We start from the raw sequence: 72,089 nt of genomic DNA, 5'->3' as shown, positions 1-72,089 counted from the left end.
AAAATATTGGAAGGAGATGGCTACAGGAGTCAGATAATGTGAAGACACGGATGTAATACTAAGGAGTTTTGGTTTGTGTTGGAAATGGGGGTTACAGTAGATTTTAATCTAGAAAGTGATTAAAATTTGGTTTTAGTGAGGGATCCCTGGTGTTAGCATGGAGTGGGGACTAAAGGAGGGAATCGCTAGTATAAGTCTGATGTGCTAATCCAGGAAGAAAATAATGAAGTGCCTATTCAGAATGTTGCAGGAGATGGAGAACAGGAGACAAATTCCAGAGAGCCTTTGTAATACACTTGAATGGACATGGAGACCAACTGAATGTAGGAGACGGGAAAAAATGGGAGGTGACAATACTTAGAACTTATCTGCTTGGGTAAAAATCCTATTAACATAGAGAAAGAATATAAAGGGAGGAGCAGACCGGAGCAAGGAGGGATAATGATCAAAGATAGTCTATTTTGGGATGAGGTTGGTACGAAACATCTACAACAAACGTTGAGAAAGATTTTACTACACAGTTGAAATGATAAGTTTGGAGCTCAACAAAGAGGTCTAAGGTGGTGCTACCTATGTGAGGGACGTTGGATGGGAGTTGAAAACATAGCATTATTGAGAGTGTCCAGGGAGAATACATGGAGCAAGGACTTCCAAAGTATGGATCAGGAAGCCCCAAAGTGATTGATGGATGGGTTTTAGGGGGTCTTTAAATTTCCCCAAATTATATACTCACCTATATGTTGTGGGTTTGTGCATTTTAAAGATAATTTCTTCCATTTTCTCAAAGCAACCTATAATCTAAAAAGGACATGACAGGCTGATACAGGGCAAGAAGAGAATGGAGCCAAGGGCAGAATGATAACAGGTTATTCACAGCTGGGCATGGTGGCTCACACCTGTAATCCCAGCACTTTGGGAGGTCGAGGTGGGCAGATCACCTGAGGTTCAGGAGTTGGAGACCAGCCTGGCCAACATGGCGAAACCATGGTTTTTTTTTTTTTGTAAAATTTTGTAAAAATACAAAAATTAGCCAGGCATGGTGGTGCATGCCTGTAGTCCCAGATACTTGGGAGGCTGAGGCAGGAGAATTTCATGAACCTGGGAGGTGGAGGTTTCAGTGAGCCGAGATCTTGCCACTGCACTCCAGCCCAGGTGACAGAGCGAGACTGTCTAGAAAAAAAAAAAAAAAAGAAAGAAAGACAAAAAGGCTTATTTACATTTAAGACACAGACAAGCAAGACTGAATGGAAAGGAGTACAGAGATACTGGGACATTAGGATAGGGTGATGTGAAGTTACTTGTTCCAGTAGAAATTTGTGGGCAGAAGGAAGTAGTCAATATGTTAAAATTCTGTTGGAGGTTCAAACAGAAAAGGGGCTTAAAGTTTGCATGCTCCACCACTGCACTCCCCAGACACTGCTGTCTCTTTAATCTAAAAGGATGATTAGCATAGCCAATTCTCTTGGCCAATTTACCAAGGGCCACTCTCTTCACTTCATCCCTACAGGCAGAGTCTCCCGCTGGAATAGAGTCTTAAAATGCTTTTGTGGTTTTCCTTGTTAGTAGAGATGGCCATGTGATTTAAATTTGATCCAGGGGAACTACAGAAAGACTGCTAGGGAACATTTTCTCACAGATGAAAAGAAAGAGGGCTGGGCGTGGTGGCTCATGCCATAATCCCAGCACTTTGGGGGGCCGAGGCAGGCAGATCACGAGGTCAGGAGATCAAGACCATCCTGGCCAACATGGTGAAACCCTGTCTCTACTAAAATACAAAAAAATTAGCCAGGCGTGGTGTCGTGCGCCTGTAGTCCCAGCTACTCGGGAGGCTGAGGCAGAGGAATCACTTGAACCCGCGAAGCAGAGGTTGCAGTGAGCTGAGATCGTGCCACTGCACTCCTGCCTGGTGGCAGAGCAAGACTATGTCTGAAAAAAAAGAAAAGCAAAGAAAGAGAACAATGATTAAGAAGAGCCATCTTCCTTGTCTCCTGTTCCTCCTGTCTATGGAAGTAGTTGTGTGAGGATGTGATCCCTGGAGATGCTCTTAAAGACAAGAGGACACCATCTGAGGATGAGGGAATCAAAGAAAAGAATGAATTTACATATCTGAAGATATTATTGTGCATTAAACCAATGCTGGAGGCCACCTATCTCCTAGCTTATTATGCGAGTCAATAGAATCCAATTTGTTTGGGGAAATTTTTAGTTGAGTAGTCTGTTTCTTGCAGCCATAAGTAAGATACAACAACGAAGTAGAGAAGGGAGCATAGACTATTCTTTCAAGAAGACTTAATGTGACTGGAAAGCAAGAAATGTGATATAGTTTGGATATTTGTCCCTGCCCAAATCTCATGTTAAATTGTAATCCCCAGTACTGGAGTTGGGGCCTGGTAGGAGGTGTTTGGGTCATGGGGGTAGATCCCTCATAGCTTGGTGCTGTCTTTGTGGTTCTGAGCTAGTTCTTGCAAGATCTGGTCATTTAAAAGTGTGTGGCAATTTCCCTCACCCAACCCTACTTGTTCCTGCTTTGGCCGCATGACATGCCTGCTTCCCGCTCACCTTCTGCCATTATTCTGAAAGCTCCCTGAGGCCTCCTCAGAAGCTGAGTGATGTCAATGTAGAGTCTGCATAACCATAAGCCAACCAAACCTCTTTTCTTTATGAATTACCCAGTGTCAGGGTTTTTTTTTTTTTTTTTTTGACACAGTCCCACTCTATTGCCCAAGCTGGAGTGCAGTGGTGCCATCTCGGCTCACTGCAACCTCCACCTCTGGGTGCAAGCAATTCTTCTGCCTCAGCTTCCTGAGTAGGTAGGACTACAAGTGTGCGTCACCATGCCTGGCTAAAGTTTTTTTGTATTTTTAGTAAAGATGGGGCTTTGCCATGTTGGCCAGGCTGATCTCAAACTGACTTCAAGTGATCCACCCACCTCGACCTCCCAAAGGGCTGGGATTACAGCTGTGAGCCACTATGCCTGGCCTCCACTGATTTATTTATAGTGTTTTTTGGTGCATATCTTTGTATAATTTTCTTAGCGGTTGCTCTGGATATTATAATATACATATGTGACTTATTGCAGTCAAAGTATCAATACTTTATTACTTCAAGTAAAGCATGGAAACCTTACTTCCATTTAGGTTCCTTTTGCCTTTTCCACTTTTAAATATCTGTCTTGTGTATCAGGAGGTGTTGTAAGTTTTGTTTCAATGATCAAATATTATTTATAAAACTCAGGAGGACAAGAATAGATCATTGTATGTAGTTATATTTCTGTCCCTCTTCTTCCCCTATTAACTGGCAGAAGTGCTAATTTATATTAATGAATTAGCTTATAGTTATGCTTACATTAAAAATACACTCATAAAGATTTATTGGAATATGTTCCCAATAACTCTATCCAGGATCAAAAATATTTCTGTTGAGTGGAGTCAGGGGTTTTCAGTGTCCTTACCTATAAAATAAAAAGGGTTGGAACTGATACCCATTCTAACTTCTAATCATGTAGTCACTGGGCATATTTCTTCTGTGAAACAGAAATCATAGCTTTGGGGAGAAATTTATAGTAATCTTATAATACTTCAAGCTGTGAGCTCCTCCAAATTTTGACTAAGGGTTTGCTAGTTTCATTGTTCTTTATTTAGGGTAAAGTTATTCTAATGGGGAAATTTTTCCCAACATCATTATTCTCTAGATGAAAGACAGGATGATTTAAAAGTTAAATAAAACTGAGAGCCAGTCAGCACCACTAATCCTCACTTCCATACCTCTTTTCTCTTTTCATGGCTATTTTCTCCCTTTCGCTACCTGATAGTGGGAGTGTATGAAAAGAAACTGATCTGTCATTCATTCCAAATCTTTTCAATCCAATGGGAAAATTCTGATAACTAGAGCTTTAATAGTTACTTCGTCATTCTTACCTTCTTTGGGATAACTACAATTTCAAATGAAACCCTAAATTCATACAAAGTATCTCCTTTCCAATTTTATTTTATAGTTAATTTTGTACCCCAGCCATCTTTAGTAAATTCCGGGATTTCCCTTTCTCTCCTTCTCCCGGGTGATGGGGCATCGGGGTCTTGACCTCCAACCAGTATAATCTACCAGGTAGGGGGCATTTCTTAGTAGTTTCCATTTCCAAATTCTCTGAGAATTTCTTCCAATGGGAGCCTCACATTGTTCTGAGTTACTTAGTAACAAAAGCAACTGATAAGTGTACTATCTACTACAGAGCTATTCAAGTTGAAATGGTTATTTCTATGTTATGTAAATTTCACCTCAATTTAAGAAAAAAAGCAGCAGCTCATGACTTTCCCTTTTAATCCTTCCTTTCTCTGAGCAGAAATAGTGTTAGTTGAACCAGATGAAAAACTTAAAGCTGGCCAGGCATGGTGACTCATGCCTGTTATCCCAGCATTTTGGGAGGCTGAAGTGGGTGGATCATGGGTGGTCAGGAGTTCAAGACCAGCCTGGCCAACATGGTGAAACCCCGTCTCTACTAAAAATACAAAAATTAGCCAGGCGTGGTGGTGCTCACCTGTAATCCCGGCTACTCGAGAGGCTGAGGCAGGAGAATAGCTTGAACCCAGGAGGCAGAGGTTGCAGTGAACTGAGATTGCACCATTGCACTCCAGCCTGGGCAACAGAGTGAGACTCCGTCCCACACCACGCCCCCCTCCAAAAAAAAGAAGAACTTAAAGCTGCTTCTCAGAAACTGCACATGTAATTTACATTCATATTTCATTGGCCAAAGAAAGTGACATGACCACATCTGACTTCAATAGGGCGGGAATATGAAATCCTCACATTGGATGAGGAAGTGAATATTTTGAAAAAGAAAAAGTGAATATTTTGAAAAAAATATATATATACACTCTACAACACATGGACTCTAGCCTCAAGGAGCTAACTGACTAATATGAGAGACAGATATTAAACAAATAAATAAAGGTATAATTCTAAATTATGATAAGTGCTATAGAATAAGTGAATGGTATGCATAAGGTAGAGACCTATTTAATTAGAATGGCCAGACCAATCTTTTCTGAGGAGGTAGTAATTAAGCCAAGTCCCAGTGGGTGATAGGAGTCAGCCATGTGATGCTAGGAGGCAACAGCAGAGACAGAAGCACCTGGAAAGTCTCTGAGACCTTGGGATGTTCATGTAACTGAAGGACACTGTTGTAACTTGGGTTAGATGGTTCAAGGAAAGTGGTCTGAGAGTAGGGACGGGCTGGTTAATGCCAGGCCTTGTAAGCCATAAGTGTAAGTAAGGGTAGGCTAAACTGCTGTTAACAATTAGACCTCAAAATAAAGACTCAAACACAAAAGGATTCTATTTCTCATTCAAATTCATATCCAACGTGTCTGGTAATTGGGAAGCTCCCTTCAATATATTGATTCAGAAACCTATGGCCCTGCAATCATCATTTGGCTTTGCCATTTCCTGGGTCTAGTCACAGTTTTGCACTCTGCCAATGAAAGGAGAACTAGAGTATGAAAGAAGACACTTGCTTCTTAAAAGAGTTGACCCAGAAGTAGTAAAACTCACCTCTGCTCACATTCTATTGGGAAAACCAGTCACAGGGGCGGCAGTTTAAAATATGTCCATGGGTTTTTCTTAACAATCTCTTTAAAAGGTGGAGCCAAATTTTGCACCCGTTGAGTGTGAGTTTGATTTAATGATTCACTTCTAATGAATAGAAAAGAGAGGGGGGAATGGTCTTTTGTGACTTCAGAGACGGGGTTATAAAAGACACTGTGAATTCTTGCTAGCTTTCTGTCTTGTATCACTTGCTCTGGGGGAAGCCAGCTGCCAAGTTATGAGTATACTCACCTATAAAGGGATCCACATAGCAAAGAAGTAAATCCTCTGGCCATCAGACAGCAAGAAACTGAAGCCTTCTGCCAATAGCTACATTAGTGAGGCTGGAGGATCTTTTAGCTCCAATCAAACCTTCAGATGACTGCAGCCTTGTCCAACATCTTGACTGCAAACTCATAAAAGACCTTCATCCAGAATCAGTCAACTAAGCTGCCTCTGAATTCATGCGCCACAGAAACTCTGCAATAATATGTTTTAATTGTTTTAAGCTACTATGTTCCAGGGTGAGTTGTTATGCAGCAATAGATAACTAACACACAGATGACATGTAGCCACAGAAAGGGCTGTAACCCTGGCTTGGCAGCTGCTTCTCTGACACAAATCCATTTCTATGGTAGGAAAGAAGATATTAAGAGATTTTAGTAAGTTGTGAGTTATCTTCTCCACCTTGTAGTAATGAGTTTGGGTTTTGATAAAAAAACAACAGTAAGCTGCTGAATGATTTTAAAGACAGAAATGGGCAATACACATGCTTTGTTGTGAAAACGATAGAACATGGTTAGAAATGAAATGGGAAGATTAGGTAGAAAGCTCCTGAAATGGTCCAGGCAAGAATTGTTTGTGCCTTGAACCAGCATGGAAGCAATGGGGAGAAAGACATTGTGCACATTTAAACTATATTTTGAGAGTACTGTAGTAAAGATAAGAGAACTAAAGAAAGGATTAAAATTTTCACCACTCCCAAAAAGTGTGGGGGTAAAAGCCTTCTCAAGGCAAAGAGAAAGACCAAAGTATGAAGCCAAACAAAACAAAGACCTTCTGAAGCCAGGATGTGAAATGGTTTTAAATGAATGGAAAGAACGCTGGCCCAAAGTAATTCTCAAATATTCCTATAGATCTCTGGAATTGTTCTTGATCTGGTTCTTGAGTGGGCATGCTGGGTGTATTTAAAACGACAAAATGCTGCAGATGTAATAAACATTTTTATCCGCAGAGTCAAATCAGAGTCTGGAGCCTAGGTGAGGATAAAAACTGCTGTATTTCCATATTACATAGATTATCTCATATAATTCTCATAGCAACTACACAAAAGAGATCTATTATAATTCTTATTTTACAAAAAAGTAAACTGAGGCCCAGAGAGAATAAGGGACCCAACCAAGATCACAAAACTCATAAGTGGCAGAGTAATACTTGAACCAGGAATGTCTGACACCAAAGTCCTTACTTTTAACCACTTAGCTTCACTGCTATATGCAGCAGGTGGTCAATTAGTGTTGAATGAATGAATAAGTCTGAGGATTCTAATTTTGCTCCCTCTCCTCACCTCTGCCTGGAACCCAGCACATCTCTGACACTTGAAACTGGATGAGCTTTGGCAGCTCCCTGAGACAGCTCCCTTGTATATTATACTGGCATTCTCAAGGTGAGTTGTTAACAATGACAATGAGAAGTCTGTCTAAAGCAATGTTAGGGACAAGTATTGACTCAGGGAAATCAGAACCTGATAGAAAGACTATAGAAGATTTTCAAATGGTGTCAATAACAGACTGAATTGTGAGCATATGTGAATGTTTTGGAGCATTCTCAAAATCCTTGAGGGAAGGATTGTACGTGTGTGTGTGTGTGTGTGTGTGTGTGTGTGTGAGAGAGAGAGAGAGAGAGAGAGAGAGAGAGAGAGAGAAAGAAAGAAATCCTAAAGATGTAGTTAGCAGTCAAGAGCAGAAATTTTGGTTATAGATGTAATGGTCACTTCATTTGTGTCTGGAGACAGGAAGGATATAGTGACTTTGAGTTACCGCACTATTGGATTCACGGAGCAATTTGTGCAAAACTGGTAAGTCACTGATCTGAATAAACCTGAGTAGACTTGTATATAGAAACTTAGAACTGGAAGGACTTTAGCCCTGTTACTTAAATGTGGACTTCTTCTCTAGGTAGAAATAATAGTCATTTCTGTCATATTGTCTTCAGAGTGATTTTAAAATATGTATATATTCTGTGTTTAATTAAAAATTTAGATTTCCTGCAGGATGCAAATGTATTATAAACATTTCTCTTTCATTTATCTGATATTAACTGAAATTTGAAGTCAAAGACTTGGCCTATAGACAGTGGCCAAATATTTTGAAAGCATAATAATAATAATGTAATTATTATGTAACAGCAACAAAATTAGGTGATCTTTTCAATTCAAAAGACCTTATTGAAAACAGTATTTAGTGTTTGTACATACGCTATCTCATTCAACCCTCATGGTGAGGCAGGTATTATGAGCTGCATTTTGTATATTAGCATACAGAGGCTCAAAGAAGTTAAGGAACTTGTTCAAAGTTACACAGATAATAAATGAAAAAGTCAGGACCAGAACTTATAGCCTATTGGCTGGGTGTGGTGGCTCACGCCTGTAATCCCAGCACTTTGGAAGGTTGAGGCAGGTGGATCACTTGTCAGGAGTTTGAGACCAGCCTGGCCAACATGGTGAAAACCTGTCTCTGCAAAAATACAAGAATTAGCTGGGCATGGTAGTGCGCACCCGTAATCCCAGCTACTTGGGAGGCTGAGGCAGGGTAATTGCTTTAACCCCAGAGGCAAAGGTTGCAGTGAGCCGAGATTGTGCTACTGCACTCCAGCCTGGGTGACAGAGCAAGATGCTGTTTCGAAAAACAAACCAAAAACCAAACCAAAACAAAACAAAACCCACCAAAACTTATGGCCTATTGAGCTTGCCTTCCCAGTATTCATTCCACCTTCATCTAATATTTCCTCAATTTCAGATTTTCCTTGGGAAATCAGTGCTCCCCCACACATAGTCCATGACTACCTTGGGTTGGGTTGATCACACTCCCAATGCCAATAGATTGTGCCCTATCCAATCCAACTAGCCTGAGTGCTGCCCACAAGTTCCCCTGTTTTACCCCTAGTCTATCTACTCCACCTCTAGTTCCTCCTCCCTCTTCTTCTCTCCTCCTCACTCTCATCAGGGTGAGAAATGTTAAGCAACAAGAGAAGTGCTGCAAGTTCCCACCACATTGTTTATCCATCCACCTGAATCTGTGCTTATTTTCTCTGCCTTGCCTCCAGTTATTATGGAGAGAATGTCTATATGCTTATATAAGGCCAACCCTTCTGTTTGTGCCCAAGATCCCATGACTTCAGCAATTATCTTTCCCATCTTCCCACCCCTAATTCAGGTAATTTTTTCTTCTTCTTTGCCTATGTAATTCCAATCAGCATATAAACTTTCTATAATGTACTTCGTTATTGAAAAAAGAACAATAACTCCAAACAAACCCTCTCTATCCCATATCATTCTTTAAAATTTTTTAAGTTTAAAATTATTATTTCTAGTTTACACATAATAATTGTACATATTTACGGGGTATAGTATGATATTTCAATACGTGTATACAATATATAATGATCAAATTAGGGTAATTAGCATACACCATCACTCGAACATTTATTATTTATATCTAGAACATTCAAAATCTGCTTTTCTAGCTATTTGAAAATAAACAATATTTGGACACAGTGGCTCATGCCTATAATCCCAGCACTTTGGGACTTAAATGTGGAATTCTTCTCCAGGTAGGAAAAATAGTCATTTAGGTCACACTGTTTTCAGAATGATCTAAAAATATGTACATATTTTGTGTTTACTTAAAAATTCAGCTTTTCTACAGAACACAAATGTATTACGAACATTTCTTATTCATTTATCTGATATTAACTGGAATTTGAGGTCAAAGACTTGGGCTCTAGACAGTGGCCAGATGGAAAAACAGAGAAAAATTGACTGAACCAGGCATGGTGGCTCATGCTTGTAATCCCAGCACTTTGGGAGGTTGAGGCTGGCGGATCACTTGAGGTCAGGAGTTCAAGACCAGCCTGGCCAACATGATGAAACCTGTCTCTAATAAAAAAACAAATATTAGCCGGGTGTGGTAGCACATGCCTGTAATCCCAGCTACTTGGGAGGCTAAGGCAGGAGAATATCTTGAACCTGGGATGCGGAGGTTGTAGTGAGCCAAGATTGTGCCACTGCCCTCCGACAGAGTAAGACTCTATCTCAATTAGAAAAAAAAAAAAAAAAAGAAAAAAATTGCCTGGGGGTAGGGAGATGGAAAAGAGAATTGCTGGAGTCATGAGATATAGAGCACAAACAGAAGGGTTGGCCTTATAAAAGCATATAGACATTTTATCCATAATAACTGGAGGAAAGGCAGAAAATAAGCACAGATTCAGGCAGATGGATAGATGATGTGGTAGGAACTTGCAGAACTTCTCCTCTTGTGGCTTGAAAGTTTTTACTCAATGAGGCTGAGGTGGGCAAATTCCTAGAGCTCAGGGGTTCAAGACCAGCCTGGGCAACATGGTGAAACTCTTGTCTCTACAAAAAACACAAAAATTAGCTGGGTGTGGTGGTGTGCTCCTGTAGTCCCACCTACTTGGGAGGCTGAGGTGGGAGGATTGCTTGGGCCTGGGAGATTGAGGCTGCAGTGAGCTGTGATGGTGCCACTGCACCCCAGGCTGGGCAACAGAGTAAGACTCTGTCTCAAACAAACAAAAAACCAACCAACCAAACCAAGGCAACAAAAAAGAAAATACACAATAAATTGTTGTTTATTATAGTCACTCTATAGTGCTATAAAACACTATAATTTGTTTCTCCTGTTTAGCTATACTTTTGAATCTGCTAACCAACCTCCATCTATGTCATTCTCTTTACTTTCCTTGAAATGTTATCTGCAATCACTGTCCCGTTTCTCTCCATCCATTCTCCATAGAATCTAATTCATTCAGTCAAATATCCTATCACACCCATGAAACTGCTCTTGCCAATATTTTCATGACAAGGGTGACTGTACATCTTAATTGGTACAGAAAATACTGGCCCCTGCGTATCCTCTAGGAATAATTTTTCAATTATTATTATTGAAATAATAATTTGAATATTATTGAAATAATAATAATTGAAATTATTATTTTAAAGGAACTTGATTTGAATGATAAATTATATGTTCAAGACTATTTATGATCTCCACACTTATAAATCCAGCAGTCAGCTTTCAGTTCTTATTATAAGCACTTAACTTACATATTTCCTATGTGTTAAGCTACTAGTATTTAACACACATTTTCATGTCTGTCTTTCTCTTGGCTTCAGGACCTCATGATCTCTTGGTTTTCCTACCTTTCTAGCAGTTTCTTACCTTCTTAACTGGCTCATTTCTCTTTGTAGACTTAATAGTGAAGGTTGCAGTCCTCCAGGGCTCAATCAATTAAATACTTTTCTTCTCTACCCCATCTATACTAATTTCCTTGTTAACTTCATCTGGTCTCATGGCTTTAAACACCATTTATGCACAACTGGCTCTCCATATGCATGGATTTCACATCCGTGGATTCAACCAATAGTAGATAAAAAATATCTTAAAAATTGTGTCTGTATTCAACATGTACAGACTTTTTTCTTATATTATTCCCTAAGCAACACAGTTTAACAACTATTTACATACAATTCACATTGTTATATGTATTATACATGATCTAGAGATGATTTAAAATATAGTACATGGGAGGATGTATGTAGGTTATATGCCAATACCACATAATTTTACATAAGGGACTTGAGCATCTGCAGATTTTGGTATGTGAGGGGGGTCCTGGAACAAATCCTTCACAAATACTGAGGACCACCTGTACTAATTATAACCCACATTTAAAATCTTCACCCTAGACCTTTCTCCTGAACTCCAGACCCAGAGATCTATTTATCTAATAACATCCCTATCATAACATGCTCAAAAGTGAACTCTTGACACATCCCTACAAGGAAATCTGCTCTTATGCCAGTCTTCCTCATCACAAGTTCAAACTACAGTTTGCCTGAAGCAAAAACCTTGAATTCATCCTTGACCTTCACTTTTCCTCACACCTCATATCTAATGTGAGTAGATCCTCTTCTAACAACAAATCCTACACCTCTCACCACCTCCACTATTACCCCATGCATCTGTCACCTGGATAATTGCAGTATCCTCATAATAGGTCTTTCTACTTCCATCTTTGCTTCTGTGGGATATATTCTCAATAGGACAGCCAGAACAATACTTGTTCATAAACGTCATATGACATGTCACTCTTCTACTCAAAATTCTTTAATATCATATTTCACTCAGCATAAAAGCCAAATTCCATGCAGTATCCCACAGAACTTTTGTCATCTTGCTCCATTTATCTCTCTGATTTATTACTCCCCTTTCTCCCTGTAGCTCACTTTGCCCCAGGCACAAGAACACCCTTGTGATCCTCCTGCCTCAGGGCCTTAACACTTGCTGTTTCCTCTGCTTTGATTACTGTGGCAGGCATCCCTATGAGTTGCTCCTTCACCCTCTCACTGAAGCCTTTCTTTGCCACCCTTTTAACAGTAACAATTCTCTCTGTTTCTGTATTAGTTTCTTAGGGCTGTGTTCTGTGTGGCTTAAAACAATAGAAATTTATTCCCTAACAGTTCTGGAGGCAAACCAGCTGATATCAAGGTGTCATCAGGACCATGGCCCTCTAAGAATCCTTTCTTTCCTCTTCCCAGCTTGAATATGGCAAGCAATCTTTGGCATTCCTTGGTTTGCAGCTGCATCACTCCTGTCTCTTTCTCTGTCATCAGATGGGGCTCTCCCAGGGTCTGTCTTCCTGTGGCATTTCATCTTTTTATGAAGACACAAGTCATACCGGATTAGGGCCTACCTAATGACCTCTTCCTAACTTGCTTACATCTTCAAAGATCATATTTCCAAATAATATTGCATTAATAGGTACAAGGAATTAGTTCTTCAATATTTTTTGGGGGAAATGCAATCCAAACTATAACATTTTTTTAACTCATTATTCCCTGTCCCCCTTCTGCCTTGAAATAGTCTAACAGTAGTTACTATCATTTGACTTACAAGACCTATTACTTATATATTATATTACTCACTGTAACTATAAGCTCCACAAAGACAGAGAGGTCTTTAACTGCTGTCTTAGTTTGGGCTGCTGTAACAGAATATCAGATACTGGGTTGCTTAAACAACAAATATTTATTTTCCACAATCTGGAGGCTGGGAAGGCAGGGTGCTGGCAGTCTGGTGTCTTGTGAGGGCCCTCTTGCTCCTTTGTAGATATCCAGCTTCTTCTTGTAATCTTACATGGTAGAAGGAAGGAGATGAAGCAAGTTCCAGCCTGTCTCTTCTTAGACACTAATTCCATCATGAGGACTCCACCCTCAATACCTCATTGTCTCCCAAAGTCTCCATCTCCAAGTGCCATCCCACTGGGGATTAGAATTTCAGCATTTCAACATTAAATTTTGAGGGGATACAGCACTTGGTCCAGAGCAACTGTCTTGTACATTGCTGTGACTGTGGCACTTAAAACAGTGTCTGGAACATGATAAATAGTTGTATTAATGTTAGTGACTGAATATTGATGTGTCTTTTTGCAGTGATTCTTACAGTTGCCTTACAATTGGGGGGAGGGAAAGGGGCAGTTGCATGTACAGATTGAAAAAGCACATACATTCTATTTTCTCTTGCAGGGGTTAGGAAACTGTTGCCTATGGGCTGAATTTGGCTTGCTGTCTGCTTTTGTAAGTACAATTTTATTGGAATGCAGCCATTCTCATTTGTTTACATATTGTTTAATGCTGCTTTTGTGCTATAACGGAAGAATTGAATAGTTTCAACAGAGACCATATGGCCTGCAAAGCCTAAAATATTTACTGTCTGGGCCTTTACAGAAAAAGTAAGTGTGCCAACTCGTGTTCTTTTCTGCTTTCATAAGTTTAACTGTGGGGATTGTTGATGATTAACAGAAGATCAGATTTAAAAATTAATAAACATTTGTGAAGTGAAAATAAAATGAAGCAGGCTTTCAGCAACTCAGTTAATTTGGACCACTGGGTGTCTCTCTTCCCTAAACTTTACAAGTAGATGTTCAACCAGCCATCAGCCAACTGGTGCTGTGACATACCAGACAAATATTGACAGTTGCTAAGGCAACTGAGATAAAGTATTGGCTAGAGGATAATATAGGCGCCAATTGTGCATGCCATGTTTCTCACATAGGGGAGACACAAAGAGAGAAAATGAATGAAAAATATATTTCAAGATCTCTCTTCAACTGTAGTGTAAGAGCAACTCACAGTGGATGTTTAACTTAACCCCTCCTCTTTCAATTTTTCTGGAAATTAACACTTTGGGGACTTGGAGGCCCTTAAGTCAGCCAACATGCATCACAACAGGGAAATCTGTTTGGGCATCAACTCTTTTTTCCAGTTGTCTCTGGCATTTACTTTTCCAAATTGTATTGTAAGACCCAACTGGAAGACCTTTTTTTTTTTTTTTTTTTGGCCTGGTTGATTGTGTCACAAAAGTGGTCTCTGTAACATCTCTTTTCAGAGATTTCTTATTCACCACTGAAATGATTAGACTGCTTTCTTTCTCTGCTTCCTGCAACATGGTATGAGGGAATTTTTATCTGTGGTTAAAACTGGGCTTTGGCCATTGGTTAAACTTGGGTTTTTGATATTTTGCTAGTGCAAGGCTTTCCAACCATGGCATTATTGACATTTGGGGGCAGATAATTTCTTGCTGTGGAGGGCCGTCTTGTGTAGGATATTTAGAATTATCCCTAGCCTTTACCCACCAGATGCCAGTGGCAGTCCTCCCTCAGTTTGCCATGATCAAAAATGTCTCCAGATATTACTAAATGTTGTCTGGGGACTAAAATTATCTCTGGTTGAGAACGCTATACTAGTAAATTCTAAAGCTCCTATTCTTCAGATTATCCTTAAAATATCCTCAAGTAGATCTAGGGTTTCAAAACACCAGTGGGAGAAACTGAAAACATTAGACTTGTCCAAATTGTAAAGGAGAACCTCAGTTTTTCACAAAGTTGAGCAGTCCAGAAATTAAAGATATTGATTAATCCAGAGAGATCAGTTAACAGAAACTGCTTTCATTAAGTGAGATATAAAAGAAGATCTCCCAAAGGATATTTTGGTGTCCTCTTCTGCATGGAAAGTTTAGAAATCCTGCTACTTGGAATCTCTTGGATAGTGAGAAGTCATTCACTATTGTCTCTGAACATGCCCATGCTTTGCTGTTCCAAAGCTTTTTCAATGAGTGACTTTGGCTCTCTGAGTTTGGAGCATATGGGACTGATTATGGCATGGCATCTAGGAAACTTCTACATCTGACATTTTTCTTCTAGAAAACCATCAGCCTATTCACAGCCCTTGTGAACTGCCCAGTCTTTAAGTCTCTCCTCGAAGTCTGAGTAATTCCACTTTCCCCACTGGACAGGAGGGGCTGGCTGAGGTCATTATGACGATTTATAAGCAGCATGTTGGGCTGTAACTCCCAAAGGAACTTGAAATATTGATTTTATGCATGTCATGCTAAAGATTGAGCAGTTGTAATCTTGCTTTGTATATTACTTCTTGAAGACTTTAAACAAGATGGCTTTGCCACCAGCATAGCTGACACATTCTAATTAATCTTTGTAAAAAGAGTTTGACATGTTTAAATGAGCTCATCCAAAAAGCATCAGTTATTCTTCTGGATATTGAGAATAAATTGAAATGAAACATGATTTAGAGAGAATAGAACGCTCACCCTCATTTCTTAATTTTTCTTGGGTAGGTCAGTCATCTGCAAAGTGGGTTATCATTTGTAAAGTCTGTGAAAGTGTGTTATATAACATATTTTCTATGCCTTATAATACAGAGAAACAGGTATACTCTCAGTCCATGATGACGGATTGATGTCTATTTAATGAATATTGTATTCTATAAGTTATCTAATGAAGACTGCTTAAGAGCTTTCTAGAAAAGGGCAAATGCCACACAACCAGGAGGATGCCTTTCTATTCCTTTGAAAAAGTAAGACAGTTAAAGGTTTAAGTTGTTGGTGGGAAACATGAACAATGGTTCAAATAAACTTATTTTATGTTATCTCTTCTGAGCTTACAGATTGCATGTTTTTCTCTCAAATGCCAGAATCATTAACTAAAATGAAGCATTTTTAAGGTACCTTAACAAATAAAATGGGCATAAATATACATGCCTCAGTGGGTAGTTTTGAACGTTGAATGAGATAAAGTATGTAAAAATGTTTGAAATGGAACTTAACCTAGTTAGAACTGGAGCTACCCTATCAAAATGGAGGAGAATCAATCAGGCCTAAGAAAGGGTCACGTGCTCTTCCTTCAATAATTCTAGGATCCTTGTTTCCCCAAAAGGTGAGGTGAAAGTCATGCTGAAAGGAGACATTTCATTTTTCATGATACCAGAATAGATTGTATTTTTTGGTTTCGGTTTGTTTTTCGAGGAAAAGTCAATCCTTGCCCTGAGGTGCTCTCTCTTTTTAGGTAAACTTTTGAAATCAGCTGACCCTCTTGATGACAAAAGATGAAACTCAAAACATTTACTTTCTGCTTCATCCACAGGAATCTGCTCTATCTGCTCTAGCCCTGTCCTCATAAGTCAAACAGAACCAAGTAGAGTGGAACCTTCATTAACTCAGGCCAATGCCTGAGGCACCTGAGTTTGTAGAGGTTAAGGCTTTATGGGGAAAGCAGAGTTATCTGAGAAAACGGATTGGACATTGGAGTGGAGGACTTGAAAGAGAGTTGTGTGAATCAAATAAAAGAATATTAAGGAAATATGTAGAATTCATATAGGACACCTTTCTTTTAAGGACTTCCTTTCCTAGTGAGCCACAAAGGAATGAGTAAGTTGGACAAAGTTAACCTCTCCTCCTACTACCACATACTCTTCTTTTGAGATCTACCCTACTTTATCCTTCACTTGTTCCCATCATAGTCCAGGAGATATTTGGCTTGAGGAAGAAAGGTAAGGTGGTTCTCAAGGGAGATATAGTGTGTTATGTTCCTCTTCTGGTGACAGAACTGGGAGAGCTAAGTTCCCCTATTTTCTCTTTCACTCCACTGTAAATTGCCAAATGAAGGTATCACAAGTATTGGGCTAATGGCAGCAGGTTAGAGACCGAGAAGCTGATAATGGCAGCAGAGGAGTTCTCTCTAGGCTGGAGGAAAAATACAATTGAATTCTTCCAATATCCTTCAGAATTTAACAATGACTATCTTCTGTGATAGGAAAGGAGGATGTTGTCATGTTTCAGTTTCAAAAGTGCTCCGTAATGTTAGGTTGTTAATTCTCAGGTGATATACTACATCTTCGTAGAATTAAGTATGAGGATCTTAGACATCAAGATCCTTGGGCATTTTGCATATCACCTTTATGGGAATAACCTTACACATGCTGGTTGCTTAATAAATATTGTCTTTTAAAATTAAATCAGGATAGAGAGAAGTTTGCCCATAGAAACTTTTACCTTATTAGCATCATAAAGAATACTTGTAAGAGGAGTTACTCTCTGAAACATTTGATATGATCTACAAAGAACAGAAACATATCCAAAACCAAGATAATTGTCTTATCAGCCACTTGTCATTTATTCTTTGATTAAATGATTCACATGGCTTGCTCATTTTTGCATATGGTCAAATTTTTAAAAATCTGGCTATAATATTTTAGTCTCTGCATCACAGTTAAGCATTATAGAGAAAATGTCTGCAAGATAACAAATATTGACTCTTCCTGATTATTGCTTCTTTAATCATTCAGGGGGTTAGGTCTAGAATGCCAAATGGGCTTTTTCAAATAGCAACCATCTGGATGATCAAAATTTTAACTTTATATTCAAACATCTTAGGGTTGTGTAGACAGCTTGTGACCCCAAATAGTAACTTACTTCAAATGAGGATTTAGAATTTGCAAACTGCTTTTACAACATTTTCCCCTAGAATTGAAGAGGTTACTACCTTCCTTAAACTACTATGGGTTTAATCCTGAACAAAATTAAAAATCTGATGGCAAAGACAGACCTGTAATTCACAATGGTGTGAGAGTCCTTCGTTATTCAGGCAAAGGCAAAGAGCATAAACAATATCAATTAGAATAATGCTGGTCTTAAGTTTAACAACTCAAGTAAATGATCCAATTCTCACAACTTGATGGACAAGTTGGAAGAAAGAGTGTCAACTTAGCTGGCCAAGCTCACAAAGATGGAAGGGGCAAACTGGGGAGATCATGGCTGGAAGATATATATCAGAAATTGTGCCAGGGTAAGACTAGGAATAGGAATCAATAGAAACAATGTACACTGAGGCACAGAACTAAAAGGAGAAGTGCGGAGAGCCAGGAAAGGGAACGTGGAGTCCTTGATGGGAGAAAGTATGAACTCTGTACAGATTGATGAGATGATTGTTAATGGAACTTTTTACACTTCTAGCATCAACTTTACAAAGGCATTTTTTTAGAAGAAGGAGGAAATAATAGTCATAAAGTTCTAGTTCTCATTTGTTCATCTAATTAATACCTTTATCCACCCTTCTAATGTCTCCATTTAACATCCTTCTAGTTTTTCATCAATTTATTCCTCTTTTTAATCTAACATTTGTTGAGTGCTCATTTTGTGCAGAATATTGTTTGATATTTTGTAGAGATGTGAAGGGTTAAACACACCCCATAAGGTATTATCTGTGACCTGTAATGATGACTATGATAATTTCAGATCGAGCATGAAGCTGCTTGATGTACTCTATTATTGATGGATCAAGGTTCTTTCTTAGTTGTCCTTATCTAGAGATTTCTCCTGTGTTTGCCTTCTACCTTTCAAGTTTAAGGACGATCCCAAAGATGATTGTCTAAGCTTGATGAAGGCAGTTGTGATGGTTTATCCTAGAAAAGAGGCCATCAGTGAGCACACAGAGCAAGTTCAATGTCACTCAGTGGACCAATGGCCTGGGGAGTGCCTACGCTTTCCAAGAGCCTTTAAGGAAAAGAAAGCAAGGCATTGATACGTTGGAGAGAGAGAGAAGAGAGGGAAAGGCAAACATGAAAATCTTGGAAACAAAGAAACACCTTTTTAATATTAATCTAGGTGGTCCATGGTGAGTTGTATTGTTACCAGCCCTTTAAAACATTCTCATGTAGCTAGCCGGGAAATCTGAAATAGTGAGAATGTGTAAATAGGCTTTTATTCTTTAGAAGATGCAAATCCTGAGCAATTTAGAATTTGGCCAAGTGCCTATAAAAATCTCTAGATGACTAATAAAAGCACGTTCATTTCTAGGTTTACTAGAAACCCATGTATAAAATGCTATATACACCTAGCTAGCCAATGTGGGGTTGAGGGCTCGTAGCAGAAATCAGGGGGCCTTGGCTGTTACTATATTATTTGGAGTGAAACTGTAAAGTCCAGGGACATCCAAGTCAAACAATGCCATTTTTTCCCCCTCAGAATACAATAGAATACCTTCTCTGCACATTTGCAAAGTTAGTCTTCAAATAAGAGAAAACACAGATCTAACAAGTAGATGGAAACTGAAGAAAAAGGTGTGTGACTCTTACGAGACTTGAGGATCTTGTAAATTCACAGCCCACTTATATAGAATTGAAGAAATGTATAAATCAATACAAAGTTTTGTGAGAAAAAAAATGCCCGTTAGAAGGTAGGGCTTTGTGTCATTAAGGAGGGCCATAGAAAATAATTCTTGGATTTTGTGTTTAGTCTAACCTTGAGCAGTCTGTATTGCATTAACCATCTTGGTGTGTACTGAAGTTCAACTGTTTTGTTAAAGAATCTGTGTCCAACATTGTAAGAATTTACCTGTGATGACCAATCCAATATGACAAGAGGTGTGTGGTCAGACTTTGGACATGCCCAAGTTTTAATTGAGTGAAGGTATTAACTAATTAATATATTTTTCTCAGGTACATTGTACAGATTGATTTAAAAAATGTTAGTGAGGCTTTACCAAATGGATGAATTGTTTTTAATAGATCAAATGGGCAATAACTAGTTAGTAACTTGGGTTACAAACAAATTGTTTGACTGAAACGACCCATTTCAAAAAATAATCTGACCAGTTCAATGAATCAGTCTATGCTTTATATTTCTAGATGTACCTCGATATCTCATCTGAGCAGACTGCCAAAGCAAGTGGTCCCATGAAAAGAGAAATAAAATTGTTCGTTGGATTTCTTTTTTCTTTTCTTTTCTTTTTTTTTTTTTTGAGACAAAGTCTTGCTCTATTGCCCAGGCTGGAGTGCAGTGGTGCAGTGGCGTGATCTCGGCTCACTGCAACCTCCACCTCCTGGGTTCAAGCAATTCTCATGTCTCAGCCTCCCGAGTAGCCGGATTACAGGTGCATGCCACCACGCCCAGCTAATTTTTGTATTTTTGATAGAGACTGGCTTTCACCATTTTGGCCAGGCTGGTCTTGAACTCCTGGCCTCAAATGATCTGCCTGCCTCAGCCTCCCAAAGCGCTGGGATTAGAGGGGTGAGCCACTGCACCTGACTGGACATGATTTTAACAGCTGGTTTCATAGTTGGCTTTTCTACATCTCTACCATTTTCTGGGATGTTGTATAGATGCAATTTTAATTAATATTTTCATTGCTGATTTTGTCACTTCTTGCCTAGAGAGACCAGGATGAATCTGAAGGCCATGGTGGTTATTTTCTAATCCAAAAACCAGAAGCAGTACTATTCAATGAGGTGAGCCTTTAGAATGATCATTATAATAAAAGGGAAAAAGAGGAGGAAGGGCACCACAAGCTCTTGGGGGCTGTGGTGTGTCATGCTGCTAAGAGTCTGGGCTGTAAAGTCAAGCACCCCTGGGTTGGAATCTGTTCCAGTCTCATCAATAAATGAGGTAATAGTACTCATCTTGTACTTGTAGGAAAAATAAGTTTATAAAAATGGTATGACACATAGTAGGTACCCTATAAGTGTTAATATAGATGGGACCACAGAAGTTGCTGAATTCACCATCCTCATTTTGTGGACATAGAAGCCCAGAAGCTAGGCAACTAGGGCATGGCTTGGTTTTTTGACTCCAAGTTCAGTGTTTGCCGGTATATTCTGCTACCATGTTTTGCCTTGGTTGAAGAGGTAGGGTGGGGATTGGGAAAAACTTAGTAAATATAAATAGCATTTTATGGTGGGTGGGTCTTGAACAATAAAAATGATTTCAAAAGATGAAGTTAAAGGAAGGAGGACACTCTAGGTAGATAATATACCACCAAGAAGGGTATGGGCACAATATAACTTGAGCCTTTCTGTCAAAGGGAAAAAGAGCACTACATGATGTTTCTGAATACACTATTGAACATAGGCTTGGGGATTAGATGGTTCTCCTAGTGAATGAGGTCTTACAGGGGAGATCTCTGAAACCCCTAACTTTCTGTGTACTTCTGGAATTGTCCAGGTGTGTATTTAGTAGGTACAAGAGATTCTCCTTCCCCATGGTTGTTGCAGAGAGACCTACATAATTATTTGACCTTCACATGAGAAATTGGCATGTGAGGAGGCTTCAGCTGAGGAGCTGGCTTACAGGGAGGGGTCTGAAATGCTTCAGACTCAGCTCTAGGGATCTTCTCTGGAATTAGGGAGGAACCAATCGTGGAGCTCAGTTCTAAGGAGTCCACTCCTATGAGCATAAAGTGGTAAGCAGAAAAGGAAAGGCAAACAAACAAACAAACAAACAAAATCTAGATAATTTAGTCCGGGGAATCAGGGTTTAAAGAAAAACTCGTACAACCCACCAGACTATAAGCTTTAGGAGGGCAAGGACTGTATTTGCGTTGTTCACTGCTTTATTCCCAGTTCCAGCAAATGACTTGGAATATGGTATATGATCACTATGTTTTTGTTGAATTGATCAATTACTTAATTAATACAGAAAACAAAGACCACTACCTTAATTTCAGGGCCCAGTGAAAAGCTCGGGACCATATTCCTAACAGTTCTTGGTCACAAAATTGTTGGCCGAAGTCAACGGTTTTCCTTGGCAAAGATCTGCATATGGCCCCCGTGCATCCTGTTGGGGAAGTTCCTCAAGTGGTGACCAATATCCAGGCACAAATCCTTTACAGCTTAGTAGCTGGTCACTCATTCATTCATTCTTTCAACTTGCTTGTGCAACCATTACTTGTTTCTTCAAATGCAGTACATGAAACCCAGAATATAGGCAATAAGGCAGAGTAAATATACACATTTTGGATTCAGAATGTGAGGATTCAGATTCTGGCTTTACCACATAATAGGTTTATGATGCCATGCAAGCTATTTTTCTTTCTAAAGCTTCATTTTCCTCATCTGTAATTTTGAGATAAAATAGTACTGACCTCAAAGGACTGTTATAAGAATTAAAGCAAATAAAGTAATCTAAGTAAAGCACTTTGTATAGTGTCTAGAACCTAATAAGCTTGATAAATGTCAGTTTTTTCCTCTTCCTCCACTTCCTCCTTTTTCATCTTTTTTTCTAAATTTCATATATTCTAAAATAAACATTGGATTTTTTTTTTCATTTCTGAAAGTGATATGAGTGTTCCAATTGATTATGTGTCCTGCGTCAATTGACAGAATTTTAAAATTTCTTTTTGATATGTACATTAATAGTATACCTTACAATTGATGGCACCTAAATTGAGATAGAATTTGGAAACTTTTTTATGATTACTGCTAATTTGACTACATGAAATATGCAAGAAGATGCAAGAGGCCTCAGTGTAAACATGGTACATTTTTCTGGAGCATCAATTTTACCTGAAGATTAAGGAGAAGTCAAAAATTACTTGCATTTTTAGGAGAAAATGTGAGAAGCTATAGAAACTTTGGCCTGAAATGTTGGGTTTTTGCTGCTAGATGGTTAGATAATAAGTATTCAGTCTGTTCAGCTGTTTGGAATACTGTGCTGAACAATCTTGAGAATCACTGTGTAAAACAGCCGTGAGAAAACCAGACAAGGTCCTTGCTCTCATGGAGCTTAGGGTTTAGTGGGAAACACATATGCGAACAAGTAACAGAGATACGGTGTTTTAGCTGCTATGATAGTAATTGTTACAAAGAGCAGTTGGGCACAAAAGAGGGTGGGTCAGGCCCGTTGTAGTCAAAGGGTGCTGTTGAAGAAGGCTTCTTAGAGAAGGTGAACTTAGAGTGGATTCTTGAACCATGAAATGAAATTTGGGGAGATAACATGGTACACTTAACAGGATCCTTGTGGTCTTTATCCTCTTTTCTGGGGGCTATGATTTTCTACAATTTATTGAGGAAGATTCTCACTGCTCAACTTTCAGAGGAGCTAGAACGCCCACTTACTGGCATCTCCTGTATCAAAGTCCTCCCAGGATCTTCTAGGTGACCTTGCTTCAGCAGGACAAACCTGGGTCAGCTTGGAGCATACTGACCCATATTTAACCCAAGCTAAGAACTTCATAACTTCTTCCAAACTTCTGATTCTATGCTACGAGCAGAGTCTGGTTCTCAGATTTTGCTAATAAAATATAAGTCCAAGCCACATTTTCTGCTTGGATTATAAAATATTTGTTGCCAAGTTCCTTCCAGTAGGACCTGTGGGCTGTTCATTCTGTGAAACCTTGTCATTTGAATGGAATTGTATACTGGGCTGAAATTCAGACCATTTTTTTTTTTTCCGTTCTAAGGAGAAAGACACACATTCTTTAGGAAGACTGGTACAACATTGCCATCTTTACCCTTTGCACCTCCTGATTATCCCCAGAACAGCTGGCTTAATGTAACAGTAATTCACGGTCCTCAGCTGGAAGGCTGCAGATAATCCTTCATTATTCAGAATTCAGCAAGTGCCAGCGGCATTATTGAAGTAGTAATTGAATTTTGTGAACCCTCTGTGGTCCAGACAGCATAAGAATGCCTGCAAGAACTGTGCAGTGTGGTTAAGATGAATACATTTCCAACAATATTGGATCGTCAAACTAAGTCCTATAGCCCATAGCCAAAAGGACATACTGTTTTGATGATTTGACTTGTGATGTTGAACATTTTGGAGTGAAACCCATTTGGAAGGATGACAACATGTACCTACAAGGAAGACATTGTGAGAGAAATCTAGTACTGCCCAGAAATCTCCACCAAAGCTTCATTGATAATCTCATCAAGTACAGTTACGTATGTAACAAATTAGCTCTTTGTTAAAGATGTTCTTACCTCATTGTTGAATTGAATCTTTGTGTGGAAAAAGAAAAGAAGAATCCCCAAATAATTTTCAATGAAATGTGAGTTATCACTGCACCAGCAATTGAGTGCTTTCAAAATGTGACATTCACAGAATGATCTCAACAGTCTCACTACTTTGCAATGCTGTTACTAAAAGAGAACATTTATAGTTTGGGAAAATAGCACAAAAATGAAACTGTTGGAATTGTTTTGGTTGCTGAAAATATACTTGGCCTCAGCGTCTGTGGCACTGTGTAAAGGAAAGAGCTTTGGCTCTGAGCTCAGACAGACCCTGAGTTTGAATCCTAGCTCCTTCATTTACTGTGTCCTTAATAGGTCATTAACTTTGTGTTTCTTCATCTTTCCATGTAAAAATGAGGTCAATAATGTCTACCTTTGAACATTAAATGTGTAGAATAAGGGGCAATGCTTGGCTCTACTAAACACTTATATCAGCAGCTGCCATTTGCAGACCTACTATGTGCCAGGCACAGTCAAGCACTTATGAATATATATTATAATACTATGAGGTTGATATTTAGGGTGACCAGCTTCTCCCAGTTTGCCTGGGACTGTCCTGATTTTATAACTGAAAAGTCCTGACTCCTAAAACGAGATAAACTGGAGCAGTTGGTCACCCTATCCATACATGGTCTCATCTTACAGATGTGAAAACTGAGCTCCAGAGGCTGTGCAGAGTGCCCAGTATCCCATAGCTGGGAAAGAGTAGGCCTGGCATTCAGACCCAGGCTTGGATAATTCTCAAGCCTGTGCTCTTTCTGCAGCCCTAAACTCTGCTCAATCAATGTTTCTTGCCTTGCTGTATTTCTAGAATGTTCTGAAATTTGCAAATATTTGTACATCAGATCACATTTTCTGACTGCCTTTAATTATAACTTTGGGAATGCATACATGTGTGTTTATGTATGTTGGAGATCTCTCCAGGTGATAGTGATAATGAAAATGATAGCCTAACATTTATTTCAAAGAACATTCTGCCTTCTGCCAATGCAGAGACCATTCATTCATATATTTATTCATTCATTCAACAGGTATGCACAGTGAAGTCTTACTGTGTGTCAGGGACTTGGGCAGATACAGAGGACTAAAATGCTGGCCTCAAGATACTCATAATGGGGATATAGAGAGTTGGTTGTAAAATACTGTGAGAACTATGATGATAGAGGCAAGTCCTGATACTCTTGCCCCTGCAAACACATCATCTCCCACCTCTCCTCCCATTCTGTACTCTAGCCTCATGGATCTTCCTTAAGACTCCGTGACACTGTTTTTGTTTTGTTTTGTTTTTTACAATAGATGTTACCTCTCACTGGAAAATTCTTTCTCTTTGTCATTCCGATGAAATGTCACCTCTTTAGAAAGAATTTCCTTGCCTTAAGCTAAATTAGCCACCCAGAAGTTTTCTATGTTATCACCCTGTTTTGATGATCTTCACAGATTTATTTATGCATTATTTGAAATTCACCTTCTTTGTTTACTGCTTTTTTGCCTGCCTTTCCCAACAGCGTTATGTAAATTTCAGGAAGAAGAGAGAACGTGTTTATTTTTATTGTTTCTTTTACTCATGGCTGTGTTCCCAGGATCTAAAACAATGCTAGGCACATAGAAGCAATCAGTAAGTAGTTTTTGAATGAACAAAGTGAATGACTTAACAAATGCTTTAGCTGCTGGAAGGAGCAGCCATCTCTATATGAGTAAGTAGAAGTGCAAGAACTATGCCAGAAGGGACACAAGTCAGCCTTAATTTTTGTTTTTCTGGTGATAAAGGTAGTATATTCACAGTTTTAAAAAAGAGCTGGTAAAGAAATGACAGAAAAGAACGAAAATGAGACTAGCCTGATGTTAGTCTAAATCACTAATCAGATTTTGTTACACGTTCTGTCCTAGGTCTCTTTTGATTCACGTTCATAGGTACTTTTGAACAAAACCAAATCACTCTTTTCCTAGTTTCATGCCATTCTGGGGCATATTTTCGGATATCTTTTCTTATATTCTCAGTTTGAAGATTGCTTTGTTTTTCATCCTAACGGATATACTATAATTAATGTAGCCAAATCTACACTGTGGAATCTTTGTTTCTTTTTTTTTTTTTTTTTTTGCCTTTATGAACAACACATGGTAGAACAGTCTGAAGATAGATCATCTTTGCCAGGATCCATGTGTTAGCAAGTAGAAAGTAAAAGGACTTTGGTTTGAATTCTAGATCCACCAGTTTCTTTTAACATTTTTTTTTTTTTTTTTTTTGGTTTCCTCATCCATAACATGGGTACATGAAGAATGCCCACTTCATAGGACTATTGTGCCAGTTAAACAATATAATGCAAGTACAGCTCTCAGCACAGTGTTGTTGTGCAATAAATGTTTGCTGTCCTTGATAATTTCATGTGAATAAACTCCTAGAAGGCAAAGTTGCTTTCTAATCCATCTTAAAGGACAAACAGAAACTAGCTAAAGAGAGGGGCAGGAAGGAGGGGGCAGACCCAGGAAGTGAAGTTGGTAATAGTAAAACTCTTTTGAAAAGATTTTTCCTTACAAATTATAGAACTTGAGAGCCACACTGCATCAGCAAGAAGCTTCCAAACACAAAACTTCTATTAACTCTGACTCTGCCCAGTGTGCAGCCCAGTTTGTCACGCAATTCCCCGTGATCAATGGAAATATGCTTTTCTGGGTACTTGGCAAGATAATACTGATCAAGAAAGTGCTGACCATTTAAGCTGTGCAGTTGGGAGGATGGGATGCCCTTTGGTTAGACAAGGAAGCCACAGAGCTGAATTTTGTTTGGTCAGATAACAAGTTTAAATTTCAATATATAGAGGTGTCTAGTGGGCCGTCCAGAAAAAAAAAGATCAGGGCTTGAGATGAGGGTCTGAGTAAGTAGTGTGGAGGCTAGTTGAGGTTGTGATGGTGAGGAACATCTAACTCAGTAATACTGAGTTGTCTTTTGTTTCCCTTCTGATAAGAAGTTGTAAGCTCATCCAGAAATACTCATTTTGCTTTCAATAGATGCTATTGATTGATGTCTCATTTAATTCATAAATTTTAATTTTATTTTCAGTAAACAACGATGTTTAACTTTTATACACCAAAGTAATACAGAGTCACACAGCAATAAAATCGTGTTTATTTAGTGATATGACAAGTAGAGAAATCAAACATAATATTTTACAAAATGTACAATTTATATTTTTATAAATACTTTAAAAGAGAGAAGCGGAACACGTGTGGTGGCATTAAAAGAATGTCTAGATTTAATTTTGCAGCCTACCTTGTAGCCTGACAAACCAGATACTTGTATGTATACACATATATCTTGATCATGAGTTTTCATAATTATGGCCCAAGGATAAGTTTTGGGCATGTCTACAGTAAGGCCAAACTCTCATAAAATGTGTGGTCTCTCACCACCAGTCATGTTGATTTTGCTCTTTTTTTCTCAAAATTCCACAAAATGCACATTTGAAACAGCCATCAGAGGATGTAAGCAAGTGCTTTGGGCCTCAGTTTACTCATCAGTTAGATGAGAGAATCTCTGCTAATATGCTGTGTTTCTGCTTAATTAAAAAACTTGGGGGCCTCAGCACCTTCCAATGTATAAATGTCTGAGGGCTATGAGGGACCAGTCATCTTTGTATTGGGAGTTTTCTGTTTAGCTTCTTTCTATAGGAAAGGAGTCAATGTGTCTTAAATGGAGAAAGTTTATGACACCAGTTCACTTAGCAAACATTTCATTACTGTAGATACAACACGTTTCCTAGTGTAAAACTAAACAGAAAGGTAATAGTCATCTCTGGACGTCATGTTGAAGAGCTGCATGTTTCCTTGGATTTGGAGCTTGGAAGTTCAGAGCTGGTTTACCCAAAAAGGGAGCCAATAGAGAATCTGCCCATTAAACCTCAATATATGGTTGAAATACTTGTACAACGAAATGTTCAGTATGATTCTAGACTTCACTGACTCATTACAGTGACATTTTCTTGGAATTGCACTAGTGCACAACAAAATATGATGAGTGCAATGTGATACAGTCTACAAAGTAAATTATATACCTGTTTTCTTAAATTTATAGAAATTTGCATTTGTAATAAAACCACAGGAAAGCAAGTCATTCCTAAGCCATATCCTGAGCTTATCTTGATTCCAAGTTTACAGTTAATTACATTTTCTGTTAAATAAAAGACAGATATAAAGGTCCTCATATGATCACATTAGGAAAATACATAGGATTCAAGGATGAAATCGTGATTCTTCATTACTTTTCTTATATTCCTTTGATGGTGGGTGGTGCAGCAGCTACAGGTTCTCTGTAGGTGTGCTTCTTGAGTGACAAGTTACATTTTCCCTCTGGTAGTCTTCAGCTCCAGCTCCTGGAGGAAGGCCTCATTGTTCTTAGGACAGTTGGTGTGACAGGTGCAGGTCCCGATGACCATCACTGGCTTCTTGACTATTTGCCCTGGGGAGCACTGAAACTCTGCCTGGATGGTTTTGGTATTGTGGGGAGTGCAGCAGCGGCCATCACTGCAGACCCCACAGAACCTGGGCTTGTAGGTGTGCAGGCTGGTGCAGTTCTTGAACTGCAGGTGGATGGCTTTGAGTGACTTCTTCGTACGGAGACACTTTTTTCCTTTCTAAGAAAGAACAAAGAAGTGATGTATTGAATGGCTACCATTCCCCTGAGGGACAATTTTAGAGTATGGAATTACCTGCTAGTTGCCCACCCAGTATCTATTGGTCTTTCTTCTTTGCTATCAGAACATTAATTTTGCTTGAGCAATGTAGTCAGCTAAAAGTATTTGCTTCCACAGACTATGTGGGACTTGGAATAAACTTGTGGCAAAGTTCTGGCCAAGGGAATCTGGGAAATTCTTTGCCCTTTGAGTAGGTACAATTCTTTATTGTTCCTGTATTCATTTTCCTTTCTTCCTGGAATGTAAACACCTGCCTAATTGTACATATTGGTCTTTTGACATTGAGGAGATGAGCATGAAGGTGAAAGCATGAGTATAATAACAAAACCTATCTTTTAAGACACTGTAACATGCTTTGGTGTCATTTTTAGTCGAATGGATTTTTACACTTGATAGTTTGGTTCTCTGTGTTCACACCCAAATCTCTTCTCATATTGTAATCGCCTCGTGTCAGAGGAGGGGCCTGGTGGGAGGTAATTAGATCATGGGGCCAGATTTTTCCCTTGCTGTTCTCATGATAGTGAGTTCTCACAAGATCTGATGGTTTAAAAGTGTGGCACTTCCCCTCTCACTGTCTTTCTCTCTCTCTCTCTCTCTCTCTCTCTCTCGCTGCCTTTCTCTCTCTCTTTCTCTCTCTCTCTGTCTCTCTCTGTCCTGCTGCCATGTAAGATGTGCTTTGTTTCCCCTTCACCTACTGCCATGATTGTAAGTTTCCTGAGGTTTCCCCAGCCATGTGTAACTGTAAGGCAATTAAATTTCTTTATAAATTACTCAGTCTCGGGTAGTTCTTCATAGCAGTGTGAAAATGGACTAATACAACATGTTATAAAAAGAATGTGTATAAATCTGGCATTATTTTATGTTTCAAATACTCTTCAAACATTAGCTCAACCTTATTAACAGTATTCATTCATACAAGAAATAATCATTCATAGAAAGAACAATTGCCCAAGTTTTACAGATGAAGAAACTGAGTCTCAAAGAGCTAAAGGGATCAGAAAACATCTAATATTTGAATTTGTCTGATACAAAGCCCATTCTTTCTATTACATGATGACCGCAGGAAATTCCAAGACATGGAATTTGCATGAAGGCAAATAAAGGGGAGAATGTATTCAAGACTGTATTAGTAATGATAAATGAAGAGGCCCAATATTGATAATTCAGCAAAGAATTGGCTATATTTTATTTCTTACTTATATTTCTTCATCTACTAATTTCCTACAGTTATCCACTGTTCACTTTCATAGGCATGACCCACAGCTTGTGGGGTGATTAGACTTGGAATTATCTTAAATCAGTGGCTCTCAAACTTCAGTGCACATCAAAATCATCTAGAGGATTTCTTAAAACAAGTTGTCGGACCTCACGAATTTGCATTTTAACAACTTCTTAGATGATGCTGCTGGTTTGGGGACCACCCTTTAAGAACCACTGTCGGCCGGGCGCGGTGGCTCACGCCTGTAATCCCAGCGCTTTGGGAGGCCGAGGCGGGTGGATCACAAGGTCAGGAGATCAAGGCCATCCTGGCTAACATGGTGAAACCCCATCTCTACTAAAAAATACAAAAAAAATGGTGACGGGCGCCTGTAATCCCAGCTACTGATGAGGCTGAGGCAGGAGAATGGCGTGAACCCGGGAGGCGGAGCTTGCAGTGAGCCAAGATTGCGCCACTGCACTCCAGCTTGGGCGACAGAGCAAGACTCCGTCTCAAAAAAAAAAAAAAAGAACCACTGTCTTAGATTTAAGATTTAAGAATCTCTTGCAGACAAGGAAGTAATGATTGTTATGCTAGTACAACTTTTATAAAATATGTATACTATAAATAAACATCTTTAAAATAACATATCCAAATATTAAAGAAGATTCAAGTTATAAGAAATAATACAAATTTTGCAAAATGACACAATAGAAAAAGCCACATCTTAGAGGCATTAAATGGAAACATCTTGTTTAATAAAGAAGTTGCTGTGCTATTGAAAATATTTAAGGACTTCTTACTTTTTTAATTTAATATTTAGCATGTATTCTTGTCAACACCCACAAAATGGTACAGGATAACAACATTCCTATGTGTGTGTATGTGTTTGTGTGTGAGACTGCTTATGTGGGTGAACCTATATGACTATGTTAGATATATGTTTGAATTCCCCTGAGTGTGGGGAAGCGCGTCTCCTAGGATATAATTTTGGGGATAAGGTGTTTCTAGGTGTTCTTTCTAAACTGATGGAAGAAACATAAAGTTAGGATGGACCTCAAAAAATTATATAGCTAAGCAGTCATATAACTAATGCAACCACTAGGAAGTCTTATTTTACCAGTAAATAGAAATCATAAGTAATGGTGGCTACTGTTAACAGAGTACTTAATCTACACCCAGCATTTTGCAAATTCATTCTGTTTAATCATCATGACAAGTTAAGGTAGGTACTTTCAGCAGCCCCATTATGTGGGAGAAGGAATTGAGGCTGAGAAGTTAAGAAAATTGCCCAAGATTACATAGCTAGTTCATGTGGAAAGACAGAATTTGAAGCCAAGCTGTCTGGCTCCACAGTTGTCCTCTTAACGCATTAGATGATATTGCTTCAGTGTCAAGATATGTAAATCTTGAATTGCTAAGGGCTGTTATATTTTAGTCTTAGGTTTGTATAAGGATCCATATAATGGTTCAAATTGGGTATTGCATTTTTCTGATATAGGGCTCTGGTAACAAGGCCTGTGATGTCATCAGCAACCAATCAGAGCTTCTGATCTGCACGTCTCACATTCAGTGTTAACATACTGAGTTGATATAATTCCAACAACAACAAAAAAAATAAAAAGATATGTGCTGTTTTATTTGGCCCATATTGCTTTATGCTGGCAAATGTATTATTTCCACTAGGTTTTTAAAAATACCAACAATAATTCCCAGACAGTCACTCGCTTATTTATCAACAGTTGTTTATCATGCACACAGTATGTGCCAGGTAGAGAGCTGAGGACTGAGAGGTAAGACCCACATGGCCTCTACCCATACATACAGAACCTGACGAGTCAAGAGAACTGAGGTCAGAACTGACCTCTCTAGAATCAGCTGTGCTTGACAACTGTAGCCAGTTTTCTCCATGAATGGAATGGGATTTGCTAGACCGTTCTCTACTGGGAAAAGCATTATAGTTTTCTGGCCCCTCTCCTTCTTTACCTGAGGGTGCACTGTGAATTGCTTAGAGTATTTCAATATGTTAAAGAGAAAAAAGAAGATAGGCTGGCTTCAGGAACCCCACTGCCTTTTCTCTGGGGTTAATTCCCAGCTATAGCTGCTCTCTCCGTCACAGAGTGACACAGTGACTTTCTAAAGCCCAGGCTCCAAGGAGACAAGGCCATTACCTTCAGGATGGGAGGTTTCCTCCAGGCTCCTACCTTATCTGTTGGCTGCTCCGGCTCTTGTTCACAGGGCCGCACCATGCAGAGCCGAGTCTGTTTCAGCATCTCACATTGACGGTTCCTATTGGTGACCCGGGTGGAGAACCCCATACCACAGCTCTTGGAGCAAGCCGTCCACTCTGTGGTCTGTTCGATGCAGTTGACACTTGAGTCAGAGACTTCTACTCCTAGGGTGGCTTCTGGCCTGTAAGCTATGGGATGTATAAATAAAGACAGCCATATTGGGTAAAATGTGAGGATTGGAAAGTGGTCCTTTTCAGCCATTATTAGAAAGTGGGTCTCATTCGACTCTGTACCTACTAAACACCCATGCTCCCAGGACACAGAACTGAATTTATTTATTTATTTATTCCTGGCATGGCTGATAATGTCTGCCCTCATAAATAATATACAATTCTGGATACTGCTAATAGAAGTAATCTGGCTAATTAATGGCTTCTAAAATAATCCTCTACTGTCTCTTGAGATTTTTTATTTAAACTATTTCATTGATAAGAGAAAACAAAAAGAAGAATAAAAAAAGGTCCTGAAGTGCCATCTGAGCCTTACTACAGCATCTAGAAAGATGACACTTTTCAGTGACATCTGTCCAGGGATGAGTAGCCTTCTTTAAGGAGGTTAATCATGAGACAGCCTAGGTAGTGTACAGAAACCAGAAAAGAAAGAGGATTTAAAATTTTGTCTTTGTAGTGCTAATGAGGGTCAAGTGGGATGGATTAAAATACAAGTAGTAGTCATCCAATAAGACAAAAATAAGACAAAAGAGTGAATTTGGGAGGTCGTCTTCAGGAGAAATTGCAGCAACCTTCTATAACTTAGTTTGAGTTTATAAATATGTTTGATCTAATGTCTTCAAATGTGTTTGATCTCATGTGTTTGATCTCAGTGGGCAACCTGAAATCCACAACTGAATGGCCAGAAACTGAGGCCAGTTTCTCTTTTCAAATCCAAGAGATTGCAAATTCTTCATGTTTATATTTACCCTCTACTGTGACCAGCCCTAGGTATACTGAGTTTCTCACCTGCAAGGGTAAGGCCTCCCAGTGAATCCTCCTCATCTGGGCCACAGATCCACTTTTCACAGCACTCTCCAGGCACCTCAACTTTTCTTGGAGCTGGGCAGTTAGGCTCAGGCAGTAGCACATCCAGCTGACAGCGGGGCACACAGCCAATCTGCCCATCTCTGCAGGTGCACTGGAATTTGCAGCTTGGCTGAAATTTCTCTCCACTGCGGTAGATGACCCCATCGAACACACAGTTATCTCCCTCTACCGCTAGAATATTGGGGAAGCAAAGTAGAAAGCAAAGAGGAAGAGGAAAAACAAGACACAATACAGTGAAGAAGCTATGTAAGATTTGGAGGGCATGTTCCAAAACCCAAGTCCTTTTCTAGTTCAGGCGATCTGGTTTCTCATGTATCTACTGTAGAGTGATGTCCTCATGGAGGCCTCTCAGAGCAAGAAGAAACCTTCAAGATCATCTAGTCTTGCCACTCATTTTATGGATGAGGAAAGAGGTGTGCAACTGTGAAGTGATGTCCCCAAGGTCCCCTGGCCATTGTTTCCAATGTTCAGTCATTTTGCAAGAACCTCCTTATAGTTTCCTACTCCAGCAGCTTAGACTTAAAAGAGAAAAAGTGTACTTTATATTTTCCAACAGGTTAGCTGATCAAATTGGGAAGGGCATTAAGATTCCTTGACACTCAAGCATAATAAATCATCAGTAGCTTAGAGAAAAAAGTAAAAGCCCTCTTGTCCAGAAAGGAAGGGACAATCTTCAACTACAATGTTGTACCATGTGAAAAATGGATCCCCGATTGATTACGTTTTAGAAGCCTGGATTGGCTAGTTGCCTGCATTTTATTTTACTTGCAGCCAGAGAAGGGTTACATAGTTGTCCCAGGAGACTAGCAGCTGCTTTGGTTCAAATGGGACAATTACAGGTGTGAAAACAAACCTGCTGGGTTTTCCCCAAGTGCAGTTTGGGAAACTGTGAGCGTGTGAGTAAACCCGAGCTTCCATCAGCCCCAAGTGGCCCCCTAGAAGTGTCCGAAGGAAATGACTTCACTGGCCCTTAACTCTGCATGGCTCCCCCTTTGCTTAGATTCTTGTCTAGGAAGCCAAGTGAGGAATGCCTTTCACCCCCAGGGCAGGTTTCCTTTCTGGCTCTGGCGCTCCCCAAAGCCCCAAGTGCTCCCCAAACCTTGCCTGACACAGAGTAAGTGCTCTATACATGTCACTTATTGCATTATTATTATTTGCTTATCGCCCTCTGGGAAGGGGAATAAAAAAGGGAATGGAGGAAGCGGCTTCACTTAGCTGCAGGAGAAGAGGTCAAACAGCAGAGGGGGCAGGATTACCCATGCAGATGCCAGTCTGGTTGCTGGGGTCCGCGCTGCGGTCACAGTAGAGGCCACTGCTCTCGTCGCATGGCTCCAGATCTGAGCAGCTCTCGCCACGCTGGCGGGCACACACCAGACAGCATGAGCAGCCGTCCAGCACCGCGCGCACCCCGGGGGCGCAGGTCGGTGGCGTCGCGGGGCACTGGCCCGGGCACTGGGGAGGGCAGCGCTGAGTCGCAGCGACCTGAAGGCAGGCGAGACAAGAAGCAGAAACCACTCAGCTGGGACAGAAGACGCAGCGAGCCCGGTGACCAAATGGGGGGCACCCAGGAGGGCAAAGTAACTTGGGGGCATCTTAAGGGTGTGCCACTTACCTGTCCCAGGAGATGGAGAAGCAGGAAGGTCAGGCAAAGGCACCGCTTTCGGAGACAAAAGCTCGTGCTCTGCACACTCTGCATGCTCAGGCTCTCCCCTCTCGCTTTTACCAAACGAGACTTTCTTCGCTGTAGATTGGCACTGCTCGCCTTCCCCCTGGTCCGGTGCTTGCAGATCACGCCCAGCACAGGTTTTATAGCGCGCTCCTAGGACGCGCACAAGCCGGTTGGCTGCAGTGCAGGGAGGAGGGGGGAGATCGGCTGGGTGGGGAAGTGGAACGAACCCCGGGGTTGCCATGGCAATTGGCCGTGGGTGCTGCTCTCCTTAGGGCGCGGCGCCGGGGCCTGCGTGTGCCTGTGTGTGGCGACTGGCTTTTCCCAGAGGGTAGGGAGGGGCTGGGTGGAGTTCCGAGGCCAGGACCCAGGGCTCGCTCGAGCGCGTGGGAAGGAAACGCCCGTTTCCTCCTGGAAGTTGCTTCGCCTTCTCCCAGGACGAAGACACCACCACTCCCCACCATCCTCCTCCACCCTGACTGTTCCAACCAGGGCTGCAAGCGTGGGGTCCCCTTACGGGATGCCTGCAGTTTGGGGCCATCTGCGGGGGATTGGCAGAAGGCCCAGGGATTTAGTCATGAGGGAAGCACATGCAAGTTTGTCACCGTTTAGGGCACTCATTGAATGTGTTGAGAGGGAGCGAGAGAAGCAAGGGAGGAAAGGAGAGAAAGAGGAGAGAGAAAAGTGTGTGTGTGTGTGTGTGTGTGTGTGTGTGTGTGTTGGGGGGAGGGGAGTGGCAGGGGGAAGGGAACCTAGAAAAAAAATCGATATGTCAGGAGGTGGCGGATGCTATTGGCCAAATGGCAAAATTCTTTTGACTCTAATCCTTCTAGCTTCACTCAGTCTTAAGCCCCAAGGTCCACAGGTTTGTTAGAAATAAAAGTAAAACACACACACACACACACACACACACACACACAAAGAAAACATCATAAAATAAAACAAAGAAATCTTCTTGGCAGAAGAAAGCCTTGAAGCACCTGCTGTAGCAGACCAAATGTGAGACGGCACACCTGAAAGTCCAGAAACCTTTGACAGTTTTCTAAGTGGGTTCAGTTCAGCCACCATCACCACCATCAAAACCTCCAGCCAGGGAAGAAGTGAGGAAGGAACTGGCTTGACTTGGCTGACCTTTCAGCAAATCAAATCCTTCTCTCACCTGGCATCTGCTTTCAAGAAATGATTGCTGGGGCATGCTTATCATCTCTCATGGGAAAGAGAGAGCAGTTTTACTGCTCCAAAGGTGACATTGTTTGAAGGATTTAGAACAGTTTCCCCCCCATACTTCGACACTGCTGCTGCCCCTAGGAGAACTATGCCCAGCTCTTTTGAGGATAGCTGCTTTGGAAAAAAACAAAAAACAAAAAACACTTTTTAAGGAAAATTATACAGGCCTGTGATGTAATTCTAGAGTTTAAAAAGAAACAAATGGCCTCTACCTCATCTGTCCCCAGCATGAAGGAAATCAAAGGCAGCTTGCGGAAGGGGCCAGGTCTGCCTCTGCAACACCCGCAGACGATGAGGTCACCTCAAGCTCCTTCTAGATAATTCTCTCGGCAGCCTGAAACCAGTATGACACACTTCCAGGCCTCCAATAATTCTGCTTTCTTTGAGGTAAATGAGACTGAGTAGTACTCAAACTTAACTAGAGATGACACAGTTCATTTGCACTCTTCAGTAGGACATTTACATACTCTTCAAATTGATAGGCTTTGGAGGGTGGAGGGTGGGATCAGGGAGAGGATCAGGAAAAGTAACTAATGGGTACCAGGCTTAATACCTGGGCAATGAAATAATCTGCACAACAAATGTCCATGACACACATTTACCTATGTAAACAAACCTGCACATTTACCACTGAACTTGAAATAAAAGTTTAAGAAAAAGATAAAAGAAAAAACAAACAAACTGATAGGTTTTATGAGCCATTTGGCCTAATGATGCCTCCACCTGGCTGCAGATCCAATCAACCAGCATGTATTTTGTTAAAAATACAGATTCCTGAGCCCCACTCTTGACCCACTCAGTAGGATTCTCTGGTGGTGGCTCTTGGTAGACAGCATTTGAATGTACTTTGAAATGGAGCAACTAGAAGCACTGCTAATGGGGAGGTAAAGAGCATTGGCCAAGTGTTCCAAGCATGAATAGACTGAGAGAGAACAAGGAGAAATTGGCAACATGGAGATTGGGCTAGCTCTTCTTGGAAAGTGTGGGGTGGGGGTGGTGAGAAGGAAAATGTAACTTGAAGACAAGGATGAACATGTCAAGAAGTCCCTGCAAGCGTAAAACTGCTACTCAGTTTTCATTGCAAGAGACGGAAACCAAACTTGAACTAGTTTTTGCAAAAAGAGGACTTTACTGGAAGGATGTTGTGATGTTCCACATAGTGACAGCACAGGAATGGTACAGGGAGGCCTGAGAGGCAACTGGGATCTAGAGAGAGGAGGGCCAACAGGACTACTTCCACATAAGGGAAAAATGGTCCTTCCAATCTTCTTACTTTATGACCTTATCACCACAGAAGGAATGTCCCTGTCTCTTAGGCCCAACGTTAAAAGTTTCAGGAATGAAATTGGATGGGTTCACCCTGGACTAATCAATGGGGACAAGGAAGGTGAAGTGTGGGGATTAGTTAGAACCTCATGGTTGGAATGGAGAGAAAGAGCAGTTCTCTTGGGAAGAAACGACTGTTCCTTATAAAGAAAGCAAGCTTGGTGAGCAAAACAATACACATCCACTCCATCATCTGCTGTAAATGCTCTAGGATGAGGATCTTCATCTTAAAACAATTGTAAATTGAAAGTGATATCATCTGATGATAATCATGTCATGTCATGCTTCACTGCCTCCAGGACATAGTCTCTGAAATCCTTCATGCCGGGATAGATGTTATTCACAGTGCAGGCCTGGGTTGCTGAGCTTATCTCTTTTATCTCATAACTCACTGGATAATCATTATAGTCACACCATTTAATGATGGGGATATTGTTGGAGAAATGTGTCCTTGGATGATTTCATTGTTGTGTGAACATCATAGAGTGTAGTTACACAGATGCGGATGGTGTAGCCTACTACACACCTAGGCTGTATGATATAGCCTATTACTCCTAGGCTACAAACCTAGGAGTACAAACAGTACAGAATATACTGTACTGAATACTGTAGGCAACTGTAATACAATGGTAAGTATTTGTGATTTAAACATATCTAAACATAGAAAAAGTGCAGTAAAAATATGGTATAAAAGATAAAAAATTGTCCACCTATATAGGGCACTTACCATGAATGGAGCTTGCAGTGGGTGTCAGTGAGTCAGTGATGGGTGAATGTGAAGGCCTTGGACATAACTGCACACTACTATAGCCTTTATAAACACTACACTTAGGCTAAGCTAAATTTATTCAAAAATTTCCTTTTTCAATGATAAATTAAATTTAGCTTATTGTAACTTTTTTACTATATAAACTTTCAATTTTTTAACTTTTTGACACTTTTGTAATAACACTTAAAACACGAATACACTGTACAGATGTACAAAAATATTTTCTTTATATCCTTATTATACAAGCTTTTTTTTTTTTTTTTTTTGAGATGGAGTCTCTCTCTGTCACCAGGCTGGAGTACAGTGGCACAATCTTGGCTCACTGCAACCTCTGCCTCCCTGGTTCAAGCAATTCTCCTGCCTCAGCCTCCCGAGTAGCTGGGACTATAGGCGCATACCACCACACCCAGCTAATTTTTGTATTTTTAGTAGAGACAGGGTTTCACCATGTTGGCCAGGGTGGTCTCGATCTCTTGACCTCGTGATCCACCTGCCTCGGCCTCCCAAAGTGCTGGGATTACAGGCGTGAGCCACTGTGCCTGGCCTCTACAAGCTTTTTTCTAGTTTTAATATTTTTATTATTTTTTGTTTGTTTTTGTGAAAAATTAACACACAAACATACATATTAGCCTAGGTCTACGCAGGGTCAGTATCGTCAGTATCACTGTCTTCCACTCCACATCCTGTCCCACTGGAAGGTTGTCAGGGGCAATAACACACATGGAGCTGTCATCTCCTCAGATAACAATGTCTTCTTCTGAAATACTTCCTGAAGGACCTGCCTGAGACTGTTTTATAGTTAACCGTTTTTTATGAGTAGAAGTATGCTCTAAAATAATGATGAAAAGTATAGTAAATACATAAACCAGTGACATAGTCACTTATTATCATCATCAAACATTATGGACTATACATAATTATATGTGCTATGCTTTTATATGCCTGAAAGTGCAGTAAGTTTGTTTACACTAGCGTTACCATAGACACATGAGTGTGCTACAATGTCATCACAGCTACGATGTCACTAGGCTACAGGAATTTTTCAGCTCCGTTATAGTCTTATGGGACCACCATTGTACATGCCGTCCATAGTTGACCAAAATATTGTTATGTAATATGTGACTGTACTCGTCTGTTTTGGTGACTGCCTCCCTCTCCTGCCTGGGAGTCCTGAGGATACAGAGCATGTCATATTTTCAGTAACATCCCCAACATCTACCTCAGGGTCAGGCAAGTGGTCAGTTCTTTGACCTTTTGAGATACTGCAAACTTCACTTTAAGTTTTGCCACTTTTCATTGCTCTGCATAAGATGAGATAAGAAACAAACTGGAGGCTGTTTGTTCTTCAGCAGCAGCTAAATTGGTCCTATCAGCCACCACCCATCAGCCTGTGACATGAAACTTCTCTGGGTCTTGCTTGGCACTAAAAGGATGGGATACAGGCTGGTGATCTTCTCCTGTTTGAAATAATCCATGTGGCAGTTGAGGTCTCTGGGAGAAGTCAGGGGAGACATTATTAGAGATTCTTTTTTGAATTGCTGGGCTTGGTAGCTAACCATGGGATTATGAGCCGCAAGGACTTTGGCCAATTTACTTTCCCTCCCTTCATTTTGTCCTCTCTTTTTATCCCCTCATCACAGATGTGACATCAGGGGCGCATTTTTGCCTTTTCTTTTTCACATAGCCTGTTAATTGATTTATATTCTTATTACTTCTCAGTCAGTACTCTTATCCAGAACACATTTAGAGAACTGCCTACATTTTCTAAAGGTTGTTTTCAGTGCTATCATGTTATCTTTCTTATTATTATGAAAAATTTAAAAAATTGGTGCTAAATTCTGTAGCAGGTAGTTGAAATAGCACAGCCCCTGCTCCCATATTAAAAAAAAGAAACAACCTCATAGAAGTAGAGAGTAGAATAGTGGTTACCAGAAGCTGGGGGAAGTCAGGAGGGGAGGACATGAAGAGTCAGTCAGTGGGTACAAAGCTACAGTTAGGAGGAATAAGTTATCCTGTTAAATTGCACCGTAGGGTGACTATAGTCAACAATAATGTTTCAAATACTAAAAATGCTCACCATCACTGGCCATCAGAGAAATGCAAATCAAAACCACAATGAGATAACATCTCATGCCAGTTAGAATGGCGATCATTAAAAAGTCAGGAAACAACAGGTGCTGGAGAGAATGTGGAGAAATAGGAATGCTTTTACACTGTTGGTGGGACTGTAAACTAGTTCAACCATTGTGGAAGATAGTGTGGAAATTCCTCAAGGATCTAGAACTAGAAATACCATTTGACCCAGCCATCCCATTACTGGGTATATACTCAAAGGATTATAAATCATGCTGCTATAAAGACACATGCACATGTATGTTTACTGCGGCATTATTCACAATAGCAAAGACTTGGAACCAACCCAAATGTCCAACAATGATAGACTGGATTAAGAAAATGTGGCACATATACACCATGGAATACTATGCAGCCATAAAAAATGATGAGTTCATGTCCTTTGTAGGGACATGGATGAAGCTAGAAACCATCATTCTGAGCAAACTATCTCAAGGACAGAAAACCAAACACCGCATGTTCTCATAGGTGAGAATTGAACAATGAGAACGCTTGGACACAGGAAGGGGAACATCCACACCGGGGCCTGTCATGGGGTTGGGGGAGGTGAGAAGGTTAGCATTAGGAGATATACCTAATGTAAATGACGAGTTAATGGGTGCAGCACACCAGCCTGGCACATGTATACATATGTAACAAACGTGCACGTTGTGCACATGTACCCTAGAACTTAAAGTATGATAAAAAAAAGTTTCAAATACTTCAGAATAGCTAGAAGACAGGATTTTTAATGTTCCTACCACAGAGAAATCAAGAGCATTTGAGGTGATGGCTATGCTATTACCCTGATTTGATCATTATGTTATCTATACATGTCTTGAAAAATCACACTGTACCCCTTAAATACGTAGAATTATGATGTATCAGTTTAAAAACAACATACAACTAAAAAAAAGAAACAAAAGTGGTGATAGTGATGTTATCACCTTCAAGACAACTCCCTGCCTCTTTTTTTCTCAGTGATTGTATTCTCTGTAAACTCAGAGGCATTCATCGTGTCTTCATTTAGTCATTGTTTAGCCAAGCCACATGTACTTAGCTTTCATAATGTGCCTCATAAATCAACCCCACAGCTCTTTAATAATTTTGTTGCTCTTTTCTGAATTTCATTCATATGTCCCTTTTCTGGGGCTCCAGGGAGTTGGTAGAACACAAGGTAATTTCCATTATATATTAGGCAGGCCAGGCCTAAGTGATGTCCAGTTATATGGCTAATTTCAATCACACCCTCTTGCTTTTCTGACAGATCCCTTGACTTCTTGCTTTTCCAACAACAATGAGGAGCAGAGAAGAAGCTGTTATGGGAGGTGAAAAGTTAAACATAAAAGTTAAATGTTTCTTTGGAAACATTTTCCTACTGCCTGTATTTAAAACATTTTTAATTCTTAAGTGAATTTCTTCAAGAAAAAACCCAGGAGGTTAAGTAAAAAGTCATTCAAGCTAGCAATTTGCTAGGAATGAGAGAAATAAGTTAATTCCTTCCATTAGATAAGGTCTTTCTTATAGGGAGTAGGCTCTGTGGAAATCAAATAAGTATTTAAATGTTTTCTGAACTGGAGAGGAGTGCATCAAGCTTCTATGCATGCAGCATTCCCAGCTTCTGGGCACCAACATTGCCCACTTCCATGCTCAGCTAAACAAAGTGGTCCTGAGTGTTTTATTTTAAAGAAAAAATATGAATTCTCCATTGAATTCCATTGTAACAGCATGGTAGGGTAAACTCAGTCCTGCTCCCTTGACCAGAACTCTTTAGACTAGGAATTGGTGCCAGAGACAAAGGCACATACATATGGACTGAACATCAGATTAACCAAAAGCTTGTCGAGAGTGCTCCATATTGGATGATGGTAGACCCAACTCACAAACGCTGGTGGCTGAGTATACAAAGAGCAAGGAAGGCAGCATCACTTAAATACAGGAGAGGTCCTGAAAATTTTCAAATTATTGTCCCTCAAGAAAGAAGAAAAAAATTTAGGCTCTTTTTTGAGTTCCTATTCCCAAATGATATCTTAGAGCCAAGAAATACAACCTCTCCCACCCAGTTTCTGGATTTGTAGCACCTTTCAACTTAGACTTTTGGAGAGGCATGACCACAGAACTTTGTTGCATTTAACGATGTGAATGTTCACAATGTCCTATTAACTTATTGATAACTACTTAATACTTCACGGCATAAATGTAAGATGAATAAGATGCTTTGTATTCTCAAGGATTTTTTTAACCTCATAAGAAAATGAAGTAAATAATAACTACCACATGAGGCAGAATGTGATAATTCCTATAAATAAACATAAGCAAAGTAGAAGAGAAGCTTAGAGGAGGATGAAATTAATTTCTTTGCTGTGAGAATTTGAGTGTGGTGGAGTCTGCAGAGGGCATGTTGAGAAAGACTATAATTCCATGTTTCATTATTTGTCTTTTTACTAAACCACATTGCCTTGGAGACTAAATGACATTGAGTTGGATCAAGTATAGATAGAATTTTTTTGTGTGATTACTAAAAATGATTTAAGATTAAAAAAATAATTTCAAGTTTTATTTTAGAATCGGGATACATGTACATGTTTGTTTCATGGTTATATTGTGTCATACTGAGGATTGAGGTACAATTGATCTTATCACACAGTTCATGAGCATAGTACCCAACAGTTAGCTTTTTAACCCTTGCTCCCACCCTTCCTTCTCCCTCTGGTAGTCTTTCAGTATCTATTGTTGCCACCTTTATGTCCGTGAATACCCAATGGTTAGCTCCTACTTATAAGTGAATACATGAAATATTTGGTTTTCTGTTCTTGCCTTATTTTTTTTTGGGATAATGGCCTCCAGCTGCATCCACATTGCTGCAAAGGACATGATGTCATTCTTTTTTATGGCCGCACAGTATTCCATGGTGTGTATGTACCACATTTTTTTTTTTTAATCCAGTCCACTGTTCATGAACACCTAGGCTGATTCCATGTCTTTGCTATAGTGAATAGTATGGTGATGAACATATGAGTGCATGTGTCTTTTTGGTAGAATGACTTATTTTCTTTTGGATATATACCCAGTAATGGGGTTGCTGGGTCAAATGGTAGTTCTTTTTTATTTTTATTTTTTATTTTTTTAAATTAATTAATTAATTATTATTATTATTATACTTTACGTTTTATGGTACATGTGTGCAATGTGCAGGTAAGTTACATATGTATACATGTGCCATGCTGGTGCGCTGCATCCACTAACTCGTCATCTAGCATTAGGTATATCTCCCAATGCTATCCCTCCCCCCTCCCCCTACCCCACAACAGTCCCCGAAGTGTGATGTTTCCCTTCCTGTGTCCATGTGTTCTCATTGTTCAATTCCCACCTATGAGTGAGAATGTGTGGTGTTTGGTTTTTTGTTCTTGCAATAGTTTACTGAGAATGATGATTTCCAATTTCATCCATGTCCCTACAAAGGACATGAATTCATCATTTTTTATGGCTGCATAGTATTCCATGGTGTATATGTGCCACATTTTCTTAATCCAGTCTATCATTGTTGGACATTTGGGTTGGTTCCAAGTCTTTGCTATTGTGAATAATGCTGCAATAAACATACGTGTGCATGTGTCTTTATAGCAGCATGATTTATAGTCCTTTGGGTATATACCCAGTAATGGGATGGCTGGGTCGAATGGAATTTCTAGTTCTAGATCCCTGAGGAATCGCCACACTGACTTCCACAAGGGTTGAACTAGTTTACAGTCCCACCAACAGTGTAAAAGTGTTCCTATTTCTCCATATCCTCTCCAGCACCTGTTGTTTCCTGACTTTTTAATGATTGCCATTCTAACTGGTGTGAGATGGTATCTCATTGTGGTTTCTTTTTTAAAGTTTTCTTGAGAAATCTCCAAACGGCTTTTCACAGTGACTGAACTAATTTACATTCCCATCAGCAGTATATAAGCATTCCCTTTTCTCTGCAACTGTGCCAGCATCCGTCGTTTCTTGACTTTTTAAAAGTGGTCATTCTGACTGGTGTGAGATGGTGTCTCAGTGCACTTTTGATTTCCATTTCTCTGATGATTAGTGATGTGGAATTTTTTTTTCATGTTTCTTGGTTGCTTGTATGCTGTCTTTTGAGAAGTGTCTGTTCGTGTCCTTTGCCCACTTTTTAATGGGGTTATTTGCTTCTTTGCTTGTTGAATTGTTTAAGTTCCTTATAGATTCTGGATATTAAACCTTTGTCAGATGCATGGTTTGCAAATATTTTCTTCCATTCTGTAGGTTGTTTGTTTACTCTGTTGATAGTTTCTTTAGCTGTGAAGAAGCTCTTTGGTTTAATTAGGTCCCACTTGTCAATTTTGTTTTTTGTTTCAATTGCTTTTGAGAATTTAGTCATAAATTATTCCCTAAGGCCATGTCCAGAATGGTGTTTCCTAGGTTTTCTTTTAGGATTCTTGTAGTTTGAGGTCTTACATTTAAATCTTTAATCAATCTTGAGTTAATTTTTGTATATGGTCAAAGTTAAGGGTATGGTTTTATTCTTCTGCATATGGCTAGCCAGCTATCCTAGCACCATTTATTGAATAGAGAGTCCTTTCCCCATTGCTTATTTTTCTCAGCTTTGTTGAAGATCAGATGGCTATAGGTGTGCAGCTTTACTTCTGGGTTCTCCATTTATGTTCCATTAATTTATTTGTCTGTTTTTGTACCAGTACTATGCTGTTTTGGTTACTGTAGCCTTATAGTATTGTTTGAAGTTAGGTAAGGTGATTTCTCTGGCTTTGTTCTTTTTGCTTAATATTGCTTTGTCAATCTAGGCTTTTTTTGTTCCATATGAATTTTAGAATAGATTTTTTCTAATTCTGTGAAAAATGATTTTGGTAGTTTGATAGGAATAGCATTGAATCTGTATATTGCTTTAGGCAGTATGACCATTTTAACAATATTGATTCTTCCAACTCATAAGCATGGAATATTTTTCTATTTGTTTGTGTCATCTATTATTTCTTTCAGCAGTGTTTTGTAGTTCTTTTTGTAGAGACCTTTTACTTCTATGGTTAGATGCAGTTCTAGTGTTTGTGTGTGTGTGTGTGTGGCTTTTGTAAATGGGATTACATTCTTGATTTGACTCTCAGTTTGAATGTTATTGGTGTATAGAAATTCTAGCGATTTTTGTACATGGATTTAGTATTCTGAAACTTTACTGAAGTTGTTTATCAGTTCCAGGAGCCTTTTCGCAGAGTCTTTAGGTTTTTCTAGGTATAGAATCATATCATCAGTGAAGAGAGATAGTTTGACTTCTTCTTTTCTATCTGGGTTCCCTTTATTTCTTTCTCTTGTGTGATTGCTCTGACTAGGACTTTCAGTACTATGTTTAATAGGAGTGGTGAGAGATGGCATCCTTGTCTTGTTCCATTTATCAAAGAGAATGCTTCCAGCTTTTGGCTCTTCCGTATGATGTTGGCTGTGGGTTTGTCATAGATGGCTGTTATTATTTTGAAGTATGTTCCTTTGATGCCTAGTCTGTTGAGGGATTTTATCATAAAAGATGTTGAATTTTATCAAAAGCCTTTTCTGCATTTATTGAGATGATCATATAGTTTCTGTTTTCAATTCTGCTTATCTGGTGAATCACATTTAATGATTTGCATATCTTGAACCAATCTTGCGTCTCAGAAATGAAGTCTGCTTGATCAGAATTAACTTTTGATGTGCTGCTAGATTTGGTTTGCTAGGATTTTGCTGAGGATTTTTTTTGTCTATGACTATAAGGGATATTGGCCTATAGTTTTCTTTTTCCATTGTGTCTTTGCCAGGTTTTGGTATCAGGATGATGCTGGCTTTGTAGAATGTGTTAGGGAGGAGTCCCTCCTCTTCAATTTTTTGTAATAGTTTCAGTAGAATTGGTATCAGCTTTTCTTTGTATGTGCAGTAGAGTTATTCTGTGAATCCATCTGGTCTGGGGCTTGTTTTGGTTGGTAGATTTTTTATTACTAAATCAATTTGAGTACTTAATACTAGTCTGTTCAGGGTTTTAATTTCCTCCTGATTTAATCTTGATAAATCATGTGTTTCCAGGAGTTTATCCATTTCTTGTAGATTTTCTAGAGGGTGTGCCTAGAGGTGTTCATATAAGTCTCTGAGGATCCTTTGTATTTCTGTGGGATCAGTTGTAATGTCATCTTTGTTATTTCTGATCATGTTTATTTGGGTCTTCTTTCTTTTTTTCCTTGGTAATCTATCTGGCAGTCTACTAATCTCATTTATTCTTTCAAAGAACTGACTTCTAGTTTCATTGATTCTTTGATTGGATTTTTGGGTCTCAATTTCATTCATTTCTGCTCTGATTTTAATTGTTTCTTTTCCTTTGTTGTCTTTAGGGTTAGTTTGTTCTTATTTTTCTAGATCCTCTAGGTGTGATGTTAGATCATGAATTCAAGATCTTCTAATTTTTTGAGGTAAGCATTTAGTGTTATGAACTTTCCTCTTAACACTGCTTTTGCTGCATCCCAGAGATTTTGGTGTTTTGTCTCTGTTTTCATCTATTTCAAATTTTTTTTTTGATTTTGGCCTAAATTTAGTTGTTTACCCAAAAGTCATTCAGGAACAAGTTGTTTAATTTCCATGTAATTGTGTGGTTTTGAGAGATCTTCCTGGTATTGATTTCTATTTTTATTCAGCTGTGATCTGAGAGTATGCTTGGTATGATTTTGACTTTTTTGCATTTATTGAGACTTGTGTTATGGCCAAACATGTGTTCAGTCTTGGAGTATGTTCTGTGTGCAGATGAAAAGAATGTGAATATATATTCTGTAGTTGATGGGTAGGGTATTCTGTAGATGTCTATTAGGTCCAAATGGTCAAGTGTAGAATTTAAGTCCAGAATTTCTTTGTTAGTTTTCTGCCTTCATGATCTGTCTAATGCTGTCGGTGGGGTGTTGAAGTCCCCCATTCATGCATAGAATTTTGAAACCTAGAAATGTAGGCTGAACAGAGACAGTGTGAACAAAGGCATAAGAATGAGAAAATTGAGGACTTGTTCAGGACATGGTAAGGAGTTTAATTCATCTGGAGGGAGGAAGATAATGGGAGAAATGATATGAAAATAGACTGCAGCTGTCAACTGTTAGAGGAGTCTAAATGACAGACTGTACAGTTTAGTGGCTTTTCTTCTATCTGTCTATCTATCTATCTATCTATCTATCTATCTATCTATCTATCTATCACATATCTTCTGGCAAGGAATTGCGTGATCAAGGCTATGTTAGGAACATTATTCTTTAGGAATCTATGTTTGATTACAGGAGGAGGTGACTGGAGGTAAACATTTTGCAGCAGTTTAAGGAGAGATAATGAGGACTTGAACTAGCAGAGTGGCAATGAGAATGGAAAGAGGAGGTAGGAGGTTGGAGGTAGAGGATATATTACCCTCGTTGGTGCTCTGGCTAGATATGAAAGGGCAGAGTAGTGCAGATATAAACATAACACCAGATTTTGACGCTGGGTAACTAAATAGATTGTGGTAGCATTTTGCTGGAAGCCAGACAGCTTCTGTGATGAAACATCTCTGCCCTCAGACTGCCTGGGCCCAAATCCTTAGATCTTAGATTCTTTACCTTACCAATCTCTGCTTCAGTTTGTTTTTCTGTCTGTAGGATGGAAGCGCTAATAATTCTTTCTTCCTAGGATTGTTAAGCTAAATAAAATATACATAGAAAGTCCTGTAGCCCTTCTGAATTGGGTCCTGTGAGAGAATGAAGTCCTAATGCTTTGAGGAATCCACTGCAATAAATTAATTTCTCCTTCCTGCAACTTTAGTGGTACTTGCATGTAACACACACCATAGGGAACTGTGGAACGTCTCAGAAAGAAAAAGTTAGGAGGGGCTTGTTATAAGATTTGGGCTTGGGTTAGGTGATTTTGAGGATATTTCATGGAAGTTGGGTTCTGTCCTGAATTGAGTACAGACAAGAAACAAAAGTAAGTTGATGATTGGTTATCTTAATTATCTTTATTGCAGAGGCAGGATAAAGTAACCACAGATTTTGTGTTTGGAGAAGAGGCAATAGTTTCTTGTGTTAGCTGGAATGGGAGTTTGGTCATTTTTGTGGTTGTACGATGACTTTATTTTTATCGACATCAGGCATGATTATAGAGTGTACTAATCAAACTTCTACTCTTTTCCATTGTCTTTCAGAACTTTCCAGAGTAGAGCTGAAGTTTCAGAAGAATTCTTTCTTGCTGGAGCTACTCTGTGTGTCCAGGTCTTCTGCAAACCAACTAGAACAGTGGCTTTCAAGCATTTTTGGCTATAAACCAATATGCATAAATGCATGTTCACATGTACACATACCAGCCCTTTATAAAAGGGTTTTTTTTTTCTTTTTCTTTTTCTTTTTTTTTTTTTTTTTTTTTTGAGGTGGAGTCTTACTGTGTTACCCAGGCTGGAGTACAGTGGCACAATCTTGGCTTGCTGCAACCTCAGCTTCCCGGGTTCAAGTGATTCTCATGCCTCAGCCTCCCAGGTAGCTGGGATTACAGGCACCTGCCACCACACCCAGCTAATTTTTGTATTTTTAGTAGAGACAGGGTTTCACCATGTTGGCTAGACTGGTCTCGAACTCTTGACCTCATGTGATCCCCCTGTCTCAGCCTCCCACAGTGCTGAGATTACAGTCATGAGCCGCTGTGTGCAGTTGATAATATGTTAAGGTCGTGTAGTCCATGTTTAGGCTTTTGTTTTTTAACAAAGGGAAGCCATTGAAAACTTTTATATAGTAGAATATAATGATTTCCAAATAACCCAGCTTGATGAGTAACTGGATGGAGCACGAGGGCATGTAAGGAGACCAGTTAGAAGGCCATTCCAATTACTCAGCTAAGAGATAATGATGGTGTGGGCCAGAATCTGGCGGTGGAGATGGGGATAAAACATTTTAGAAATAATTGCAAAGTAAATATTTTGTATTTATGATTTTTAGTTGAAGTGACAGAAACAAACCAATACTAGCAAAGCAAGCCTAATCATAAGATTACAGGACTGCCTCCAAAGAAATGTAGGGATATAGCTGAGACTTAGAAAAGACCTGGAACCAAGAAAATGGAAAATCTTAGGAAACTCATGCAGAAAATTCCCTTTATCTCTCATCTCTTTTTCTAAATTTTCATGGATTTCTCTATCTGAGCATACTGATTTAATCTATATATGTACATAGGGTGAAAAATAGCCATAACACATCTCCAATTTTTGACATCTTTTCTGTTTAAAAGAAAGCATGTAAGATTGAATATACAATTTATTAGTTTTAATTCTAGTTTCTCAAGAGGGTGAATGAGGTTGGTCCGAGGTCAATCTTTATAAGTGGATTCAGGAGGAAGTTTTATGGTTACAGTAAGATTCTGGGACCTATCACATTGGATAGAGATATGGTTGGAGTTAGGAATACACATGAGAAAGTTACTCTCTAAAAATTTCTATTTTCTCATGAAGAAGTAGACAGCTGATAATAAGAGAAGGTGGTAGAGTCAAAGATTTGAGGATACTGGTAAATAATTGAAATTACAATTGCAGAAAGAGAGAAACTGAGTAGAGAGCTCTGCTGGGATTAACAGCTTTCAACTTGTGGTGGTACTAATCTGCAAATTGACAGGTACAGAAGGTTTAAGTATCAGGTGATGACAATGATGGAACATGGATATTAAGAATGAGAAGATGTGTGAAGAGAAGAGACTCATGGGTAGAGTGAAAGTAGAAAGAACATCACGTGTAAATGCCCTGAGGTATGAGGGCTTTGGTAGGTTTGAGGCTCTATGAGAAGTCTAGGAGTGGGCACACTGTATTTGCAGGTCAGAGTCACCAGTTGGCTTTTTAAAAATTTAGCAGCTTGTACAGTGCCTCTAGCACCCAACTTAATTTTTGCATATAGTAAGTGCTCAATAAATATTTGTTGAATGAATCTAGCCTTATCTGTGTTATATCTAGCAATTTTCCTTCAAAGTTTCTGTCCTGTAGATGGCATCCTTCCTTAATTTACAGAGGTGACATGGGTTTTTATCTCATACTGAAATTTTACATGAATATTCTGGGTCTCAATTTCCTCATCTGTAAAATATGGGTTTATTAGTAAGATCTATCTCATAGGTAGTATATTAGGATGTTCTTGCATTGCTATAAAGATATACCCGAGAGTAGGTAATTTACAAGAAAAGAGGTTTAATTTGCTCATGGTTTTTCAGGCTGTGCAGGAAACATCGTGCTAGTATCTGCTTCTGGGGAGGCCTCAGGAAGCCTTTACTCATGGTGGAAGGTGAAGAGGGAGCAAGCATCTCACAAGATGAGAGCAGGAGCAAGAAAGAGAGAGGGGGAAGGTGCCACCACTTATAAATGACCAGATCTTGTGAGAACTCCCTATCATGAAGAAAGCACCAAGCCATGAGGGATCTGCCCCCATCATCAAAACACCTCCCACCAGGTCCCACCCCCAGCATTGGGGATTACAATTCAACATGAGATTTGAGTGAGGATAAATACCCAAACTTTATCATTCTACCCTTGGACCCTCCCAAATCTCATGTCCTTATCACATTGCAAAATACAATCATGCTTTCTCATCAATCCCTCAAAGTCTTAACTCATTCCAGTGTTAACTCGAATGTTCAAAGTCTCATCTGAGACAAAACAAATCCCTTCCACCTATGAGCCTGTAAAATAAAAAGCAAGTTAGTTACTTCCAAGATACAATGGGGGTATAGGCACTGGATAAACATTCCTGTTCCAAAAGAGAGAAATTTGCCAAAAGAAAGGGGGCTATAGGCCCCACACAAGTCTGAAATTCAGCAGGGTAGTCATTAAATCTTAAAACTCCAAAATAATATCCTTTGATTCCATGTCCCACATCCAGGGCACACTGGTGCAAGAGGTGGGCTCTGAAGGCCTTGGGCAGCTCTGCCCCTGTGGCTTTGCAGGGTAAACCCCCTCAGCTGCTCTCACAGATTGTTAAGTGCCTGTGGCTTTTCCAGATGCAGGGTGCAAGGTACTGGTGGATTTACCATTCTGGAGTGTGAAGGATGGTCGCCTCCTTCTCACATTGCCCCACTCTGTGTGGGGCCTCCAACCCCACATTTCCCCCCCGCACTGCCCTAGTAGAGATTTTTCTATACGGAGTCTGCTCCTGAAGCAGGCCCCTGCCTGGGCACCTGGGATTTCTCATACAACCTCCAAAATCTAGGCAGGGGCTGCCAAGCATTTTTCGCTCTTGTACTCTACACACCTGCAGGCGTAACACCACATGTAAGCAGCCTACAGTCTCCAGAGTGGTGACATAACCAATACCTGGGGCCGTTTGAGCCACAGCTGGAGCTGGAGTGGGTGGGATGCAGGGAGCAGTGTCCTGAGGCTGCACAGGGCAGCAGGGTCCTGGGCCTGGCCCATGAAACCATTCTCCCCTCCTATGCCTCTGGAGCTGTGATGGGAGGGGCTACCTAGAAGATCTCTGAAATTCCTTTGAGGCTTTTTCCCGGGTGTCTTGGCTATCAGCATGTGGCTCACTTTTAGTTATGCAAATATTTCTAGCAAGTGATTGCTACACAGCAAGCTTGAATTTCACCCCTGCAAAAGCTTTTTCTTTTTCTGTCACATTGCCAGGCTGCAAAATTTCTAAACTTTTATGCTCTGCTTCCCTTTTCAACAGAAGTTCCAACTTTAAGTCATTCCTTTGCTCCTGCATCTGAGAATAGGCTGTTTGAAGCAGCCAGGCAACATCTTATACACTTTTCTGCTTAGAAATTTTTTCTGCCAGATACCCTTAATCATCACTACGAAGTTCCAGCTTCCACAGAGCCCTAGGGCAGGGGCACAATGCAGTCAGGCTCTTTACTATGGCATTATATTTATGACCTTTGCTTCGGTTACCAATAAGTTCCACATTTCCATCTGAGACCCCAGCAGCCTGGACTGCAACCGCCCATTTCACTGTCAGCATTCTGGCCACAACCATTTAGCCAGTCTCTAAGAAATTCCAAACATTCCCTCATCTTCCTGTCTTCTTCTGAGCCCTCCAAACTCTTCCAACCTCTGCTTGTTATCCAGTTCCAAAGCTGCTTTCACATTCTCAGGTATCTTTATAGCAATGCCCCACTCCTTGGTTCCAATTTTCTGTATTAGGCCATTCTTGCCTTGCTATAAATAACTACCTGAGACCAGATAATTTATGAGAAAAGAGGTTTAATTGGCTTATGGTTCTGCAGGCTGTACAGGAAACATAGTGCCAGCATCTGCTTCTGGAGTGGGGGGTTCTCAAAAAGATTTTTTACTCATGGTGGTAGGTGAAGGGGGAGCAGGTATCTCATTGGGTAAAAGCAGGAGCAAGAGGGAGAGAGAGCTGGTGAGAAGGTGCCACACATTTTTAAATGACCAGATCTTGCTAAAATTATCACAAAGGCAGCATCAAGCCATGAGAGATCTGTCCCCATGATCAAAACACCCCTGACCAGGCCTCATGTCCAGCATTGGGGATTACAATTCAACATGAGATTTGTGTAGGGACAAATATCCAAACTATATCAGATAGTGTGAGATTTCAATCAAATAAAACATGTAGGCCAAGTACAGTGGCTAACGCCTGTAATCCTAGCACTTGGGAGGCCGGGGCAGTTGGATTGCTTGATCCCAGGAGTTTGAGACCAGCCTGGGCAACATGGCAAAACCCCATCTCTACAAAAAATACAAAAAATTAGCTGAGCATGGTGGTGCTTGCCTATAGTCCCAGCTACTTGGGAGGCTGAGGTGGGAGGATGGCTTGGGCCTGGGACCTTGAGGCTGCAGTGAGCCATGACTGTACCTCTGTACTCCAGCCTGGGTGACAGAGCCAGGCCCTGTCTCAAAAAACGAACACACACACACACACACACACACACACACACACGTAAAGCACTTCGGCAGCTGTCTTAGTCATTAATTAGTACCTATTATTTAATGTAATCACTAATTTTATTATGGTCATTATTTCAGCCTTGAGATTACATGTCTTCATGTTATTGTCTTGGCCAGAAATATTTCCATTTGTATGGGTCATTGACAACTTGAAGGACACCAAGCACCCATCTTAATTGTATCTGAGTCCTTTGAGAAGCTAGCCCTTCCCAATTCTAAATCTAAGTGTTTTGAGTGAGATGCCTAGTCCAGTGGCAGGGTAGCCACCTTGGAGGGTCGTGTGAATACTCATGTTTCATCCTCCCTGATTATAGTGGGCCAGGAGGTCCAACCAGGGCTAATAAAATGCACAATAATTTGAGAGTTTTTGGAAAAGAAAAATAGCTTTGTCTTTCCTCTATGGAAACTACATCAGGACACAATCACTTTCCCCTGCAATAGTGTGAGGTAAGGCTGTGAGATTTGTATTTGTGAAAGACACTGTTGCTACAGGGGGAGCCGAGAGAGCCTTTATGGGAAGACTGAGTGATCAAGCACAGTACCAAGGGAAGAGATGCTTAAGAATTGACTTCTGGGTGATATTTTTTGAGCTCCTGGATAAAACCTGTCTGAAACTAGTTATGTTCTAGATATTTTCCATGATGTGAGCTAGTACATTTCATTCATTGTTTAAATGGGTTCAAGTTGGGATTTTGTTATTTGTAATACACAATCCTAGTTGATAGACAATTTTCATCAAGAATGTGATTTATCTTATGTGAAGTATACATTGGCAGAAATAGAATTATTCTTTCAATATTCTTATCTAGAAATTCCTTTGCTAGGCTAATCAATGGATATTATGCCAGTAAGTACTAAATATATTCATTTATTTCAGTATAAGTCAAACTCCACGACAATATAGTCTTTTGAAAAATCAATGTCTCTCTTTTAATAATTAGGCTCTGATTCTCATTGGCTATTTCTGGGTAAATTATTTCTACATACAAATTAGTTTTTATTCTACAGTTTATTTCCCTTTTAATGTAAAATAAGAACATTACAGAAATCTATTTTATTCACTTCAGAAAGCTGAGTTCAACACTTTGCTATTTAATATCTAATATTTAATTTTTATATTTCCATTATATTCAAATTTTGAGAGATCATAATTTTTATTACTCACAGAGGGAACACTTGAGGTGGAAGGAATTTTGAATCAGCTACAACTGGGTTCCAATCTCAGTTCTGCTACTTACTAACTAGCTCAGTGAACTCGGACTAGTTATTTAAATCTGAGCCTCAGTTTATTTATTTATTTTTTCAAACAGGGAGTGATACTATAATCTTCCAGAGAGACACGCAGTGAGGAATACTGAGACAGCATACTTAAAGCTTTTATACTAAGGCATCTAAAAGCCCATAACTTGTATTTTCTTTTTTTTTCTAATGAGTACATTTAGATTTGTCCCCCAAAATGTTTGCTGTGAAGACATGCCAAGCAGATATATTGTTCTTTGCATTAAAAATATTAAATGTTTGGTTGAGTGGGGTAGTTGACACTTGTAATCCCAGCACTTTGGGAGGCTGAGGTGGGTGGATCACCTGAGGTCAAGAGTTTGAGACCAGCCTGGCCAACATGGCAAAACCCCGTCTCTACTAAAAATACAAAAATTAGCCGGGCATGGTGGTTTGCACCTGTAATCCCAGCTACTCAGGAGGCTGAGGCAGGAGAATCACTTGAACCTGGGGGGCAGACATAGCAGTGAGCTGAGATTGTGCCATTGCACTCCAGCCTGGGCAACAAGAGCGAAACTCCGTCTCTCTCTCTTTCTCTCTCTCACTCTCTCTCTACATATATATAATGTTTTTCTTTATTTACAAGATTCTAGACACTCCATGGGAAGGGGCTAATTGTATTTAGATTAGATCTTGTTCAATGCTAATTTGACATCAGGTTTATGAATTACTTCAAATAGTGTATCTATGAATGGTTGTAGGAATACCCATATTTCTTACCACACTATGCATTTACAATTATGAGGAGTATAGAAAGCTGTCAAATCCCTCTCCTTACCATAATATCCATACATCCATTTACTTGTATATTTTTCTAGTTTTAGCTGGAGAGCTTCATTTATTTTTTAACTTCATTTTATTTTGTGTTGCTGTTAGCTCATAATAAGAAAATTGAAAAAATGTGTGCAATCATACCGCAAACGGTGACCCATCCATTTAATGTGAGCTGAGACAGAAGTAGCTCCCCATTAGTTTTATTCTCATTTTTGAAGGCTTCTTAACATTTGGATCCCATGTCTGAAGGAAGAGTTTTGTTCTTCACAATTTTTTTTGGTATCAATGTCTTGAATGGTTTTCATGTAAAATAAATTTTGCTCTTCCCCTGGATCTCAGTCCTAACTTTGACAATCAGAAACCATTTTGAAACCTTCCAATTACATACCTTGCCCAGTGGCCTGATGGCCATGACCTTTTCATGCCAGTTGGATCCTTCCTCAGTTCCCAGCTGGAGGGTGAGCCGGAGTAGCTAAGAAACCTTCTTAAACAGAAGGATAAACATATCCACATTTGAATTTGTCTGAATACTAGTATAATTACATGAATGACTTAGCTATCCTTCTTACTAAGTTGAATTCAGGAGGGAGAAATAATGCCCTGAAATTTAGTGAAGACAGAAGTAGGGAAACAAGACATTATCCAAAATCATCTGAGATTATCCAAAATCATCTGAGATATCTCTTTATATGGAATGATAGTCACAGTTTGTTACCAAGAGTCAAGGGGACATGGTGGTTAAAATCATGGGCTCTTGTGTCTTCTGGGTTCGAATCTAGATCTGCCACCTATTAGCTGTGTGATATTGGAAAGCCTCTGTGCCTCTGTGAAGTGGAGAAAACAAACAGGACCTACTTCATGGGCTCTTGTAAAGAGAGGTAAAGATAAATAAGATAATAGCACTTATAACAGTGCCTGTCATAGTGTAAATGCTCAAAAATGTAAGCATGTAAGCTTTGGTTTGTATTGTGTCTCTGGGTATTTAATTTAATGATATTAACAGATATAATTTAACAGATATTTCAAAAAAATAAATTCAAATTATGTTGATGAAATACCAGGTAAACATAATTTAAGGGTTCTAGTAAATTTGATCAAGTGGAAATCAGTGAGAAGATATGTTATAATGATATATATTAATTGGAATTATGATGGTTGGATCACACACAAATTTTTCAGGAATCTTCACTTCAGAAATTTCTTCATAAGCACAGAAAAAAGTATACTTTACATATATGGCCTAAAGGAAAAAGTGACAAATGCATTTTGATTTCCAAAGCAGTGCTTTTGTTATTTCCCTGAAAATTAAATCTGAAGCCCCACTTGAGCTATTCCCATTCTCTCCTTACCTCTTTCTTAACCAAGATTCTTGAAAGAATCGTGTCCGCTTGAGGTTACAACTTATCGCCTACAGTTTTCTCCTGGATTCACCATCACCTCATTTCACTGCTTCTCTGCAGCTGTTTCGTGGAAGCCATTTGAAAGCCTGAACTGCTAAAAACCCCAACAAATCCTTCTTAGTTTTGACTGATTGATGCTTCAGACCATCAGGCCGTGTTTGCTTTTCTTTTCTTCCTGAAGCTCTTCCTCTTCCTTGGTTTCCCTATTCCTACCCTTTCCTACATCTCTGTGTACTTCTTTTTTTTTTTCTCTTTTATTTCATTTTTTATTTTAAGTTCCAGGGTACATGTGCAAGATGTGCAGGTTTGTTACATAGGTAAATGTGTGTCATGGTGATTTGTTGCATCTATCGACCCATCACCTAGGTATTAAGCCCAGCATGCATTAGCTGTTTTTCCTGAGAATATAGCTTCTCTGTTTTTATTATTATTATTATTATTATTATTATTATTATTATTATTATTATACTTTAGGCTCTATGGTACATGTGCGCAACGTGCAGGTAAGTTACATATGTATACATGTGCCATGCTGGTGCGCTGCACCCACCAACTCGTCATCTAGCATTAGGTATATCTCCCAATGCTATCCCTCCCCCCTCCCCCCACCCCACAACAGTCCCCGAAGTGTGATGTTCCCCTTCCTGTGTCCATGTGTTCTCATTGTTCAATTCCCACCTATGAGTGAGAATATGCGGTGTTTGGTTTTTTGTTCTTGCGATAGTTTACTGAGAATGATGATTTCCAATTTCATCCATGTCCCTACAAAGGACGTGAACTCATCATTTTTTATGGCTGCATAGTATTCCATGGTGTATATGTGCCACATTTTCTTAATCCAGTCTATCATTGTTGGACATTTGGGTTGGTTCCAAGTCTTTGCTATTGTGAATAATGCTGCAATAAACATACGTGTGCATGTGTCTTTATAGCAGCATGATTTATACTCCTTTGGGTATATACCCAGTAATGGGATGGCTGGGTCAAATGGAATTTCTAGTTCTAGATCCCTGAGGAATCGCCACACTGACTTCCACAAGGGTTGAACTAGTTTACAGTCCCACCAACAGTGTAAAAGTGTTCCTATTTCTCCACATCCTCTCCAGCACCTGTTGTTTCCTGACTTTTTAATGATCGCCATTCTGACTGGTGTGAGATGGTATCTCATTGTGGTTTTGATTTGCATTTCTCTGATGGCCAGTGATGATGAGCATTTTTTCATGTGCCTTTTGGCTGCATAAATGTCTTCTTTCGAGAAGTGTCTATGTACTTCTTAATCTTTTGAGATGTCCTTTTTTGCAGTTATGTTTTCAATTATCATATTCTTCAGAATTTGTTTCCTGAACACACTGTTATACTTGCTCTTCATTAATTTTATCCAAGCCAAAAATTTCAAGTAATACCTAAATTGTCTCAATTTATGTCTTACTTGTTTATATTTCTGTCTCTTAGATACCATGGTGCCCCATAAAAATCTCAAGGTCAATATGACCCAAACTAAAACTTATTATTTTTCTTCCCACTCCAAAGATACTTCTCAATAATCCTTATTTACATGTATAATTCTATCATCAATATGCTCACCTAAGTCAGAAACTTTGAAAACGTACTAGTCTTTCTTCTCCACAACTCCTAGTATTTCTCATTGGTTCCCAAGACCAATTGATCTAGCTTTTAAATGACTTAACTCTATCCGTTTCTTCATACCAAGAGCCCTTGTCCTTAGTTTTCATTGTTCCCATATTTTGCTTGCATTATTAACACAATTTATATTGTGGAGTTAGGAAGTAATACAAAGGTAACTGAAGAACATTGAATTCTTGGAGAAAAAGAAACCTATATAAGGAGAATCTCTAACATAATGTGAAAAGAGTGTGGTAAGTTGGCATCGGGTTGTTTGATAAGTTTTACCATAAGATGAAATCTAAGGCTGCTGATTATTGAAATGTGATATTCCAAAGGTCAGATGATAATTTTGAGGAAACGGTGATGTTTGAATATTCCCAAGGGATTTTCTGTTCTACTGAATACCTGTGCTACTTAATTCTGTCTCAATTTAATTAATTTAAAAAGTGTTTGTCAATTATAGACTAAAAATTTGGCAGGCACGTATGCAGAGCTGAAGCCATCCTCTTATTCCCAGACTAACCTCTGTTTTCCCTGTCTTGGTAAGTGGTACCTGCAGAAGGCCATTCTACCACCCTAGAAACCTCAACATTTTCCCTGCTCTCCCATCCTAGAATCTTCATTTTGATTTTCTATCACCCACAGCTTAGTTCAAGGCTTACTATTCATTTTCTTGAGAGCGGTGTTCACATTTTTGTTGATATTGGTTCTTTAGCACTCTGCTTGACATTTACTATTTTTACATAAATATTTGTTCATTTGCATTTTAAAATCCTAGACATTGTCATCTATGGTCTGGACTATTCCAATAGCCTTCTAACTAGACTTTATACTGATAGCATTTTTCCCAGTTCAACTCACTCTTTATGTTGCCAACTAAGTTATCTACCTGAAAACTGAATTAAGTCTGTCCTTGCCTCCACTGGCTTTCAAATGGCTTCAAGCTCAAAGTTCAATATCCTTCACTGGCTATTCAAGGCCTTTTATAACTGGTTCCAATTTCCATTCACAGTCACATTATTATCACTTTCCTCTCTTTTTTCTTTCTTTCTTTTTCTTTCTTTCTTTCTTTCTTTCTTTCTTTCTTTCTTTCTTTCTTTCTTTCTTTCTTTCTTTCTTTCTTTCTCTTTCTTTCTCTCTCTCTCTCTTTCTCTCTCTCTCTCTCTCTTGCTTGCTTGCTCTTGCTCTTGCTCTGTCGCCCAGGCTGGGGTGCAGTGGCGCGATCTCGGCTCACTGCAAGCTCCGCCTCCCGGTTTCACGCCATTCTCCTGCCTCAGCCTCCTGAGTAGCTGGGACTACAGGCATGTACCACTATGCCCGGCTAATTTTTGTATTTTTAGTAGAGACAGGGTTTCACCATGTTGGCCAGGTTGGTCTCAAACTTCTGACCTCAGGTGATCCACCCGTCTCGGCCTCCCAAAGTGCTGGGATTACAGGCGTGAGCCACCGTGCCCGGCCCATTCTGCATCTTATGCCCCAGTTACTTCTTGCCATTCCTTAAATAAGCTAGGCCTTCCTTCATGTGTTTCTGTACCAGCTGTTCCCTTTGCAAAGAGGCTGTTTTCCCTCAGTCCACCTGGCAAATTTCTTTGAACACACACAGGTCACCCAGGAAGCTGGCCTTTTCTTCACAGCCCTGTGTTGTACCTCTAAGGTGTATAACTCACTCTTGCCTATTTACCCCATACTTTTTGAACATCTGGAAGGCATGAATTTTTATTTATTCACTTCAGAATTTTCTGAGCTTTTTGTATAATGGGTGTGTAGTTGTTCCTAGGAAAGATTTATTAAATGAATAATCAAATCATAAGATAACTATTTTAAGTTATGCACAGATTTTAATATCTTACACAATTATGCATAAGTACATTTTTACAGTTTTGTTTTTTTCTCTAGTCACAGAGGTTTATGTGAGTTCTACAGAAAAAATAAAGAAACATTGTAATTGTGCAAGATTTCAGTTGAGATATTTAGTGACCCTGTTATCTAGGCACTCTAGGCCCTGAAAGGAAGAAAAAAGAGAGAAAGAAGAAAGAGGAGGAAGGAAAGAAAAGAGAGAGACAGAAAAGGAGACATTAAAGAAAGATTAAACAAAAATGGTAGAAAAATGATAAACTAGCACGGGCATAAATATGAACTGGCTCTAATAAACGAGACCTTTTATCATGAAAGTTCTGAGTTGTTATCTCCTTAGGGGCCATTCCACAGTGACCCAACCCACTTTTTCGTCCACAACTTCAACTTTGCTCAATCAATCAGCATAATTAATCATTACTAAGAATGCTTCTTTGGTTTCTTTTCTGTTTGTCATTCTCCTCTTTCCTTTGTTAGGATACTTTAACCCTTTATTCATCTTCCTCTATCAAAATCCTACATAAGCACTCAAGATGTCACCACCTCCAGAAAGACTTTCCTGATTCTCTCACTGAATGAAAATTTCCTTTTCTTAACTCATCTAACACTTTGCACCCCTTTTAATGCCCTCGTCACAACCTGCCCTCTACTGTGGTTATTTGTGTACTTAGCTTATCTCACCTATTAGGGTTTAAGCTTCTTTTTTTTTTTATTACTATACTTTAAGTTTTAGGGTACATGTGCACAATGTGCAGGTTAGTTACATATGTATACATGTGCCATGCTGGTGTGCTGCACCCATTAACTCGCCATTTAGCATTAGGTATATCTCCTAACGCTATCCCTCCCCCCTCCCCCCACCCCACAACAGTCCCCAGAGTGTGATGTTCCCCTTCCTGTGTCCATGTGTTCTCATTGTTCAGTTCCCATCTATGAGTGAGAGCATGTGGTGTTTCTTTTTTTGTCCTTGCGATAGTTTACTGAGAATGATGATTTCCAATTTCATCCATGTCCCTACAAAGGACATGAACTCATCATTTTTTATGGCTGCATAGTATTCCATGGTGTATATGTGCCACATTTTCTTAATCCAGTCTATCATTGTTGGACATTTGGGTTGGTTCCAAGTCTTTGCTATTGTGAATAATGCTGCAATATAAACATACGTGTGCATGTGTCTTTATAGCAGCATGATTTATACTCCTTTGGGTATATACCCAGTAATGGGATGGCTGGGTCAAATGGAATTTCTAGTTCTAGATCCCTGAGGAATCGCCACACTGACTTCCACAAGGGTTGAACTAGTTTACAGTCCCACCAACAGTGTAAAAGTGTTCCTATTTCTCCACATCCTCTCCAGCACCTGTTGTTTCCTGACTTTTTAATGATCGCCATTCTGACTGGTGTGAGATGGTATCTCATTGTGGTTTTGATTTGCATTTCTCTGATGGCCAGTGATGATGAGCATTTTTTCATGTGCCTTTTGGCTGCATAAATGTCTTCTTTGGAGAAGTGTCTGTTCATATAGGGTTTAAGCTTCTTAAGTTCAGGAAAAGTCTCTCATGTCTCTCCTCCCCTCTTTTATAGCAGTGCATGCTATAGTTTTGACATTCAATAAATATTTTCAACATAAAATGGAAACGGGTCATGGGCCTTGATATAGTTTGGATATTTTCACTACCCAAATATGTTGAATTGTAATCCCCAATGTTGGAAGTGGGGCCTGGTGGGAGGTAATTGAATCATGGGGCTGGATTTCTCATAAATGGTTTAGCACCATCCCTTTGGTGCTGTTCTTGTGATAGTGATTGAATTCTTGAGCGATTTGGTGGTTTAAAAGCGTTTGACATATCACTCCCCACTGTCTCTCTCTCTCTCGCTCCTGATTCTGCACATGTGATGTGCTGGCTTTCTGTCTGCATTACTCCTCAGAAGTTGAGCAATGTCCATGACGTGCTTGTACAGCTCACAGAACTGTGAGACAATTAAACCCCTTTTCTTTACAAATTACTCAGTCTCAGGTATTTCTTTATAGCAATGCAAGAATGGCCTAATACAGGCCCTGTTTGGCATTAATAAGCATCTTGGGGCCTGAACTATCAGATAAATCTATGTCTCTGCCTTAATCTGTGCTAAATTTTGTGCAATGTCTCTGTCTTATTTCCACTTAGGACTAAAAATCTGTATTTCAGGGCTATTAAAGAATATATTATTAAAACAATAAGAATACTTGTAAAGATTTTTGAAGTACCAATCTTCAGACTTCTTAGCCCTCAAACATTATAATATTGAAAGAGGCAACACGTTATCTTGTCAGGAGCACAGACTCTGGATCTAGATCTACTTCGGTCTGAATCCTGGCTCTGCCACTTACAAGCTGTGTGACCTAAGTAAGATCCTTAACTCATCTGTTCCTCATGTTTAGTAACTATAAAACAGGAATAATAACAGTACCTATCTTATAGGGTTGATGTGATAATGAAATGCATTAATGTATGTAAAATACATAGGACAGTATATGGCACATGGTTAATGTCTAGTAGATTTTAGCTATTACTTTACTATTATTATTTGCTGTCAGTTGCATATGTCTGCTCCCCCCAACCCCCACTCCAAAAGCGTGAGCTTCTGAACAGTCAATACCCTATTTTCTCAGACTTTGTATTTCAAGTGACTCGCACAGTCACAGTGCCTGGTACAGAGTAAACACTGAGAGAGAAGAACCTTGAAGAAAATTCTTCCTTGCCCTAGAAGTGAACCTGAACTTGCATACTCCCTGCCATGGGTATCCAAATAACTCTCTTTTCTTGCTCCCATCAACCTCATATTTAACCCTGCTGGTTTTCATTTATTTTATAATTCAATCATAATGAATTTTAAAATCCATTCTAACTTCCAAGGATCTCTAGAGACTTGCTTCCTCAGTCTGACATCACATTCGTTTACATTTCTTATTTTTTTATTTCCTTGTATGAGGTCTAAGAACTGTTCCAATAAAACGCTTTGAAGATTGCATTACACATATTGTGTGCTATTTATTCCTGGCTAGATGTTCAAATTGACAAGCAAGAAATTGCTTATGCCTTGATCAACGATTACAAATGGTAATGCTGTATCTGTTATAATAGAAACAAAACTGGACCTGGACTGTTCTTTTGTAGCCTTGTAACCTAATAGTTGAAATGGAAAATATATGTACAAAAAATAGCCAATTCAAGTTTAGGGAAATGTTAGAGACCATCCAGCTTTATCACTTTCCCAAGATGGTAAGTTCTCCTGTATCCCCATGATAAGTCCTCATCTGTCTTCTGCCTGGATTGTCTCAGGAAGAGTGAACACATTACATTTAAAGTTCTCTTCTACCTTTGGTGGGCAATTTTAATTGGTAGGCAATTGTTTCTTATAGTACTCTCAAAAACAATATAAGGTAGAAAAAAGTCACCATCTTCTATGATGGCCTTCAAATATTTGAAAACAGGTATTTTATTTCTTGACATGTTATGTATCAATAGATTGTACTAATGGAGCTCAAGAACTTTTAGACCTGGATGGCACATAAACTTAATTTAATCCTATTATTTTGCAGATAAGGAAATAAAAAATGAGAGGTTCAGTAAATTGCCCAATGTCACCCATTTGTTCATTCAGTTATTATTGGGTACTCAGCAACTGGCTTAAGAAATTCACACATGAAAGTTCATTATAACATATACAATTTTATAATTTATTATAAAGAATAAACTATGGACACATTTATAATTTAGTATGTAAGTAATGTTGAAGATCTTGGTGAGCCACAGCTAATCCATTCTCCTCCCTCCATCCGCAGAAGCTACTGCTAATCTATGTATGTTATTTAACATTCAAACATATTGTATCAGTTAGTGTTCCAGCAGGAAAGCAGAACCACTCTGAGTGACATGGAATAAGGGATATGTGATGGAGATTAGGTTTTATATGATTGTAGAAGCTGTCGAAGAAGTGGAAGACTATTGCCTCTGCCTCTGGTCCTGGGCCTGAAATTACTACAGTTTAGTAAGGTCAGCAGTGGAGAAGACAAGATAGACATGGAGTGGGGCAGAGTGAGAATAAAATGGAACATACGTCAGTATTTCACTGCCTCTGATCTCGATGATGAAGGCAAGGTAAAAGAAGCTGGGTACCCTTTGCCATGGAACAGCACACACACTTGGCATTGGACTCAGAGAAGCTGAAGGAGGAGCTGTGGACCTGGAAAAGCTGTGCACCTAGAGAAGATGCAGGCCTGGAGAAGCTGCGGGCCAGGCTGCTGCTCTATGCCAACAAGGCCAGCAACAGTCACAGCAACGTGAATGGGATGTAGTGGCTTCTGACTTTTACACTGACCCTTGGAGCAAAATGTCTGTTTCTTCTCTTTTGCCTTTCAAAGCATTTGGAATATCACCTGCCATCAACTGTGACTTACTACATGTATATGCATCCATAAACAATATGTGAAGTTATATTTCATGTTTTCAAGCTTTCCATTAATGGCATCATCTATCTGTTCTACTGTAACGTTTTCTCCTTTCACATTATGTTTGTGAAGTTTAACTATGTTGATAATTATTGTTGTTATTTGTGCTTTGTTTTATTTTGCATAGTATTGTATTGAAGAATTTGGCACAGTTTCTCTACTCTCCTTGATCAATATTTAGATTGCTCTCAAATTTTCAATAATCAATGCTGCAATAGTTTTGGACATGTCTTTTGGAGCACTTAGGTGAGATTTCTCCAAGCTGTAGAATTAAAAATACCTTATTTGATCATAGATTCTGCACCTCTTCAGTTTTACTAGTTATTGCCAGTTTACTTCTGAAAACTGTAACAATTTACACTTTCACCAGCAGTGTTTGACACTGGTGCTTCTCAATGGAGGTAGGGGGTGATTTTGCCCTCTAGGTGACATTTGGTAATGTGTAGAGATATTTTTAGTTGTCACAACCAGTGGGGGTGGGGTCATTCTATTGGCATCTAGTGGGAAAAGGCAAGGAATATACTGCTAAACATCCTTTTCTTTGTTTTTAAATTTCTAGATAACAATCATATAAACATAAGTTTACGTTTCCAAAGATGTTCATATAATGAATACGAATGAGTCTTGGAACCAGCCTCCCTAAGTTAGCTCCACTATATACAAATCACTTGGTTATTAGCAACCCAGATGGATTACAATGTGTATTCACCAGGCAAAGCACATTTGCAAGGCTCAAGAGATCTATGCATGTACTCTTGTCAGGGAGAATTTGAAATGTAGCTGTTGTAAAATCTCATTGATTATTGATGAAATAGTTATTAGAAAATCACCTGTGGCTTGCATTGTATTTCTATTGGATAGTGCTCATCTAGGTAATGGAAGCAAAACAAGTAGCAGTTGAATAAAGGGTTAATAAAATGTTCCCAATAGACTGCTTGCTAGCAACGTAACAGATAAAAAAATCTAGTGGGAAATTATCTTATGGTCATGTCCACGGCAAATAAGAAACTGCATTCTAAAAGTCTTGGTAATTACCATTTGCTAAACATCCTACAATGTGCAGGACATCCACCACACTACAGAATTATCTGGCCCCCAGTGACAAGTGTCCAGCTTGGGAAACACTGCTTTACCTCCTTGCAGTGGGCACTGTCATTGTTTTATAGTTTGGCCAATCTGATGAGTGTGAAATAATATCTAATTGCTTAAATTGTTCATTTCATTGAAGTTTAAAATGTTTTTCAAATGTTTATATTAGCGATTCAGATTTTCTGCTCATATCTTTTGACTACTTTTCTATTGATTATTTTGTTTTTCATTGTGTTTGTGTGTGTGCGTGTTTGTGTGTGAGTTCTTTATATATTTTAAATACTCAATTTTTTGGATACATGCATTAAATATATCTTTTCCAAGTCTTGGGCTTGTCTTTTTATTTATGCTTTTGTTTTCTATTTTTTTGAAAATGTATTTTAAACTTTATTGTGACAAATCAACTAATCAATGTAGCTTGTGATTTCTTGTATCTCGTATCTACAATTATAAAGCCGTTTTCTTTCTAAAGTTTCTTAAGTAGTGCCTGTTATTACTTCATTTTCACACTGCTATGAAAAACTACCTGAGATTTGGTCATTTATAAAGAAAAGAGATTTAATTGAATCACAGTTCTGCATGGCTTGGGGGGCCTCAGAAAACTTATGGCGGAAGGTGAAAGGGAAGCAAAGTACATCTTACATGGTGGCAGGAGGGGGTCGGGTAGTGGCACACATTAAAACCATCAGCTCTTGTGAGAACTCACTCACTATCACAAGAACAGCGAGGAAGAAATCCACCCCCATGATCCAATCATCTCCCACCAGGACCTTCCTCCAACATGTGGGATTACAATTTGAGATTAGGTTTGAGTGGAGACACAGAGCCAAACCATATCAGTGCCTTTCATATTTTAGTTTTTCATCAACCTGAAATTTATTTTTTTGTATGTAATAAAGTAGAAATCAGATTTTTAAGATATGAATAATAAAATATCTTGAGAACAAATTTTTGGTTATTTTCATCCTTTTTGAAATTTTCATTTCCATTTATTTCCTTGACAGCCCTTTTTCTCATTATTATTTTAAAAATATTTCTCTGTTGTGTCTGTTTCCATCTGTTTGAAAGAGTCTTTCCTTTCCTCTTCCTTTAAATTTTTGCAATTTCTGTGGTTTACTCTTACTCCTTCTTTCTCTCCTTATATGCTCATTCTGGATAAATATTACTACTATGATTTACATCTCTAGTCCAGCTCTGTCTTTTGAAAGCCATTCCTCTTTGTGTCCACTAGATATTTCTACCTCAGTGACCACAGATGCCCTACAAACAGCATTTACAAAACTACATTCATTATTTTTCCTCTGCTCCTTTTTCTATTTTCCCATTTTTATGGCTGTTCCATTGATCATCCAGTCATCCAACACTGGGTTCATACTGGAACCATAGACTCAATCCAAACTCATAGAATGTTTATCCTATCATATCATTGACTGGCTATCAAGGAGTTAGATCCCAGTCTTAGAATTGTGCATTCGCTTCTTCCTAGATTATTTAGGTTGATCGTTGTCTTTTGCGTTTTGGTCAAAAGCCCCAAAATGAACAGCTCCGATCATTTGCCACTTAAGCAAGAGATTCTTTTTACCACAAACAAAAGGATTTATTTCTAAATGGTACCATATGAATCAGCTGAAGAAAAGGTTCCAGTACATCACAGTCAGGGCCCCATCCAGCACTGCCTATTCTCTGAATTCTGTGTAGTTGTTTTGCATGCAGCATTTAACATCTGCCGGTCATCCAAGGTTGGGGCTCACTAGCAGAGATGACCTACAGATCTCTTCCCTCACCCTATTGACTCCAGGCAATTTCTTTGTGTGGCTCAATTTTATATACTATATTGGACTGTGGCTTAGACTAAAAATGGCACCATGCTAGTTTCAACATTTGAAACATTTGCTCCTTTAACCACTCGTAAATGGAGCATGAGTGGTGAATAATGAGAATGTAGTGCTTACATTGTCCTGAAGGTGAAACGAGATGATTATGAAGCACTTTGTTCACTGAGAGGCACATGGTTAAGTACTTAATGAATTGTTGCAAATATTATTATTATTGCTCCTACAAACTCCTACTGCTTTTGATTGTATATCTCACCACTAAACTAATACGCCTTTCTCAGATAAACTGATTCAGTCCTGTATCCCCGAAAGCCTAGCTTAGAGCCTGACCGATGGAAGGTATTCAATAGTTGGGGATTAAAATGAATTATAAGTGTCAGTGCCTTATTGAAAATGAGTTTATAAGACACTTTCCTGGGAGCAGTTTTTAGTAGAAGGAGAGGGAATGGATGAGGAGACTGGGTACATGAGAATGAAGGGGGCACCACCATTGGGAGAAAAATAGCCAAATATCTACTATATTGTGTGCATGAACTCAGATATTAGATCTTAAGATGATTTTGATTTATTCTGTACACAGTATTGGTACAGCTTGCCAACAACTTGGAAACATAGAGTATATCCCTGTTAAACATCATATAGTAAAATGAATTCCAGGTAGATTAAATGTGTAAACGGAAAAAATACAACCATCAAATTTTAAAGGAAAATAGGGAGAGATGAATGTGTGACCTTGGAGCAACATTTTCTTTTTCTTTCTTTCTTTCTTTCTTTTTTTTTTTGAGACAGAGTCTTGCTCTGTTGCCCAGGCTGGAGTGCAGCGGCGCGATCTCGGCTCACTGCAAGCTCTGCCTCCCGGGTTCACGCCATTCTCCTGCCTCAGCCTCCTGAGTAGCTGGGTCTCCAGGCGCCCACCACCACACCCGGCTAATTTTTTGTATTTTTAGTAAAGACGGGGTTTCACCGTGTTAGCCAGAATGGTCTCCATCTCCTGACCTCATGATCCGCCTGGCTCGGCCTCCCAAAGTGCTGGGATTACAGGCGTGAGCCACCGCGCCTGGCCAGGAGCAACATTTTCTAAGCACGCCACCCAAAAAAGGGAATTGATAGAAGACTTACTCTTATAAAAATAAGAAAAAACCTGCCCTATTTAAATATATTAATGAACGAAAGAGAAAAACAACTTGTAATGCTACTTGCATAATATATGACTAGGTGTTCATATTCTTTTTTTTCTTTTCTCTTTACTAGGTGTTAATATTCTTAACATGTGAGATACTCCGGTAAGTTAGGATGAAAAATATAGAGAAACCAATAAAAAAATGGATCAAGGGCATAAATATCCATTTCAAAAAAGGACAAATCACCAATACAAATATGAAAAAAATTACAATCAATAATTTAAAAAATTGTCGATTAAAATATAATTTTTGCTTTTTAAGTTGACAAACATTAAAAAAACACCAGCAATTTTCCATTTCCAGGGTGCACACTTTGTTATAAGGTGAGTAGGCTCTGGAAACCTCATGTACAGCATGGTGGCTATAGTTAATAGTAATGTATTGTATGCTTGAAATTTGCTAAGAGTATATCTTACGTATTCTTACCACAATAAAAAGAATGTAACTATATGAGGTGATAGATATGTTAATTAGCTTGATTGTGGTAATAATTTCACAATGTATACATATATCAAACCATCATGCTGTACACTTAAATATATACAACTTTTATTTGTTAATTATATTTCCATAAATCTGGGGAAAAGATCACCAGTGTTGATAAAATTTTGGAAGCAACACCTCTATGTACCACAGGTTATACATGGGTACCACTTTCTGGAAAGCAGTTTGACAATATTCATCAAAAACCAAAAATGTGTACTGATGCTTTGTCCCAGGAATTTCTATTCAAGGAATTTATAATTTGTACCCAAAGTTTTAACTGTAAGAACCTTAATCAAAGTGTGGTTTGTAAGTGGAATTACAATTCTATTTCCCAAACGACTGTGGTGGTCATGATGCCATTAGTATTTTAGTTATCTTGGGTCTTACTAAGGTCACTGTGAATCATTACAAGATATTTTGGTTTTATACCTCAGCACCAAGAGCTTGGTTAATTTGAGTCTTCCCCTGAGATATATCTAAGTTTATTGAAAGTAAACATGTTTCTGAGCCTACAAGTCTCAGACTGCAGATGCTGAATTATGGCAAATTTTCTCATGTAATAGATTCCACTTAGAGAGACCTCTTAGGAGACAGCCAGATTCCCCCAGATGACAGATTCCTCTGCTTCTCCATCTTGGCAGCAAGGATAAAATTTTTCTCAATTGTATCTTCTACAGTATATATCAATTTTCTATTGCTATTAGAACATGTCACCATAAACTTAGCAGCTTAGACCAACACCCACGTATTAGCTCATCTCTGCAGGTCAAGAGTCTAGGGGAGCTCAGCTGGGCTTCCTCCTTAATGTCCCAAAAGGCAGAAATCAAAGTATCATCAATGCTGGGCTCTTATATGGAGGCTGTGAGGAAGAATCCATTTCCAAAGGCATTCAGGCTGTTGGCAGAATGCAGTTCCTTACAGCTGCGTGATTGAGGTCCCTTTCTTTTTTGACTCTCAGCCAAGGTCACTCTCAGCTCCTCAAGGCTGGTCCTTGCAGTGCCCCCATTCATCTTCAAAGCCAGCAACAGCACAACAAATCCTTTCCCTATGTGGAATCTTTTTACTTTCTACTACCAGTCAGATAAATACTCCAATTTAAAAAGACTTGTGTGATTAGATTGGGCCTGCTAGAATAATTTCTCCTTCAACTGACTCAGAGTCAACTGATTGGTAACCTCTAACTACATTTGCAAAATCTCTTTACATAATCATTTTCACAGTCCTGGGAATTAGGGTAGAAAATCTTGGGCAGCAGGTTGCATTTTGGAATTCTACTTACAGCAACATAAGTTGCATTACTCTTGACTCTGATTGTTGATACAAAATAATGATAAAATTATAGAATGTAGAAATTAATCATGCTGTGCAGAGGTTATGAGTACTCATTGCTACAATTTGGAATCATGGGGGTAGACAGGTATCAAAAGTGTGAGGCTGGCTAGGTAGGAACTGGGCAGAGTTAACACTGGAAGATTATTGCCATGGAGGAAAATGGTTCAGTTTTGCCAAATCTTTCGTGTTTCCAAGACATTATATATATATATGCACACACATATATATCTTTTATGTATATATAAGATATATATATACACATACACATATATCTTTTATGTATATATAAGATATATATAAAATCTTCAGTTGTAAGAGTTTGTAACTAGTCTATACTTTTAAACACGTTGCAAAAAAATTTACAACATATGTATATTTAATTATACTTTAAGTTCTGGGGTACACGTGCAGAATGTGCAATTTTGTCACATAGGTATACATGTGCCGTGGTGGTTTGCTGCACCCATCAACCCATCATCTATGTTAGGTATTTCTCCTAATGTTATGCCTCCCCTAGTCCCCCACCCCCTGACAGGCATCAGTGTGTGATGTTCCCTTCCCTGTGTCCATGCGTTCTCATTGCTCAACTCCCACTTATGAATGAGAATATGCAGTGTTTGGTTTTCTGTTCTTGTGATAGTTGACTGAGAATGATGGTTTCCAGCTTCATCCATGTCCCTGCAAAGGACATGGACTCATCCTTTTTCATGGCTGCATAGTATTCCATGGTGTATATGAGCCACAGTTTATTTATCCAGTCTATTATTGATGGACATTTGGGTTGGTTCCAAGTCTTTGCTAGTGTGAATAGTGCTGCAATAAACATATGTGTGCATGTGTCTTTATAGTAGAATGATTTATAATCCTTTGGGTATATGCCCAGTAATGAGATTGCTGGGTCAAATGGTATTTCCAGTTCTAGATCCTTGAGAAATCACCACACTGTCTTCCACAATGGTTGAACTAATTTAAACTCCCACCAACAGTGTAAAAGCGTTCTTATTTCTCCACATCCTCTCCAGCATCTGTTGTTTCCTGACTTTTTAATGATTGCCAGTCTGACTGGCATGAGATGGTATCTCATTGTGGTTTTGATTTGCATTTCTCTAATGAACAGTGATGATGAGCATTTTTTCATATGTCCGTTGGCTGCATAAATGTCTTCTTTTGAGAAGTGTCTGTTCGTATCCTTTGCCCACTTTTTAACGGATTTTTATTTTTATTTTTAGTAGAGATGGGATTTCACCACATTAGCCAGGATGGTCTCGATCGCCTGACCTCGCGATCCACCCGCCTTGGCCTCCCAAAGTGCTGGGATTACAGGCGTGAGCCACCACACCCGGCTGATTGTTTGTTTTTTTCTTGTAAATTTGTTTAAGTTCTTAGTAGGTTCTGGATATTAGCCCTCTGTCAGGTGGCTAGATTGCAAAAATTTTCTCCCATTCTGTAGGTTGCCTGTTAACTCTGATGATAGTTTCTTTTGCTGTGCAGAAGCTTTTTAGTTTAATTAGATCCTATTTGTCAATTTTGGCTTTTGTTGCCAT

At 39.2% G+C, this 72,089-nt stretch overlaps 1 protein-coding gene and 1 non-coding gene across 2 annotated transcripts; both read right to left on the bottom strand.

Moving 5' to 3' along the window:
- Positions 1–26,983: 26,983 nt before the first annotated feature.
- On the bottom strand, positions 26,984–34,993 carry CCN3 (cellular communication network factor 3). The gene is made up of 5 exons (XM_054499644.2): positions 34,786–34,993; positions 34,430–34,655; positions 33,093–33,344; positions 32,047–32,261; positions 26,984–28,584 (listed from the first exon to the last, which is right to left on the bottom strand). Exons 1-5 carry the CDS (start codon positions 34,867–34,869, stop codon positions 28,288–28,290), a joined length of 1,074 nt encoding a protein of 357 aa, XP_054355619.1. The 5' UTR covers positions 34,870–34,993; the 3' UTR covers positions 26,984–28,287.
- Positions 34,994–65,537: 30,544 nt separating this feature from the next.
- LOC129043311 (small nucleolar RNA SNORA32) lies at positions 65,538–65,659 on the bottom strand. Its single transcript, XR_008504403.2, has one exon. It is a non-coding gene; the product is annotated as a small nucleolar RNA SNORA32 (small nucleolar RNA).
- Positions 65,660–72,089: the final 6,430 nt, after the last annotated feature.

The sequence above is a fragment of the Pongo pygmaeus genome, chromosome 7 (genome assembly GCF_028885625.2).
Source record: "Pongo pygmaeus isolate AG05252 chromosome 7, NHGRI_mPonPyg2-v2.0_pri, whole genome shotgun sequence".
NCBI classification, from domain to species: Eukaryota; Metazoa; Chordata; class Mammalia; order Primates; family Hominidae; genus Pongo; species Pongo pygmaeus.
Note: the sequence above shows the minus strand (reverse complement) of the source record. Positions and strands in the feature narration are given on the sequence as shown.

What these genes read in the sequence shown, in the direction of transcription:
- CCN3 (XM_054499644.2), bottom strand. Translation starts at nt 34,869, where the DNA reads ATGCAGAGTGTGCAGAGCACGAGCTTTTGTCTCCGAAAGCGGTGCCTT. An exon ending in CCAGACTGGCATCTGCATGG is followed by an intron (nt 33,345 to 34,429) that starts GTAATCCTGCCC and finishes CCAATATTCTAG; the next exon opens with CGGTAGAGGGAGATAACTGT. An exon ending in CGGAGCAGCCAACAGATAAG is followed by an intron (nt 28,585 to 32,046) that starts GTAGGAGCCTGG and finishes GTTCTTTCTTAG; the next exon opens with AAAGGAAAAAAGTGTCTCCG.